This window comes from Octopus bimaculoides, chromosome Z (genome assembly GCF_046866305.1).
Source record: "Octopus bimaculoides isolate indiv1 chromosome Z, ASM4686630v1, whole genome shotgun sequence".
Classification (NCBI taxonomy): Eukaryota; Metazoa; Mollusca; class Cephalopoda; order Octopoda; family Octopodidae; genus Octopus; species Octopus bimaculoides.
In genome coordinates this window covers 32,178,552-32,250,640 of record NC_142944.1, presented here as the reverse complement: position 1 = coordinate 32,250,640, position 72,089 = coordinate 32,178,552, and the positions used below count along the sequence as shown (strand labels likewise).

At 35.5% G+C, this 72,089-nt stretch overlaps 1 protein-coding gene and 1 long non-coding RNA gene across 2 annotated transcripts; one reads left to right on the top strand and one right to left on the bottom strand.

Moving 5' to 3' along the window:
- Positions 1-46,992: 46,992 nt before the first annotated feature.
- LOC149132204 (uncharacterized) lies at positions 46,993-65,771 on the bottom strand. Its single transcript, XM_089365107.1, has 2 exons — positions 65,469-65,771; positions 46,993-53,356 (listed from the first exon to the last, which is right to left on the bottom strand). Exon 2 carries the CDS (start codon positions 52,683-52,685, stop codon positions 51,696-51,698), a length of 990 nt encoding a protein of 329 aa, XP_089221233.1. The 5' UTR covers positions 52,686-53,356; positions 65,469-65,771; the 3' UTR covers positions 46,993-51,695.
- Positions 61,614-62,360, top strand: LOC149132205 (uncharacterized). Its single transcript, XR_016244737.1, has 2 exons — positions 61,614-61,855; positions 61,950-62,360. It is a non-coding gene; the product is annotated as an uncharacterized LOC149132205 (long non-coding RNA).
- Positions 65,772-72,089: the final 6,318 nt, after the last annotated feature.

Here is a 72,089-nt window from a genome sequence, read left to right as displayed (position 1 = left end):
TTCTCCCTGTAGTTTATTACTACATTCTTACATCTTAAAAAAATGTGAGGAAAACAAAAAAATCTTTTTTATACCACATTTCACATTTTCTGAAAATTGAATATCTAAGAATTCTGGAGCCTAAGGTAAGGTAAAGGAATAGAAACAAACCAACTTAAGGCATGAGAGTTGGGAAATATATAGTTATGAATTTTTTGCTTCCTTCCTTTCTTTTAGGGCCAAGAAGCATTGAGAGCGGGAACAAATACAGCTAGCCATTTTACATGCCATTCTAAAAAAAATTCCAAATTCACTGGTTTATCATATCTATTCAAGATGAGTAAAGAGTAAATTCTACATCTTGTCATTTAGCTGAAGAATCAAAACAAGATAATCAGACTCATCGTCATTTTATGTCTACTTTCCAAGCTGGCATGGGTGGATGGGTAGGAAGGTTTGACAAGAATTCAACAGACTGGAGGATCACGTCTTTCTCCAAAGGCTTGGTTTCAGCATGATTTCTGTGGTTGGATACCCTATCTAACATCAATCACTTTACAGAGTGTACTGGATGAATTTGTTTGTGGCACCAGCTCTACAGATGTTGTCTTGCTGTCAGCAAAACAAAAGAGTCCTTTCAAGGTTTGTGTTGCCACCGTTTGAATTGATAACTAATTATTTTGAGAGTACTGGGTGTTTTTTTTTTTGTGGCACCAGCACCAGTAGGGTTGCCTTGTGGCTGGCAAAATGAAAGAGAACACCTCATGATGGAAGGAACAGATTTATTTTGAGAGGACGGTAAGGCCAAGAATAACAGAGGGAACTGCCGAGGTGGAATTAACAGAGACAGAGAAGAGGGGCATAATAATATCAGAGGCTAGTGTGAAGGAAATGAAGAGAAGGCAATTGGTAATAGTAATAGGGGTGGATTGGTTAGGTGGACCTAGTTATGAGGGTGTGGAGGGGGTCTGTCTGTCTGCAATGCCCACATGAATTAAATGATTTGTTAGGATCTAAGGCTAGATTATTGTTGAGATAGGGAAGAGATACTGTTAACGAGAGAGGTAATAGTAATGATATGAAAAGTAGTGTCAGTGGGAGGTAGTGAGAAGGAATTAGAGAGTGACAAGACAGTAGAGAGGGTTGAGCAGGGTGCGGTGTGGTGCTACATTAGTGATTTAAGTGGTTTGTAAATGAAGGATAAGATGGAAGAGCATAGTGGAAGGGAAAGAAAGAGGTAGTGTTAGCAGAATACTGTGATAGAGAGGGAGAGAGAGAGAGAGAGAGAGAGAGAGAGAGAGAGAGAGAGAGAGAGAGAGAGAGAGAGAGAGTGATAAGGGTAGCAGAGAGGGAGGATGAGGGAGCTGAGTAGGAGGATATGCAGGGCTACCCCAACTATATATATATATATATATATATATATATACACACACACACAGATGAGTAGAATGGTGTGGAAGAGAGATGGATAAGATGATGATGAGGGGGCCAGGTTAATTGAAATGTCATGGGAGTCTACTGTGTTGCTCATCAACACTGTTCTATTTTCACAGATATTAAAGATTCTGATATTTATCATTCTGTGACTACCAGTTTCTTTTCTTTGTCTTTTTTTTTGTCTTGCTTGTTCTTGGAGCATTCAGGAGGTGGTGGTAGTGGTGTTAGCATTGTTGGTGGAGCAGCGTGGGGGGGAGGTACAAATGTAGGAGCAAAGAATTGTTCAAGAGGTGGTGGTGCAGCATGTGTGTGTGTGTATGGGTGTGTGCATGTGTAGATGGGCTACAATGTAGAAGTAAGGAATTGTTGAACTTCCTTTTGTAAATTGGATTAAAAGTTATTGGCCAGAATTCTTCATTGCTTATTGCAAAAGCAGTTAGCTGAGCTACTACAAAAACCTTCATTGTTCTTAAATATATGATGACCTCATTTGATTAAGTTAGATAAGATTAAATTTCTGCTGTTACACTGGTAGTGCTGTTGGTGGTGTTAATGGTTGGTGTGGTGGTAATGTTGGTGTTGGCTGTGGCGCTGATCATGGTGATGATCGTGGTGGTAACAGTGGTGGTTGTGATGGTGGTGTCGGTGATGATGGCATTGTTGCTGGTGGTGATGGTGGTGTTCTCTGTGATAGTGCTGGTAGTGACCACAATGGTTGTGATGCTCGTGTTGGTGCCAGTGGTGTTGTTGTTAGTAGTGTTATTGTTTTTGGTGTTGGTAGTGGTGGTGGTGGTGGTGGTGGTGGTGGTGGTGGTGGTGGTGGTGGTAATAGTTTTGTAGTGGTGGTGGTGGCATTAGTGTTCTAGCTAGTGGTGATGTAGAAGTGTTATTGCTATTGGTGGTGATTGTAATGGTGGTAGTGATGATAATAGCATTGGGTGGTAGTAGAAATGATGTTTACAACAGTGATGGCATTCTTGCTGATATCATTAGCAATTGTAGAAGTGGTGGTGGTGGTGGTGGTGGTAGTACTGATGCTGTTGCATGATGGTAAAATGAAAATGAACACCAACTGTTGCTCTTGGGTGGTAATACAAGCGATAGTGATTGTTGTTGTAGTTTAGACCGACCCAGGTCAGCTCAACTCTGAATGAGAAGAAGTATGGTCAACCAGGGTCCATATGGCCCTTTGGGGGCCACATGAGATTTTGTTGTTAAAATTTCTGTGCGATAAAGGTGCAGGCATAGCTGGTGGCTGTATGGTAAGAAGCTTGCTTCCCAACCACATGGTTCTGGGTTCAGTCCCACTGCGTGGCACCTTGGGCAAGTTGTCTCTATGATAGCCTCGGCCCAACCAAAGCCTTGACAGTAGATTTGGTCGACAAAAACTGAAAGAAGCCCATCGTATACATACATACATACATACATACATACATATATACACACACACACATATTTATGTGTCTTTGTTTCCCCACCACCACATCACCATTTGACAACCAGTGTTGGTGTGTTGGCATCCCTGTAATTTAGCAGTTCAACAAAAGAGACTGATAGAATAAGTACTAGGCTTGCAAAGAATAAGTCCTGGGGTTGATTTCTTCAACTAAAACTCTTTAAAGGCAGTGCTCCAGCATGGCTGCAGACAAATGACTGAATCAAGTAAAAGAATGACAATCAAGTGAAAGAATAAATTGGTTATACTGTTACAATACACAAAATATTTTGAACAATTTTTTAATACAATTTATTCATAATTTTCATTTATAAAAATATCTGATTTTTTTTAAACATTGAATGGCTAGGAGGATCCATCAGAGCAAAATAGGAATTAAAAGGGCCCATAAGTAAAAAAACGGTTGAGAGCTACTAGTATAACATGACGCAGTTTAGCAGCCATTTCTAGCACATCAAGTGATCACACAAGAGGTACTTCATTGATGGTGTTGTTAGATGACAGTAGTAATGGTGGTGGTGGTGTCAGCAGTAGGGTTGTAGTGGTACTGGCAGAGTGGCAGTGGAATTGTTGCCCCGATCCAGTAGACATGTTATCAAGTGTGTTCTATCCACAAGCATCCTTCCTTTCAGTGAGAGAAAACCTCAGGCATGGGTGTGTGTGTGTGTGTGTGTGTGTGTGTGTGTGTGTGTGTGTGTGTGCGTGTGTCTGTGTGTGTGTCTGTGTGTGTGTTAAGAAGTTTGCTTTACAACCACATGGTTCTAGGTTCAGTCCTATTGTGAAACCCCGTGGGTAAGTGTCTTTCTTCTCTCATAGCTTTGTTCAGGCCAATTGCTTGAGAGTGGAATTGCTAACAGAAACTGTGCAGAAGTCTTATGTGCATGTATATGCATATATATATATATATATATATATATCATCATCATCATCATCGTTTAACGTCCGCTTTCCATGCTAGCATGGGTTGGACGATTTGACTGAGGACTGGTGAAACCGGATGGCAACATCAGGCTCCAGTCTGATTTGGCAGAGTTTCTACAGCTGGATGCCCTTCCTAACGCCAACCACTCAGAATATATATATATATATATTAGATAATAAATTGTATAGTATACACCTTGTAGTTTACCAGTAAAGCATGTTTACTTTCACAGTGTTTGTTGGGTATTAATGAAAGAGATGGAAGATAGAAGATACAAGAATGTTTATTGATGCTAGATGAGTTGAAACAATTGTATTAATCTAATATATATACGTATACATAGGTGCAGGAGAGGCTGTGTGGTAAGTTGCTTGCTTATCAACCACATGGTTCCAGGTTCAGTGCCACTGTTTGGGCAACTGTCTTCTATTAGAGCCTCAGGCCAACCAAAGCCTTGTGAGTGGATTTGGTAGACGGAAACTGAAAGAAGCCCGTCGTATATATATATATATATATATATATATATATATATATGTGTGTGTGTATGTGTGTGTGTGTTTGTGTGTCTGTGTCCCCCCCCCCCCCCCCAACATTGCTTGACAATCAATGCTGGTGTGTTTATGACTCTGCAGTTTGGCAAAAGAAACCGATAGAATAAGTACTAGGCTTAGAAAGAATAAGTCCTGCGGTCAATTTGCTCGACTAAAGGCGGTGATCCAGCATGGCTGCAATTAAATGACTGAAACAAATAAAAGAATAAAAGAATATACATACATACATACATATATATATATATATATATATATATATATATATATATATATATATATATATAATGTAGAATTTAAATATTATTAAGCTGGTGTTTGGGACATAAATTTGCATGAAGTTTTGATGGAAAATTTTAGTTTAGATAACCTTAAAACAGGAAGTTTGTATCATGAAACCAGGGGATAGTCTCAGGTTGGCATCAAAGGGTTAAGACAAACATGATAAAATGACTTAGATGCTACATCGTATGAATAGGGACTAGGATGTTTCTATTGAAAAACAATGCCTTTTGAAAATAGTGAAGAATTTAGTAAAATTGGAACATAGATTAAAACGAAATCTTTGATGAAAGGTTTTAATTTAGATCACTTTAAAACAAGAAATTTGTACAGTAGAACAAGGGTGATCTCAGGAAAGGTTTGGTGTAAAAAGGGGGTTAATGGTTTCTTTGATATTATAATATACTTCTTCAGTAAAAAGCTTTGATGTGGGTGCCAGTGGCATGTAAAAAGCATTTGTGATGGTGTCATGTAAAAAAGCACCCAGTACACTCTATAAAATGGGTGGTGTTAGAAAGGGCATCCAGCTGTAGAAGCCAAGTCAAAACAAACAATGGAATCTAGTGTGGCCCCTGGTCTTGCCAATTCCTGTCAAACTGTCTACTTCATGCCAACATCGAAAACGGATGTTAAATTTGATGATGACAGTCACATATTATGTATATTGTGTCTACTCTTTAACCATGTTCCCCACATTTCTTGTGAAGAAATACATTCGTCATGACATCTCATTTAATTAGCTAACTCTACTAATAACTGTAGACATATAACATACTATGATTTACATTTTGTCTCATAGGCTTCTACATAGTTTCTGTCTACTTCATTTTTACTCACAAGGTTTAGGTTGATCAGAGGATATGAGGATATGGCAGAAAGAACTTACCCAAGATACCCTGCAGTGGGACTGAACCATGAGATCTGGTGATTGTAAAGTGAACTTCTTGAATCACTTGGTTGTGTCTGTGTCTACACCCACACAATATACATGCAGCATACAACCATTTTCTTTATTATTTCTCAACCATTGACTAAATCAATGTGTGTGTGTGTGTGTGTGTGTGAGAGAGAGAGATAGAGAGGGAGGGAGACTGAAAGACAGACTGACAAACAGACTGACAGACAGAGACAGAGAGAGATGGAGAGAGAAAGAGAATGAGTTTATTCTTCAGATAATTTACTATCCTACAAAGTTCTTTGAACATCAAAGAAATTCTGCAAAGCAATAATAATAATAATAATAATAATAATAATAATAATAATAATAATAATTGAAATAATTGATGATCGAATGCAGTGAAAACAGGTACATGCACATACATATGTATGTATGTATGTCTTTATATATATGCATGCATGCACACACACATATACACACACACAAATACATGCAGTTAAGAATTTGAAGCATATATCTGTAATCCTCACTTGAATAAAGAAACCTGAATAGGCTTCTTTGTTGGTGTCTCATTAGCGAAATAGCAGGAAATGAAGTATAAAAGACACTGTGACAAAGTTGTATCTATGAAAGTTGAAGGTGACCTTTTTTTTTTGTCAAAGTTTTCTTTGTATTCCATTTTTAGCAATTTAATGTATATTAGGAGCTTAAGGAGTTGTGAGAGAAGGATTTAAAATTTAAAAAAAATGCTTTGGTCAAAAGATAAGCACCATGTCTATGTGCTTTACAGACCCTCTGAGACTGGTAGTGAGAGAGATGGTTAATGCTTCTTTGAAGAACTATAAGTTGATGACTGGGAAAAATATGAATATGGAGGGAATCCAAGAGGACTTATACAAATGGTTTTCTGTTGTTCAATGATTGGGATTCAGTTGTTTGATCAACTGAATTACCTGTTCATTGAATTACCATGCAAGGGGGTGAGTATTCCACAGACGTGTACCTTTAACATAATTTCCAGGCAGAATCAGCATGACACAGAGTGTGACAAGGCTGAATTTTTCAAATTAAAGGTACAATCCACTCAATGGGCTTCTATACAGTTTCCATCAGGTAAAGGCACATGGCTTAGTGGTTAAGATACTCAGCTGACAGTCATGAGTTCGATTACTAGCAGTGCATTGTGTCCATAAGCAAGACACTTTATTTCTTGTTATTCCAGTCCACTCAGCTGACAACAATGAGTAGTACCAGCTTTGTCACATTCTGTGTCATGCTGAATCTCCCTGGGAACTACGTTAAGGGTACACGTGTCTGTGGAGTGCTCAGTCACTTGCATGTTAATTTCATAAACAAACTATTCCAATTGATCGGATCAACTGGAACCCTTGTCATCATAACAGACAGAGTGACACTTTTATACAGTTTCCATCTAACCAGTTTCACTCACAGGGCAAGAGTCAAACCAAGGCCATAGAAGATGACATATCGCTCAAGTAGCCACACAGTGGTATTGAACCCAGAACCTCATGGATGTGAGGCAAACTTCTTAACCATTTAGCAATAGTGTGCATGTGATGCCATAGAGAAGGGTTGGGAGTAGAGGTTAGAGTGTAGGGCCATCTTAGCAGCCTTATAGGCCCCTCCCTACCCACTGCCTGGCAAATTGATGCACTGGACCTCATAGTGTTTACTTACTGAAAGATCAAAATTAACAGGAATTTACTTCCAAACCACATGGTTTTGGGTTCAGTCTTACAGCATGGCATCTTGGACAAGTGTCTTCTGCTACAGTCCTAGACTAACCAAAGCCTTATGAATGAATTTGGTGGACAGAAACCGAAAGAAGCTTGTCATGTGTGTGCATGTGCATATACACATGTGGGTGCGTGCACCCCCCCCCCCCCACAAACACAGAGTAATGGGTATGACTTTAATCTGCATCTGGTAGTGGAGCTCTGGTTCAGGAGTTCCATTGTTTTGAGGAGTGTGTTCTGTTCTCAGGTCTACTCTGACCCAGAGTAGTAACACCTGTCAGATGTTGGGATGTAGAAATAGTTTGGTTAGAGTCCAAGGGTCCAGTAAGCCACCTGAGAGTGAGGTTTATTAATACACACAGCTATATCTGGGCAAAGTTCAGAGAGCTCCTACCTCTGTTGGTAACAAAGGGCTGTTCCCTCGGAGTGAAAGGCAGATTGTACAATGCCTGTGTGCGAACAACCATGTCACACGGCAGTGAAACATGGGCTGTAACTACCAAGGAGATGTAAAGGCTTGGAAGAAATGAAGCTAATATGCTTCACTGAACTTGCAATGTTGGTGTGCATGTACGACAGAGTGTTAGCATCTTGAAAGAAGAGTTCGACATAAGAGGCATAAGATATGGTACTTAAGAGATACAACTGCACTGGTATGATCATACAATGCATAGGGGCAAGGACAGCTGCGTGAAGAAGTGTTGATCTCTAACTGTGGAGGGAACCTGAGGAAGAAGTTGATCCTGGAAGACATGGGATGAAGCATTATTTTTGAATGTTAGGCCTCATGGAGGTAATGACGAGTGAGATCACTGACAGTATGCTGTGCTTGAGAAAACTCATCAACCCAAGTGAAAATGTAGTCATGGCCGATGCCAGTGTTGTATACCTGGCACCATACTGGCGACATGCAAAAGTCAGTGTGTCATATGCCTGTAAAAGAAACACACTCTAAAGCATAGAACAGTAATGTATTTATATTCAGTGTTCCAAATTATAAATGAGTGGTCTGATAATCATGAAATTATGGGTCATAAATGTGACTTAACAGCTTCAGAGAAATCTGTTACTACTTCTGAACTTGCAGAAGGTAAATCAACATCAGAAATATCTAAAATAATTGGAAGATATCACCAAACTGTGAAAAAATTTGTTACAGCTCCTACAAAGATATGTAAGAGAGCCAACAGAGGGCTGTTTCTCAATGTTCTCTGTCATGAATTAAGCGTTGAGAATAAGTGGAGAACTTGTCAAGTGCATTGGAGAAACAACTGTGTCCAGAACAACCCAATTATGTCTTTTGAAAAAGGTCAGTAAACCAGTGACATTGGTTAAAAGGCCTGCTTTAAACAAAATATACAGAAGAAATTGTCTGAAATGAGCAGAAGATAACATGAAGGTTGACTTTTCAAAAGTTTTGTTTATGGACGAAACTCATGCTACCCTTGATGGACCTGATGGTTAGAGCAAGGGATGGGTTGTAAATGGATGAGATCATCAACACTGGAGATGCCAACAAGAGGGAGGAGGCATCATGATTTGAGTAGGTATTATTGGAAGTATAATGGCTGGTTCTTGGAATGTGCTCGACGGTGTTAAAATGACTGCAGATGCTTACATAGCCTTACTGAAGGAGCACAGTAAACCTCGGTTAAAAAAGCAAAGAACTACCTTCAAGACTAATATTTATGCAAGATAATGCATCCTCGCACTCTGTGATAAAAACTACAGAGTCTCTGCAACAATTAGGTTTCTGTGGACCTTTGAAGATGAAGTGGCCTGCCTGTTCCTCCAACTTAAACCTAATAGAAAACTTGTGGAGTATTCTAAAATGACAAGTTTACAAGAATGGACGTCAATTTAGGAGCAATGATGAACTGTGGCGGACAATAGAGAATGTATATCGTGGTATAACATCAGAGGAGATCCAAAAATTAGCATGTTCCATGGACCAGTGCCTTTTCCAACTTATTTCAAACAAAGGATCATATATCATTTTTGAACGCTGTTTATTTGTTTACTTCTTTTTCTTCCATGTTTATGACTGTATATGTTCATTTCAGTATGTACATGAAACAATCAAATTGGTATTTTCTTGTTTAGATGAGTTTTAATTACACCTTGCTAATAATTCGAAACAGTGAAAGTTTATGTAAACTTGGTAAATGGGTGTAGTTCCTGTGTTGTCTTGCAGAACCTCATGGTTTTTACACATCATGCGCATATAACTGTTGCTATCATACTGTGAAAATTTCGTTAAATTTCAGCAAGTAGTTTTTAAAAAAAATTAATAATTTTATGTCATTGATAATTTGAAACACATATACATGTGTGTGTGTGTGTTTGTATTGATATTTCTCTTGGCATTAGAACTCAATACACATATGCTTCAGAGAAAAGTATTGAGTATAGAACATAATAAAAGATTATATAAATGACAGTGAAACAAGAAATTATGTTATTAACTTCATTAGCTTGCAGTTGTTTCTGCTATAAGATGTAAGCATTCCTAGCTAAATGCTTGTATATCACCGTATACTCACCATGGGATTGCACCTAGAAAGTTATCCTCCCAGGGTAACTGGTAAGATTCGCTGTAATGGATATATAATACTGTACACTTTGGATATCATATATATATATATATATATATATATATATATATATATATATACATCTTACATATATGTATATAAATATTTATATTAAATACATACATATATAACTACATACCTTATTCAGTTTATCCACAAACACTCCAGGAAGTAAATATATGGGCAGTCCATTACATAAGATTTACTTTCATTCTAATTATAATGTAATGGAATGCAGTCTTAAACACCAGTTTATATGATAATCAGTCAATGAGAACAGTGTTTCGTAAATATTCACGTTTTCCAATATATTTGTGCAGTTATTCAGTTGAAGACAATGTTGAAATCAGCTTAAAAAAAGGTGGAACAAATATTGCAAAGTATTCTGGCAATGTTGTAATGAAATCTGCCAACTCCTTTCCTTGCCAGTTCGGAGTGTTTGACTGGCAGAAGTGTTAAAACATAAGACAAGACATTTTGTGGTATCTATTGCAGCTCTTTGTGTTTTGAATGCCAATGTCTGTCACAAACCAGATGCCAAGATCGATTCTTGTTTCTGGTGCTGTCCAGACAGTTGGAGTCTGGACAGCTCCCTGCTAGCCAGCTCCATGTCAAACAATTCAACCCATTCCAGCATGGAAAGTGGACATTAAACGATGATGATGATGATGATGATGAATGGTGGTAGAATGCAGAGGAGAGAGAGTTCCAAGCATGAGTAACTTCTGGTCTACACTTTGGCAGTAGGAACATTCCCAGAGTAGATCCAAACTCTCACATGACATGTCATATTTGATGGCATAAAAGACACACTTGCATATTAGACACTCTAATTTTAGCAGCTCATAGTCAGGAAAAAAAAATTTGTTTTTACTGCATTAAAGTTTATGAGAGGCCCAACCTCATTTACAGGACCCAGAGTAATTTTTTTAAAACATTAAAACATTTTTAGAAGAAATGCATCTTTTATCTTTTCAAATATAGTACATAAACCCTGGCTCATCAGTTAGCAATAACATTTTGTTGGAATAGCCCGTAGTTGTATAAATGCTAATCTGATATTTAGTATTCAAGCTGGTAAAATGCTCAGCAGCATTTCATCTGTTTTCACTTTCTGAGTTCAAATTCCACCGGGGTCAACTTTGCCCTTTATCGTTTTGGGATTGATAAATTAAGCACCAGTGAAACAGTGGGGTTGATGTAATCGACTACTACCCTCCCGCCGCAAATTTCAGGCCTTGTACTTTCAGTAGAAAGGATTATTATTATTATTATTATTATTATTATTATTATTATTATTATTATTATTATTATTATTATTATTATTATTGCTAGGATGGTGAGCTGGCAGAATCATTAGCATACCAGGCAAAATTTTTGGTGGCATTTCATCCATCTTTACACTCTGGACTCAAATTCTGCCAAAGTTGACTTTGCTTTTCATCCTTTTGGGGCTGATAAAATAAGTACCAGTTGAGTACTGAAGTGAATGAAATTAACTTAATCTCTCCCCTGAAATTACTGGCCTTGTGCTAAAATTTAAAACTAAAAGCAGAATTAAAGGCAGTGAGCTGGCAGAATTGTTATTGCACTGGAAAAAATACTTAGAGGCATTTTCTCTATCTTTATGTTCTGTGTTCAAATGCTGCCAGAGTTGATTTTGTCTTTCATCCTTTCAGTGTTGATAAAATAAGTACCAGTTGTGTACGGGAGTTGATGTGATCAACTTACACCCTCTCCACAAATTTCAGGCCTTTTACCTGAAGTAGAAAGGATTATTACTATTATTATTATTATTATTGTCGTCGTCGTCGTCGTCGTTGTCGTCGTCGTCGTCGTTGTCGTCGTCGTCATCATCATCATTATCATCATCATTATTATCATTATTATTATTATTATTATTATTATTATTATTATTATTATTATTATTATTATTATTATTATTATTATTATTCAACTTGACTCATGTTTGGTCTTATTCCAGGTAAAATTTATGTGGATAGCTGGTAACTTGTGAGTACCTGCAACTTTAGATATCCACAAGCTTTCAATAATCTTTCAAGTGCTCAAAACACTTCCCTGTTGCTAAGGAGCAAATTTTCTGTAGAAGCTCTACAGGATATTCCTTTCCAATCACCTTCAGCCATTTTCCCAGTCCCTAATGCACTAATTATTACTGGGACAGTTTCAAATCCCCATTTCTGATAAAGCTTCCAGTGCAAAATTTACATAACTTCATCATAATGCCATTTCTTATATTTTCCCTGAGCCAACTTGAGATATTTTGCAACAATGTGTGTTATTGTTTCATCTCAAATTCTATATACTTTTATTAGCGTTATTATCATTTGTTTTTCTTCTTCTTTCAATTTAATTTCCATTTTTTGCTAAGTGTCTTTCCGATTTCTAGGACAAGGAAACTCACTGGATATAGGTCATCAGGAGTCTTGCATGCATAGCAGGGCTGCTACCTGTAGTCTATGCTATCTGTTCTTTTCAATTATCCATTATTATTATCATTATTATCATTATTATTATTATTATTATTATTATTATTATTATTATTATTATTATTATTATTATATAGTCATTAGTGGTTGTAGTCAAGAGTCTACTTGTCATTCTAACAAATAAACTAATTTCTTTATTGTCCAACCTTATACATTGTGAATTATGCTAAGCATCAGGTTCTTTTTCTTATAGCACAAACTAGAAAATACAACAGGAAACTATTTTCAAAAGTAATTGGAACAATGTAGTTGACTGATTTATCTCTGCATATGAGAGTGGTCACCTTACCAATATTGGGAAGGATGAAAGGCAAAAGTGACACTGTCATAATTTTGATTCCAAATTATAAAGAACCAAACTATATATATATATATATATATATATATATATATATATATATATGCACGTATATATATATATATATATATACACACACACACACACAAGCAATAATTAGAAAATATTTTCTATTTGTTATAATTATTGCTAATATACAGGGTACAATGGTTAAGCTGTCACCATTTTATATTTTTAATTTCACGCATGCACATTGTTTGCTTTTGATTTTGTTGACTACACAGTATAGTAAGATCAATTGGACACTGTCTGTGAGGAAAACAGCACCATGACGCAATTCACAGCACCATGTGACAGTGTCATAATGCCAAGTAATACCGGCATGATTGCCAGTATTACTTGGCATTCATGCTGGAAGCTCACATACAAACATTTCAGAGTGTTTGGGTGTCAATCTGAGAACAGTGCAATCCGAGGACATGTACCAAGAGTAATAAAAATAAAACATCATGGTGTTTGGAGTGATCACTAGTGATGGTGACATTATGCCTCCATTCGTCTTCCCACATGACCTCAGCCTCAACATAGCCTACATCAAGTGCCTGGTGGAGGTAGTGCTGCTCTAGACCAAGAGGGTGGCTGCTGGAAGACCCTGTGTCTGGCAACAGGACTCTGTATCATGCCAAACAAGCAGGAGAATGCAGTCATGGCTGTCAGACATTTTCTGCGACCACATCACCCTTAACATCTGGCCACCAAACTCCCCAGACTGCAATCCCCTTGATTATTATGTGTGGGGTACGGTTGAGCAAGAGACCAACAAAACTCCTTGTAACATCAAAGATAAACTAAAGGCAAGGATTATGGCAGCACTCATCAACTTAAGCAAGGAGACCACCCAGAAGAGTTGCAAGAGATTCCGAAGTCATCTGGAGGCCATGGTTGAAGCCAATGGTGATTTTATTGATTAAATTTACTTTTTAGTATTTCAAGATTTAGTATGCAATTTTGGTAAATATATCTGTTAAAATAAAATGTCGGTGCTATTTTCATTTCTGCGTAATTTAGACAATAATTTATTCACTGCACCCTGTACACTCCAGATAATATTACTATCCAGTGAAGTGAATAATTTAGACAATAATTTATTCACTGCACCCTGTACACTCCAGATAATATTACTATCCAGTGAAGTGAACACAGAATTACCTATTAGAGGAATTTACTGCATGAGTGACAACTCTTAGTAATCACAGACGTTAAATACTAATCAATGCAGTTAGCTGTAACCTGCAACATAACTGAGAGCAACCACAGTATCTGCTCAGAAAATATATCCCTCTGCTCCAATATGAAAATCATCATTACATGAGAGCAATACCAGAGCCCACTTGCAGTTGTATCCATTGAGACCCAGGAACTTGTCCACTTGACCAGGAATGTATGATTAAATCCATCATATATGCAGCAGGAACACAGATCCTTTTCAGATCTAAGAACTCTAGCACACTGCTGAATTCTAGATCCTAAATTTTCAGTGGTTGTAAGCATATGGCTAAGTTCCTTTTGACAAATTGTAAAATGCCACCCTCTCCGAATTGAACAAATGCACCACAGAGTTTAAGTCCCTACCTTTTCAGCCTTATATTTTACAGCCAAAGGAGAAATAACTCTAATTCTCACTCTCTTTTTGCTTCTTTCTGTTCTTTTTTTTCTTTTTTTTGCTTTCCATCTTTTCAACCTTCCACCTTTTATATCTACTTCTTTCTCACCTTTTCTGACTTTTGCTCTCATCCTATTGACCCATTTTTAGTTTGTATGCTATGTGGGTAGTGCCTGAAGATTGTGCTAGGACACCAGAGGCATTAAAAAAATGTCTGGCATGCTCTCATCACATTAAACTAACAGTAGCGCACAAAAACATATATTGTGTTAATTAAATAATATTTATCTCTCACCAGATGAAGTACTTTTCTTGTTGATCTTACCATCATGGAACAGTACACAATATATATATATATATACACATGGCATATGAGTCTAATTATTTAGATTCTACATTAGGTTTACTGATTCCGTCTGTCATCCAATTGTGAAAATAGTTAAAGGAATGTTAAAAGAACACTAATTCAAAAATGGACCATTATCTAAAAACAACAGCTGCCACCACCACCATTACTGCCACCATCATATGGACAAGACCTGAATTGGTTTCCTGTACTTTTCAAAATTTTCAAAATTAGATAGAATGGAATTTAATGACAAGATCCAGTTAAATATAATTATAATTGACAACATATTTTGCCAAAATATCAAGAGTAAAGAAAACAAATGAAAAATGGAATGAATACTCCAAAAGAAAAAAGAAAGAAGAAAAAAAAGGAAAATTATAAATAAAAATTATTTTAATTTTCTTACATGAATGGTAAGCATTAATTGATTAATAAATAAAATATTGATTTCTCACAAGATCACTAGGTCACACTTTTGTAAAGAGAACTGAGTGTGGCGAGAGAGAGAGAGAGAGAGAGAGAGAGAGAGAGAGAGAGAGAGAGAGAGAGAGAGAGAGAGAGAGAGAGAGAGAGAGAGAGAGAGAGAGAGAGAGAGAGGTGCTGTTGATTGAATCAACCTGAGTATATGATTGGAACAAGTCAGTGACAGAATATCAATGTAGTCATTAAAATTGTTAGGAATAGCAGCCAAATCTTCCTCACATCACAGCCTATTGTCATATAACATGGAAAAGTGCATTTTGTGATAGTGTAAAAAGCCAGGACAATCACAGCACAAAAGTGTTTGATCATAGGCCTGACCAGTCAACTCATATCTGGGGATAAACAACAACAACAAAAACAAAGATAACAACAACTATTGCATGTTTTATCAGAGCAAAAGTTGAGAGCAGTGTCATTTAAAGGCTGAACCTGTTAAGTAAGAAGTAAAGAACTCCATTCTACTATTCTGCAAATCCATTTCTCTTGCATAATTGAAAAAAATATGTGATCTTTATGTCAATGAAAGTCTATCAGTTGATATTTAAAACGATTTTTTCTGTCCCTGGCATCAATCTCTCTCTCTCTCTCTCTCTCTCTCTCTCTCTCTCTCTCTCTCTCTCTCTCTCTCTCTCTCTCTCTCTCTCTCTCTCTCTCTCTCTCTCTCTCTATCTATCTCACTTACTCACTCTCTCTTTCTCTCTCAAAAGTCAACAAAGTTTTATATCACAGGTCAGTCACTGATGGAAGTGACCATTAAGGTGCAAGCTTAGATTATTCAGATCCCAGCAGTTACCCTCTCAGCACCGCCGGTGTTTTCCAAAGGTACTGCAGTGTAATACTTTTAGTATTAGTTCTGCTGCAGGAATTGTCAGAATAGCATTAAGTCAGACACCAGACCACTTAAAGGATTCCATTCTGGATTTATTACTGTGTTCACTCCCTAGCCTTTGTCTTACGAAGCAGATCATTTTGTCATAGTTGGGGATTTGTAACCTTGGACAGAGATCCATACCTGATATTGTAAAATGAAAACAGCTGAACCCAGGAGAGAGTCAAGCAGGGCAGGACAATAATGCACTGCAATAGTGATTAATATTGTTACCCACTAACATTTGGTAGATGTCTTTTAGTGAAAACAAATGAAACATAGAGCAGTACAGTGAGGAACTTAGTCATGGTTATGACATTGTATTGAAGGACAAAACAGTAGTAATAGTTTACCTATGGTTATTACAATGCACAGTATAGTAGTGAGGGTCTATCCAAAATGATCACATTATACTAAAGGGTTGTAAAACAAATAAGATTTTTTTTTGAAGAATTTAGTTGATTTTAGCAGACCTTTGACAGTTTCATATTTGTGCAATGAGAATTACATTGATTTCTGACATTGACACAACATTATGAAATTTTAGAGGTGGATATAGTTGATTATACTAATTTTACCAACTGCAGGAGGATGTCAGGCAAGATGACTTTATTGTGACACAAAATCAGAAGTTAAGCATGTATAGCTAAATATTGCTAATGTCATATGTATTTTGTCTTTTTCTCAGCTTGCTGCCTTTCAATAATAGCAATATAAAAAAAAATACTCTTTCTTCAATAAAGTTATGAAAAGATTATATTAATTTTATTGACTGCAGGAAGATGTAAGGCAAGGTGACTTTGCTGTGACACAAAATCACAAATTAAGCATGTGTAGTTCCATTTATTTTTAGTTAGGCTATAAGGCAATAATGTGCTTCAGTAGAAACGTCTACTAGTGCACAGATTATCGGCCATGGTTAGTACAGAACAGACTATCAGCTGAAGAGTAGTACAGTACAGTACTGAGGCTTTATATGTGCTTATCATAATGTAATGAAGGGCCGTACAGTAGTGAGAGTCTACCTAAAATTAACATATTATACTGGTAGAAAGTGAAGGGGATTTTGTATAGCATTAAATTCTGCTGAAGAGTTGTACAGAATCAAGGGTTTACTTATTTCTATTACACTGTACTAAAGAGTTGTAGTGTAAAGAGTATGTGCCAAGGTAGTTATTCAAACTGCTAGAAATTGCAGCCAAAACTCTCAAATTATACTCTACCATTTAAAATACAGAAGGTCACTTTGGATTATATATTCCCTGACATGCAAACAAATAGGATGATTATGAATGGAATGTCTCCAACACAACAGACCATTCCATTTCTCCACATCATGAATTTGCACATTCACTGAAACAGAAGGAACAATATTTCATATTGAAAATCATAACCACGGGCCTAATGAGTTTAAATGAATGCTTTTAGTTCTATTCCTTCATCCTCTCCAATAATGTAATCCCAGCTTTATCCTTTAGTTTTCCTCTTTTAATTTTTCCCTCCACCTCAATCTTAACAGCTTCTCTTTCTCTTTCCATTTTTTTTCCTTTTCCCTCACTAACCTTCTTTCACTCACACTAATTCATTTCTATTTATGCACTCCCACATTGTCTTGCATTCCCCATCAGTTGCAGCCAATTACCCAAGCAGAGGATGTATAACACTTCTGTCTTTCCATTGTTTTTCCTTTGTCATTTCAAACCTAAAGAAGGACCTCATGCAAAACATTGGAAACTCTACACTTCATAATATTACCTTACACTTTCTGTCACTTTCTCCAGACCTCAACCAATCACCTTAGATTCAGTCCCAGCCTTCTCTTATATTTACTGTCTTATTACTTGCACACACACACACACACACACACACACACACACACACACACACACACACACACACACACACACACACACACACACACACACACACACACACACACACACACACACACACACACACAATCAACATATGTTATCAATGTTCCAAAGAAGTGAGTGAAACAAACAGTCAAGGCATTAAGAATGAATATGTACATCACTGATTTGATTTTCAGTCCTGCATGCATGTGATTATGTATTATAAATATAGTTATCATGACTGAGAGATACCATAAATGGATGGATGGATAGATAGATAGATAGATAGATAGATAGATAAATAGATGGATGGATGGATGGATGGATGGATGGACGGACGGACGGACGGACGGATGGACAGACGGACGGACGGACAGACGGACGGATGGACAAATGGATAGCTGGACAGACAGACAGATGGATCAACTGATAGACTGATGGGTAGATAAACAGATAGATAGCTGAACAAATAAGGGCATAAAAATATCACAAATGTTTGTTGCTTTTCTCCTCTCACACACACACACACACACACACACACACACACACACACATACAGAGCATATGTTGAGAGTTCATATTCCATTGCTTAGGAATTTTGTGATATGAAGTACAACAGTTCAATTAACTAGGTATTTTCTTTCAATATATCTAAATGTCACAAACCAAGACTCCTGGGAAAGACAACCCCAGAAATGTCATGTTATATCCAGAGGTAAGATTTCTGTCACATTATCTATTAACGTAACAGACATAAGACTTAAAAACATCACTTCTAAGCAGCTCTGTGATTTAATAAACGATAAAATGATTAACTGATTTTCTGCACTGATATATCAGTTCCATACTAGAATTTTTCTTTTTATTATTTTGCACTGAAAAATCTCTGACCAGCTGTTTCCCTTTGTTCAACAAAATATGTGCATATGTAACTGTTGTTGCTGTTGAATGTGTTTTCCAATGCGCTACATTTTTAATAATAATGATGATATTAATGATGATGATGATGATGATGATGATGATTTCAAATTTTGGTATAAGGCTAGCAGTTTCTGGGGAGAGGGTAAGTCAATTACATCGATCCTGGTACTTATTTTATTGACCTAAAAAAGACGAAAAGCAAAATCAACTTTGGCAGAATTTAATAATAATAATAATAATAATAATAATAAGCTTATAGCATGCAGTGCTCTGGTGCTCTACAGCTTGTAGGATAGGGGTAAAAGAAGAGACAGGAAGCAGCAATAAGTCAAGTAAAGAAAGACAGGAATGATAGCCAAAAGTACATGCATGATACACAGAACAAAGCACAAAAAGATTTTAAAAGTGGACAGTATAGGCGCAGGAGTGGCTGTGTGGTAAGTAGCTTGCCTACCAACCACATGGTTCCGGGTTCATTCCCATTGCATGGCACCTTGGGCAAGTGTCTTCTACTATGGCCTCGGGCCGACCAAAACCTTGTGAGTGGATTTGGTAGACGGAAACTGAAAGAAGCCCATCATATATATGAATATATATATATGTGTATGTGTGTGTATATGTTTGTGCGTCTGCGTTTGTTTCCCCCCCACCCCCCAACATCGATCGCTTGACAACCGATGCTGGTGTGTTTACGTCCCCGTAACTTAGCGGTTTGGCAAAAGAGACCGATAGAATAAGTACTAGGCTTCCAAAGAATAAGTCCTGGGGTCAATTTGCTTGACTAAAGTTCTATGCCTATTTCCTCTACCCATCTTTTCAAGTCTTTAGGGATAGTTCCTAATGCACTGATAACTACAGAGATACATTTTACCTGCACTTTCCATAGTCTCTGTAATTCAATGGCTAGGTCAGGTACTTTTTTATTGTCTCAATTTCAAATATGTGCTAATACTATCTTTATTATTGTAACCTTAAACTTCGTTCAAATTGTATTTTATAAAAAAAAAAAAAAGAAAGATTGTTTAAGTTGGTTTTTGTATATAATATACCTGTTAGCTTATTTTATAATGGACGTAGGGTTGATTATGGAATGTTTATTATTTTGATATTTTAATAATATTTTTCTATCTTTATATAATAAGTATTTTATATACATTCATTTGTTATTTATTGTTGGTTGATATACACATTCATTTATTATTATTATTGTTGTATCTTGACCTGAAGATTAGCTATATTTTTGAATAGAAATGATTTTCAATAGTTTTAATTGATTAAAATTTCTTTCTATTTGAAAATTGGTTATGAAACACGTGTAGTCATTTTATTATCTTGATGTTATGATATTTACTTTGTATTATATTATACTTATTTATTGTGCTTTTAATTATTAATTTTTCTATATGTGACAGTGGATTTTCATCGATGAGTTCATGAACCTTGGTTCTTTTCCCTAAAACTATATATTTATATATATTTTATACTGTGAAACTTAATTTAATTTTAATTTTTAATAAATTGATTTTAATTGAGTTTTTACCTGTAATTTTGGATTTTATCCCTAATATTATTATTATTATTATTATTATATATATATATATATATATATATATATATATATATATAATATATGTATTATATCATCATCATCATCATCATCATTTAACGTCTGCTTTCCATGTTGGCATGGGTTTGACGGTTTGACTGAGGGCTGGGAAGCCAGAGGGCAGCACCAGATTCCAATCCGATCTAGCAATGTTGCTACAGCTGGATGCCCTTCCTAACACCAACCCCTCCAAGAGTTAGTGGGTGCTTTTTACATGTCACTGGCATGTGGGCCAGTCATGTGGTACTGGTATTGGCCACGCTTGAATGGTGCTTTTTATGTGCCACCAGCACAGGAGCCAGTCAAGCGCCACTGGCGACAACCATGCTCAAATGGTGCTTTTTACGTGCCACTAGCATGGGACCAGTCAGCCAGCATTGGCATCAACCACACTCGAATGGTGCTTTTTACATGCCACCGGCATGGGAGCCAGTCAGGCAGCACTGGCAATGATCAAGCTAGAATGGTGCTTCTTATGTGCCACTGGCACGGGACCAGTCAGGCAGCACTGGCATCAACCATGCTTGAATGGTGCTTTTCACGTGCCACCAGCACAGGTGCCAATTAGGTAGTACTGTCATCGGCCATGACAATGACTTCACTTGACTCAACAAGTCTTCGCAAGCACAGTTTATTGCCCAATGATTAAAGGTACTCTTAAATGGGCTGGTTATGCTGCACTGGCATAGGCCACAGTTTTTACAGCCTCACTTGGCGTACTGGGTCTGCTCAAGCACAGCATATCTGCAAAGGTCTCGGTCATTTGTCTTCACCTCTGTGAGGCCCAACGTTCGAAGGTTGTTCTTCACCACCTCATCCCAGGTCTTCCTGGGTCTATCTCTTCCACAGGTTTCCTCTACTGCTACGGTATGACACTTTTTCCCACAGCTTATGTTCAACTTTTTTCTCAGGGTGCTTACACTCTGTTATGTATGCACACTGACATTACACATCCAGCAGAGCATACTAGCTTCATTCCTCAGCAGTCATAGCCCATGTTTCACTGCCAAGTAGCATGGCTGTTCGCACACATGCATCATATAGTCAACCTTTTACTCTGAGCAAGAGGCCTTTTGTCACCAGCAGATGTAGCGGCTCTCTGAACTTTGCCCAGGTTATTCTTATTCTAGCAGCTACACTCTCATCTACACCTAGGTAATGGAAGCTATCAACTACTTCTAGTTTTCTTCCCCTGGAATATTATGGAAGCTGTTTTCTACACATTTTCGGTGTTTATTGCCTCTGAGCATTTTCCACACACAAAAACTATCTTCCCAGTTGGCCTTCCTTTGATATTGTTGCACCTCTTATGTGTCCATAGCTTACACAGGGTACATCTTATGGCGTTTCTACCTATGTCTTTTCTATAGATCGAGCAGGGCCATCTACCTGAAGGGATTTATGGTTTGCCTTCCTACTTATTAAGACTTTGGTTTTTGCTAGATTGACTCTAAGGCCCTTCAATTCATATATATATATATATAAGCAAAACAGATATCTGAAAAATTTGTTAAGCAGATTATATATACATAAACAAAACAGGAATCTGGAAAATTTGTTGGTATTATTTACTCAGCATTACACATGTTTCATTTGTTAATAGGAGTCACAAAACTGTACATGTTGGATAAACATGACATGTAAGAAATTTCCCATTAGAAATTCTTCAGAGAAAGAGAATTAAATAATTCTAATTGGAAATTTCTTACATACACACACACATGAATTCATACACTTGTATATCAATTCACAGATGCACTGATACTCACTTACATACACAATCATTACATTCACACATATGCACTCACAACTTTGACTGTTTTTATTCTCTTCTGACTAGTTGCAGTCCTTACAGAAAACCATTTTATTCAAATATATAAATATGCTTCTACACAGACAAAAAGATATACTGTTTATCTCTCTCATACACACACACACAATCCATATCAACATGGAAAACTACATGTTAAAAGAAGAACAGTGATGATGTTGATGATGATAATGATGAAGATGAAGATGGTGGTGTAGGTGGTGATAGTGTTGCTGATTTGACAACCACAATGGTGATGATGATGATCTTAGTGATAACGATAATGGTGATGAGGATGATGATGATAATTATAGTGGTAGTGACAGTGGTGCGAGCCACTGCTAAGAAATCTCAAATATGCCATTCTCTTCTTTCATTTTATTTATCCTAAAGTTCCAAATTATTCCCCCCCCCCCACTTAACACACCGATAACTGTAATTTTTATAAAGGAAAGGAATTTAGTCCTGCTGCTCATTAATTTTATACTAAAAATAATTAGGTCATTTAAATTGTTTCCATGTCTCTTCCTTCATTCAAACACCTCTACAACTACATATACATGGAAAGAAAAATAGAAAATAAATATATAAGTATTGCTCTTTCTATATATGCCATTGTGTATATTATGTATGTATACACACACACACATACATCCTGCAATAAAATTCTCCATATTTTTAATTTGGCAATGAGACATACTCCTCTCCTCTTTCTCATACATAATACATATTATCTCTCTTTTTAGCTTCATTCCAGTTACTCTAACCTACTCTTCTATAATGTGAAAAGCCATGTAGCACCTCAACAACAAGGAGTCTCTTTTGTTCTGGCTTCATCTCCTATAATAATGCTGTTTTCCTCTCTATTGCAGACCTCCTCTCAACAAGAGGGAACACTAGTCTTTCTAGATACATGACAACCTCACTAGTGCTGGTGCCATGAAAAATGTACCTTGTACATGCTGTAAATTGGCTGACATTAGGAAAAGTATCTATTCATAGAAACCATGCTAAAGTAGACACTGGAGAACAATACAAGACTTGGAACCCTTGAATTCTGTCAAACTATCCATGTATGTTCATAGATGATTGATAAATGTGTGTGCTTGTGTAAGTGTGTGTGTGTGTGTGTGTGTGTGTGTGTGTGTGAGAGAGAGAGAGAGAGAGAGAGAGAGAGGGAGAGGGAGAAAGAGAGAGAGTGTGTATGTTAATTTAAGATTACTATTTTAAAACATGTTTAATGGTAACAATAGAACATTTGCTAATAGGAAGACTCAATAATGGAAGTTCAATCAGAATTTGAAGTTTGTCAGAATGAATTTTATAATTTTCATTTGCTCTTTACTTCTATTTTTTCACGCTAGAGTAGCTTAGTTTAATATATTATTAAAGAACAGTTTTACAGCCAGATACTTTTCCTGTCACATATAATATGTATATATAAAATAAATAATGTAATTCACCAGAATATGCAACCAATAAGGGCAGCAAATAAACATTGGATAGATCCAGCCTCCATCTTCAGGGTGGAGAGATAAAAATCTGATATTTCAGATCATGATGCAGGGGATATGGTTGCATATTCTGGGGAACTACATCTGCCAACATTATGAAGTAACTCTGAGCCCCCAGAAACACCTGTCAGACTTGTAACACAATACCTTCTTCCCTTTAATTTTCTGTGTCTTTTGTACTCTAAGTTCACTCTGTTAATATATAAATATCTATATATTTATACTAGAATATTTATTGTCTGAAAATTTTCAATCTTTACTTTCTCTCTATTTACATGTATACATGTATGTATATTTTGTATGTCAAACTCAAGCAGTTTTATTTGTTCATTTGCATCATTATTTTCATATCTGCTTACCTGGATTCCTCTTATTCTTCCTTCTTTACACATTGAATTGTTTCTCAGTAAAAGTTCTGGAGTGTAAGTTCAAATCATTTGTGCACTGCAAAGTGTTTTCTATATTGATAATCTTTGGATTTCATCTGTTGACTATATATATATATATATATATATATATATATATATATACACGTGTATAAGGGATGACCACTAAGTGGACATCCAATATGCTAGAAAGAGGTCATCAACGACCCAACCACAAAGAAAAATAATGTTCTCCAGAAAAAAATTCAGCAAACACCAGAGCATAGGGGGGCAGGACGAAATGAAAAATATACAAAATAAAGAATTAATTGTGTACCGATTTCGCCATCAACTTTTTTACTTATGTAAAAACGTCCGTGGTCCATCAGCACAATCGTTCTAAAATCAGTATAATTTGCAGAACTATACACAAATTATCTTTGTAAAATTTGACGTGCATACAGTTCTACCAATTACATTGGGGTTATTTCCAAATGTCTCAGCTCTGGCGCGCTAAATTCCGGAAACAGTTCTGCAGAGGATAATTCACTGCAGTATATGTTGCCGGCTAGAGAACATAAATATTTAAATTTATATTTATGTGCTGAGGGTAATAAATATATATATATATATATATATATATATATATATATATATATATATATATATATAAAATATTATATATATATATATATATATATATATATATATATATATCATATAATATATATATATAATATATAATATATATATATATTATATATATAATATATACATATATAATATATAATATTGAAAAAATATATAATATATTATATATGTATATTATGTATATATATATTATGTATATATATTATATATATATATTTTATATATTGTATATATATATATTATATATTATATATATATATTAGATATATATTATAAATATATATATATATATATATATATATATATATATATATATATATATATATATATGTTGTTGTACTTGGGGATGGTCATATTGCCAGTTTAGCCAATAAAAACACACGTACTGTATATTTGGTGTTAATTTGCTTCAGCTTTATATTACATTAATCTTAATCTTATTTCGGCCAGAGTTCTTTCATCACACTTCTGTGACCTCATCAGTGGTCCTTTGTTTCCTTCTTTCTTATGTGTGTCTCACCTTGCTAACTATCAGCCATTTTGTATTTTAGACAAATTACTGAAGCTACACACATAATAGAAGAGAAACCTAGCCTGAATAGGAAACTAGAATGGAACACTAACACACACCAATAACAAACCACAAACCACAGCATGTGACAACATGTTACCCATAAACCAATAATAATATGAACAAAGTATAATACAATACATAGATAAACAAATGGAATTAAATACTACATACGTTAACAAAATTTAATTAAACAAAAAAAAACTAAAAAAAACACACACACACACATGAACAAATAAATAAATAAAAACAAATACAAACGAACACGTATTAACAGAGAATATAGGTGATACAGACACTCCCCATACACACATGCACTTACAAAAGACACAGAGACATTGAAGGACACGCATGCGTAGACACATACAATAGGAATACAAAATACAAAATGGCTGATAGTTAGCAAGGTGAGACACACATAAGAAAGAAGGAAACAAAGGACCACTGATGAGGTCACAGAAGTGTGACGAAAGAACTCTGGCCGAAATAAGATTAAGATTAATGTAATATAAAGCTGAAGCAAATTAACACCAAATATACAGTGCGTGTGTTTTTATTGGCTAAACTGGCAATATGACCATCCCCAAGTACAACAACATCTGTTTCAACACACGATTTCACATCAAAAATCTTGCAAAACAAATATATATATATATATATATATATATATATATATATATATATATATATATATATATATATATATAAATAAATTAAATAAATTAAATTAAATTAAATAAATTAATCTAGTGGAAATTCACAGGAGAGCAATAAAAATAGAAAATTAAGGAGTTACCTCCCGTATAATAACAGAAAGATGAACTGTAACGGGATTTTAATAATTTAATAATTTAATATGATCGTTATGTATGTGTTTTTTCGTGTTTTGTTCCGATGGTAACCATTCCTGAAGAAGTGCCAAATGTTGAAATCCAATGGACCAGTCACTGGATAAGTTTGGCACAGAAATGTTGACATAGAGTGGTAAATAAATCGATCTTGGATATATCGAGTTTGAAGTTTCTGTCTCTTTTAAATATACAAATTTAAAAGTTAAAAACCTTGAAATATATATATATATATATATATATATATATATACAGGGTTGTGTAAGGTATTTGAGGACATACCTTTTTGGGTCAGTGCTGCATTTTTTGCTAACTCTGTAAAATATTTGTTTCAGAAAATAATAATAGCAGATCCTCAGCTAACTCAAGAAATGAAGAGGCATGCTGTTATTGTGGTTATAAAGGCTGAGCATACCGATTTAGAAATATCTCGATTTTTAAAAGTTGTCAGATCTTTCGTTTACAAAGGAGCTAGAGACTGAAGATGGAAATGTATCACCAGTATCAAAGCATAAAAAGCATTCTAAATGCTCTGAAATCATCAGAACTCTTGAATTTATTCAGCAAGTTCAACAGACCATTGATTTCAATCCCAAAAACGTCCATGAGGTCAATTGCAAAAGATCTCCAAGTGTCAGAAGGAACAGACAGAAATGTTGTCCACGAAGACATCAGATATAAGTCTTATATGATGAGGAAAGATCAATTTGTCAGAAAAAGCAAAAGAAAATCACTACATCAGATCTAAAAGGCTATTAAACAAACTGAAAAATCCAGCAGAAGACTTGATTTGGTTTTTCTCAAATGAGAAAAACTTCGACCAAGATCAAAAAGTTAACAGAAGAAATGACAGATGGTTATGTGCAGACCCTTCTGAGTTCCAAGTGTTATGCATACAAAATTTCCTGCAACTGTCATAGTTTTAGGGGTTGTTAGTAATGAAGGACATGTGATGCCTCCTTATTTCTTTCCACAAGTCCTTAGAGTTAACTGCCACCTACATTAAGGTCCTGGAAATAATTGTTAAGCCCTGGATAGATAGTGTTTGCAATGGAAGGCCATATATGTTTCAGTAAGACTCTGCACTATTACACACAGGAATGGATTGTTGAAAATTTTCATGATCACATAACTCCTAACATTTGGCCTCCTAATTCCCCAGATCTCAATCCATTGGACTATTATATGTGGAGCATTGTTGAGAGAGAGGTCAATGAACACACCCATATCACCAAAGATTCTTTGAAAGCTACCATAGTCAGAATAATGTCCAAAATGAACCAGGACCACTTGATTCAAGCATGTAGATGATTTATATCTCATATAGAAACTGTTGTTGAAGCTGAAGGTGGCTTTAGTGAATAACATTATAGAAAAGAAGGTTTATTTTTATCCTCATAGCATTTTTTGATAAATAAAGTTATTATCTGTTATCATATATCAGTTTTTTATAAACATAAATCTGCCCTCAAATATCTTATGCACCCTGTATATGTATGTATGTTTTTTCTATATATTTTCCAATCATTCCCACCATTTTAATGAGTAGCTCACCATGCTTGCACATGTTTGTGGATTTTCATCTGTCAACATAGTTTTATTTTATACCTTTTCCTTTGTGAGACACAACATCTTGAGATCAGTCTTCATCAGTTTACCCCAAGCCTTTCATGGTCTCTCTCTCTTCAGTTTGCATTTTAATAAAAATCTTCCACCAGATTTTTCTGTAAGAACTTTTTGTTAAGATTGTTTCCAAATATCATTATAATAAGGGAGAATTTAGTTATTTTTGCTAAAGCCTGCTGAATAATTGATTTTCAAAATGAAATAAAACACACAGGCAATGTTTGTTATTAGAAATATAGTTCACAAAAAGGTTAATATTTAAACATATGAACCAAAATACACACACAATATGCATACATCTATGCCTGTACACATGCAACTTATCTTCCCTTTTGCTTTCTGTTAGTAAAACACAAGATATGGCAACAGCTGAAATTATGAAGTGAGTCACTGGAATCTTTGGCAACAAACTGTGATTCATTATGGATTTTATACAGTCATATCACATGGTGTCTGACTTTGGCATAGAGCCTGAACAGACATTAGAAGGCCTGACATTCATACCCTTTCCACAGGCAGTTGCAGTAGAATTGTTAAAGCATCAGGCAAAGTGCTTTGTGGTATTTGTTCTCTGTGTTCAAATCTCATTAAAGTCAACTTTGCCTTTTATTCTTTCATGGTTGACAAGAAAATGTCAGTATGAATGAAGTACTGAGGTCAATTTGATTGATTACAAATCAGAGGTTAGAGTGACTTTACATTGTCTTCAACTTCATTCTGGCAATCCCTGTGAGAATATTGGTGCCAAACTGCATCAGCTCTTGTCCTACCTTGGATAACATCAGTAGCATCGAGAGGGGAGACTTATTGCATGAGAAATTATTGGTCTTTCATTCTCTTCCAGATCCATTGGAACTGATAGATTTCTATGATTGAGGAAAATGAAGTTAGGTGGTTTTAGACAGGAATTGAAATCAAGTTGGGGACATGATTTATTCAAAATTTACTGTCATGGGGCAAATCAAACATAACTGTATTTGTGATTAAGTATCAGTGAATAATTTAGTAGAAGTGAGAGGATCTTGTATGGTGTCCTCACTCTTTCTCACCACTTTTTAATATGACTTTATTTTTCCGGCCCTACACATATGGTAAACCACTTACATGTTCATTGTATCTTATGAACTATCAGCAAAAGTCTTGTGTCAGTACCATGTAAAAAGTATTTGTGCCGGTGCCACATAGAAGTGCTCATGCCAATGGCATGTTAAAAGCACCCAACCTTAGAAACCAAGCCAAATCAAATTGGACCCTAGTACAGCTCTCCTGCTTGTTAGCTCTGATCGAACCATCCAACCCCTGCCAGCATGGAAAATATGGAAAATGGATATTAAAGGACTATTATCATTATTATTATTATTATTATTATTATTAATTATAAAGGCAGCAAACTGGTAGAATTGCTAGCATGCCAGGTGAAATGCTTAGTGGGATTTTGTCTGTCTTTACATTCTGAGCTGAAATTCTGCTAAGATTGACTTTACCTTTCATTCTTTTAGGGTTGATAAAATAAGTACCAGTTGAGCACTGTAATCAACTTACCCCCCACCCTTGAACTTGCTGGCCTTGTGCCAAAATTTTAAATCATCATCATTATCATTATTATTTCTTTGCATAGTATGGAAATAAAATGCTGGTTTTTGTGGGGGTTTTTCCCCTTTCATATTAACTGTCAAACCAAAACAAAAGGCCTTTAACAGAAAGTAATGTAGATATCTCATTCAGTTGAAATCTATCTTATATCAACATGAACAGAAACAAGAATAGACCATGACTGATTTTGTTAGTTGATTGCTCTAGTTAGGTTCTGGTTGAAAAGACAGAGAGTAAAAAACTTGCTCAAGTTGAGTTCTGCTAAGATGAGAAAGACCAGTTTATTTGTAGGATGTCCAAGGAAAAAGAAAGAAACATTTTCAAGTTCTCCTGAGATATACTGTTTTCTCATTGGTCAAATAAACTGGTGAAAAATTAATGACCAAGTTTTTACTTAGTTGCATGATGGTTACTACAACTTTAATATAAATGACACCAAAACTTGATAACATACATTGTTGGAAGGAAATTCAAACACAAATGAAAATAATCATGCATGTGGGTTTGAAAGGGTTAATATGACTCTACCATGATGCGACTGCCTTGATTTCTCAATCCACAATTACAGACTAAATTTCTTGCCAAGCAGGTAAAATATATATATATATGAAAAAAAAAAAAGAAATTAAAAATTAGAAATAAAGAAAAGTAAATCAGGATATAATTTATAACAGTTAAAATAAAACCTTGCCTCCTCACTGTATAATAAAATAATAAAACATTAAAACACACTAGATACATGTCATTTCAAAGCTCTTTCAATTTTAATCCTAAATTGCTTCCTATCCAAAAAGGAAATGCCACAAATAGCTGCAACATAATCTATTTATATTGGCTCTTCATTTATTCGATGTCCATTAGGATAATGCCGTTGCCTCTTTTTAGACATTTTCTCATCACTCTTCATCTTCCCTTCACCTAACACTTCACCCATTAACTCTTTACTCATTCACTATCCTAACTTTAGTTACATATACAACTAATATAATATATATATATATATATATATATATATATATATATATAGTTCCACTGCGTGGCACCTTGGGCAAGTATTTCCTACTATAGCCTTGGGCCAACTAAAGCCTTGTGAGTGGATTTAGTAGACAGAAACTGAATGAAGCCTGTCGTGTATATATATATATATATATATATATATGTATGTATGTATGTGTGTGTGTGTGTTTTGTGTGTCTGTGTTCGTCCTCCAAACATAGCTTGACAACCGATGCTGGTGTGTTTATGTCTCTGTAACTTAGCGGTTCGACAAAAGAGATTGATGGAATAAGTACTAGGCATACAAAGAATAAGTCCTGGGGTCAATTTGCTCGACTAAAGGCATTTCTCCAGCATGGCCACAGTTAAATGACTGAAACAAATAAAAGAATAAAAGAACACACATATATATATATATCTTTTATCTTTTACTTTTTTCAATCTTTTGACTGCAGCAATGCTGGGACACTACCTTGAAGAATCTTTAGTCAAACTAATCGACCCCAGAACTTATTTTTTGTAAAGCCTGGTACTTATTCTATCGGCCTTGTTTTTCCAAAACCGTTAAGATACAGGGATGTAAACACACTAACACCAGTTGTCAAGCAGTGGTGGGGAATAAATACATGCACAAAGACACACACACATATACAATGGGTTTCTTCTTTACATAAGTCTCAATCCACCAAAACCACCAACAAGGATTTAGTCATCCCAAGGCTATAGAAGAAGACACTTGCCTGAAGTACTACAGAGTAGGACTGAACCCGGAATCATGTGGTTGGGAGCAAACTTCTTACCACAACAGCCATGCCTGCACTTATATATATAAGGTCATGCATGGCAGTGTGGTTTAGAAGCTCACTTTGTAACTATGTGGTTTTGGGTTCAGTCTCACTATATGGCACCTTGGGCAAGTATCCCCTGCTATGGATTTGATACACAGAAATTGAAAGGTGCCCTTCCTATGAGATCTGATCAAAAAGTATCAGGACTGGTGCCATAAAAAGAAAACTATAACACATATCAATCTGGAACTTAACCTCTTCTGAAGCCACACTCTATCCAGCATCGTTTCCATTGATGTAAGCATTCCTTGAGCTTCTTGTTTTAGATAGTGAGCAGCTGCCTTATCACATTCTCTTGGATTTCCTTGATGTCTTGAAATCTTGTTTCTTTCATGTGGGACTTGATATTTTGAAATAGGAAATGTCACAAGGGACAAGATCTGAGGAATATGGTGGTTGTTGGACCTGTGGAATGTTGTGATTGGCCAAAAATTGCAGCAAAATTGGCACATACTTGGCAAGCACACATCTCGTTGAGAATGGACTGAACTGTATCTAATGCTCATACCCTCTAACAACTCACACATGGTGATTTCATGGTCTTTCCAAACAGAGGCACATACATCTATGATGTTTTCATCAATTCTGTTGGTTGCATGTCTCTCAGAACTACATCACTGTCAACATTTTATTGGCCATCTTGGAAATGTTTGAACTACTCATACACCTCTGTCCAGCTCATACACTCCTCTCCATACACTTTCTGCAATTTTGCATAGATTTCTGTGCAGGTATCACCAAGACTTTTGCAAAATTTGAAGCAGATCCTCTGCTCAATTTTCTCTGTGAGCTGACCACACTACACACTTTACTTCTCAAGTAATGTTATAAACAACAGATGTGAGCAAGAACGTTATAACTTAGTGTGTATGTGTAACAAGAGTTCAAGATCAATCAGTGCCAGGCAGCTTTGCTCTGTATAATTTAGCTCTGTTACCATAGAAACAGTTCCAATACTTTTTGATGTATTGGGTCATCCCGTAAATAATGTGATTTTTTTTATACGTCTTTTATTTTTCAAAATTAAGATAAACAAAGTTCTTTTTGAATCCAAAATATACTCTCCTTCCTTTTCTGCAATGCTCTTCCATCTATCTGGTAGACTTGCAAGGCCCCTTTTCTGAAATTCGCTTGTCCATGATGAAAAATACTCCTCCAGTAGTGTTCTGATCTTGTCTACAGAATTCATATCTTTTCTGTCCAAATGATTTTGAAGACTGCAGAATAAATGATAATCAGATGGGGGCAATGTTCAGCGAATATGATGGATGGGGCATCGTTTCCCATTCAAATTGCTCCAGCTTTTGGAATGTCATCCTTGTTGAATGTGGTCAGGCATTATCCAATGGAAGAACACCTTTCCTCTTGAAACCAAAGATGGTCGTTTTTCTTCTAGCATTGACTTAAGCCACTCAAGCTGCTCACAGTAGATCTCCTTTATTATCATTTGGTTTGGGTTTAAAAGTTCAAAGTGGACAAACCCTTTTATATCCTACCAAACAGATAACAACATCTTATGTCGGTGAAGACCTTTAGCCTGGGATGTTGGTGTTTCTCCTTTCCCTACCCATTGTCTTTGGCTCTTGACATTTTTATAGAGAACCCATTTCTCGTCACTAGTCACTATTTGGTCCAAAAAAGGTTCATTCATGAGACATGACAACAAAGAAGAGCACACATTCATTCTCTGCACATGATTACACTTGGAAAGTTTGTGAGGAACCCATTGACCCAATTTGCTGACTTTTCTGATGGCATGCAGGTGTTGATGAATAGTTGAATGACCAAATCCAAGCTTCTCTGCTAGTTCCTCAAAAGTTACAATGGGATTTTGTTCCACCAGGGTTTACAGGATGTCCTCGTTGAGTTCTGCAGATCTTCCATGACGAGGCTCATCTTCTAAGCTTGTTAATTGAAATAAGATAGGGATGGGGAAGCTAAACCTTTAGAAAGTTGGAAAAAAAGGGCCACTCTAATGCACACTGACATTACACATCCTGCATAGCATACTAGCTTCATTTCTTACAAGCCTATGCATGTCTTTGACAGTCACAGCCCATATTTCACTGCGATCTAGCAGGGCTGTTCACACACAGGCATCAGTCTGAGAGAAAGGCCCTTTGTTCCCAGCAGAGGTAGGAGCTCTCTGAACTTTGCTTAACCTATTCTTATTCTAGCAGCTACACTCATGGAGCATCCACCCCTGACTGACTTGGTTGCCTAGGTAATGGAAGCTATCAAATTCTAGTTTTCCTCCCTGGTATGTGATGGAATCTATTTTCTGTACATTTTCAGTGTTAATTGTACTTGTGCACCTTCCACACACAAAATCTATTTTCCCTGTTAACTTTCCTCTGATATTGCTGCACCTTTCATGTGTCCATAGCTTACATTGGGTGCATCTTATGGAGTTTCTACCTACGCCTTTTCTATATATCGAGCAGGGCTATCTACCTGAAGGGATTTGTGATTTGTCTGTTCTCCTACTAACAAAGATTTCGGTTTTTGCTAGATTGACTCTAAAGCCCTTTGATTGTAGACCTTCTTCCATGTCTGAAATTTCTTCTCTAGTTCTGGTAGCAATTCAGCTATAAGAACAAGGTCATCAGAATAGAGTAGTAGTAATAAAAATAACAACTATAAATAAAAATTTAACAATACTGTGTGTATAATACTCTAGATAAATATCCAATACAATATAATACACTAGTCCAGAGTGTTGTACAAAGGTGGCAACGCGCCAATGATTGACATCCATATCAATATCTCAAGTCATAACTTTAGTATTTCAGAGTCTGTGGTAGTAAGGAAACAGCCTATAGATAAGAGTCTGGTGAACTAGCTCTACTTGTCTCTTCCTCTAAACCTCAGCCTAAAAAAGCCCAAACACATGCTTCTTTATGTCCTATTTCAGTTTGTCAAGAGAGCATCCAGCTACACTTTGGTCAAGGTTTCCACTGAGTTAATTGTGCAGAGTATACAACAAAACATAATGTTACCTATCTCCTTGCCCTTTCCTGGATATATCTGTTGAGAAAAGAGACACTACTTTTTGTGACGTATTTCCCTTATACATCTTTTTCTTTAAACTGGCTCAAGTCAAGTCAATCCCTTTTTTCCCCAAGACATTAGCAAATGATGATAGTATTTTGCTGTTAATGTCGCTGTCATTTTGTAATATGTTCACTTAAATTATTGTTTCAGTTAGCATTTCTTTCTTGTGTTTTTTCTGCTGTGCATGTGTAAATGACAGAAATCAAAGCTCCTTGTTTCTGTTTGATAATGTTATGCTTGTTTGTATTAATGTTACAACCACTGCAGTGAGCACCTCTTCTTTCTGTTTTCAAGGCAACCATCTTTCGATGTGCAAATGTTGTAAATGTCAAAAATATTTAAACAGTTCTTTTTTAAATGTCTACAGACAAATCATTCCTCTACCCCAGATAAAGTGATGGATGTTTAAATGCTCCAAAATCCTTTGGTAGTTAAAGGATATTAAAAAAGCAAGAAATAAATTTTTCTGTTGCAAGGTAATTCTGGAAGAAGACATTTTGTTCACAGCAGACTACAACAACAACAACAACAACAATAAAAGTAACAAAGCAACAACAGTAGCAACAACAAAAACAACAACTAGTACTGTTGCTAATAGAACAGCAATTACAACAATAATAGCAACTACAACAGCAATATAGCAACAATAGAAACAATCACTACACTGGTAGCAACATAAACAACAACAACAGCTATAACAACAACAATAATAATAGCAATAATATTGATGTATTCATATAATTTTATGAGTTTATATTTATAAACATCAATCTAATTACAATGCAGTCCATTGAGTTTTATTGAAAAAGATAATCCTTTGATTAATTGACAAAACTAATTTCTAGCTGTCACAAAGACACACAGAGATACCATAAACAAACTTCAGTATGATACACCGTGCTTTGACTTTACTTTTATGTCTTTTCAGCTCATTATAGCTGCTTAATTAGCCCAAACTGTTCTCATCCTGATATAGTATAATTTTCAAATTAACCAGAATCCACTATATTGATATATTTAAAAAGAAATTTGTTCACTTTCTTGCTTGTATAGATATAGCATAAAATTTAGATGGTTGAAAATAGTCAGGATATCTTTGGTGTAGAGATTACTACAGCTATCCAGTAATCAGTTTAATTTCTGTAGGTGATTCTACCTTGTTTTTTTTTCCCTATCCAAGGAACATTTTACTTGATATATTATGAGCCACTACTTATGACCACATTTGTTTCATTACACACACACACACACACACACACACACACACACACACACACACACACACACAAAAGACTTTATTTCTGTGTACCAAATCCACTCACAAGGCTCTTGTTAGAGTAGGGTGACAGTAGAAGTTGCTCAAGGTCCTCACAGTGTAACTGAACCTGAAATCGTGATTAGGAAGTGAACTTAGCCACACACCCATGCCTGTTTCTTCGAGTATGTATGTGTGTGTGTGTGTGAGAGAGAGAGAGAGAGAAAGAGAGAGAGAGAGAAAGAAAGAGAGAGAGAGAGAGAGAGAGAGAGAGAGAGAGAGAGAGAAAGAGAGAGAGTATAAAGGAGATGTGGACATATAAAGGAGGTAAAGGCTCAAAAGGAACATTAATGACATCAATATTGCTGGTCTAGGGAGGAACCTGAGACCATGGACAATGCCCCTCCCTACAGATCCAACAAGTAAACCAGAAAAAAAATGTAAAAGTATATTCCCATTAGAAAATGTCTATAAATTATTTTTAAACTATTTTCATTCTACTGCAGGTACTCAAGCTAGGTTTCCAGTTTGAAGATGTTTTGCTCCTTCTTTCTGTCCTTCCCATCAGTTTAGGAAGCCCCTAAAGGGATCAAGGCCACTGCTCTTAATCTTCACTGAGCCAAAAAATTTTAAAAACAGCAACAAATAAACAGAGTAACAATTTCAGATTCCCAAACTTCTTACTGTTTGAGACATAACAGAAAAATTAGATTCAGACACAAAATAATTTAGGTACAAAGCCAGCAATTTTAGGAGGAAGTTAGTTAATTATGTTGACCCAAGTATATGACTGGTGCTTTATTTCACTGATCCCAATAGCTGCCTGGTACTTTATATTACTGAGTGCAAATAGATGAGAGGTAAAGTTAACTTCAGTGCAATTTGAACATAAAATGTGAAGAGTAAGAGTAAATACCACAAGAGATTTTGTTTGATGCTCTAATAACTCTGCCAACCCACTGTCCTCTTTAGACATGAAATTATAATGTAGTTAAGAGGGGATGGTTGGTTAAACTCCAACAGCCATGCAAGGCTGGATCAATGTTAGAACCAAAGCTCTGCAGTGGTTGTAACATTAATACAAACAAACATAACATTATCAAACAGAAACAAGGAGCTTTGATTTCTGTCACTTACACATGCACAGCAGAAAAAACACAAGAAAGGAATGCTAACTGAAACAATAATTTAAGTGAACATATTACAAAGCTTAGAATCTAATTCTAATGCAAAGCTGACAATGTAACACTGCAAGTTGATAATTCTTGTCACTTGTATGGTAGATGGTACCAGTTTTCAGTTTGGTAGAATGGATTGGTGACAATTAAATGACTTGGATATTGGTTAAGTCCATTATAGAACTAACAAAACTTTTATGACAGCTGTCAGGTCCCTTGTTGATTTAATGAGCTGTGACTCTCAGTAATACATAGGCACACAGGTGTTCTCTCTCTCTCTCTCTCACACACACACATGTGTGTAACTATATGTGTATGAATACATGTCTTTTTTTCTGTGTGAGCATGTGTATATATATATATATATATATATATATATATACACACACACAGAAAAACACGTACACACACCCATTCATACATAAATACACAACCATACATGCATAAATACAAACATACATATATACACATGCATATACAAATATATAGCCATACATACACACACTTTAATACATATACATAGATTGTCATAAGGCTTCTTGCATTAAAGAAGTCAGTTTTCATAGATGAATATTGTCATTTTATTCTTTTATTCTTTTACTTGTTTCAGTCATTTGATTGTGGCCATGCTGGGGCACCGCCTTTAGTCAAACAAATTGACCCCAGGACTTATTCTTTGTAAGTCTAGTACTTATTCTATCGGTCTCTTTTGCTGATCCGCTATGTTATGGGAATGTAAACACACTAGCATCGGTTGTCAAGCGATGTTGGGGGGTGGGGGGACAAACACAGACACACAAACATATACACACACAACAGTTTGGCTACTTGTTTCTCTGGAGACTGTCAGAATGATGTAGATGCATCTGATGGAGAACCCAATAAGGTTCAAGAATTGATTAAGATTGTTCATCATTTTTTCAGTCTGCAGAGAAATGGCTAAAATTTGCCCTGTTTCGCATTATACCATATGTTACATATATATATATATATATATATATATATATATATATATATATATATATATATATATGACAGGCTTCTTTCAGTTTCCATCTACTAAGTCCACTCACAAGGCTTTGGTTGGCCCGAGGCTCTAGTAGATGACACTTGCCCAAGGTGTCACGCAGTGGGACTGAACCCAGAACCATGTGGTTGGTAAGCAAGCTACTTACTTAATAAAGTACATAAAAGAATAACTAGTAAATGGTATAAAATGACTATGCACATTTCGTGGCTATATTTTCAAATAGATAACTAATAAAACCAATTTGATTAATAATTTGATTAATAATCAATTCAATCTACAATTAAATCTGATCAAAAATATAGTCACTCGTCAAGTCTAAAATAAAATAATAATAATAATATTAATAATAATAATAATAATAATAATAATAATAAAAATAAAAATCAATGTACGTACATACTAGGGGGAAAAACCAAAAGTATTTGATAGCTTCTGTTACCTAGGTGATGAAGTCAGTAGCAGGGATAGATGCTCCGAGACGTAAAAACACCCACTACACTCTTGGAGTGGTTGGCATTAGGAAGGGCATTCAGCTGTAGAAACCTTGCCAGATCAGATTGGAGCCTGGTGCAGCCACCTGGCTTGCCAGTTCTCAGTCAAACTGTCCAACCCATGCCAGCATGGAAAGCGGACATTAAACGATAATGATGATGATGTTGATATATATATATATATATATATATATATATATATATATATGTGTGTATTGGCCGCAGCTCTGAGCTGAAACTTTGAAATGAAATGAAAAAATAATAGTATATATGATATATTATAATAATACACTTTTACTCTTTTACTCATTTCAGTCATTTGACTGCGGCCATGCTGGAGCACTACCTTTAGTTGAACAAATCGACCCCAGGACTTATTCTATATAAGCCTAGTACTTATTCTATCAGTCTCATTTGCCAAACCACTAAGTTACAGGGATGTAAACACACCAGCATCGGTTGTCAAGCAATGAGAGAGGGGAACAAACACAGACACACAAACATACACACACACACACACAAATCTACCAAATCCACTCACAAGGCTTTGGTCGGCCCGAGGCTATAGTAGAAGACACTTGCCCAAGGTGCCACGCAGTGGGTCTGAACCTGGAACCATATGGTTGGTAAGCAAGCTACTTACCACACAACCACTCCTGCGCCTATAATAGTATATATAATAATTTCTTCTTATAATATATACTATATTAAAATATACCCATATATATTGAAGTGAAACAATCATTGAACTCCGTAATGTACTCGATTGGTGCCTGTTATTAAACAATACTATTAAGTAATACTGGACTCCTGAATATTTCACTGATATATAAGGTTAAACCGGTGAAGCTTGGACGTTAACATCCCTTTTTAAGAGGTATCTGTATCCTCAAAATAACTATTTTCACACACACACATATATATGTATATATATGTATTTATATATTTATATACATATATGTGTATATGTATATGTATATGTATATATATTTACATACATATGTGTATGTGTATATGTATGTGTATGTATATATATATATATATATATATATATATATATATATATATATATATATATATATGTATATGTATATACAAAACAAGTATGGATGTCAATAGTTTATGCACCAATATGCATGTGCATGCATATATATGCTTCTTTCTAAGTTACTTATTAAGATATATAAATTAAAGTATATAATAGCAAAAATAAAAACATTTTTTTATTTTATTTATTTTTTTTGCTCTTATACTTTCTGACATAGGGACAAAAGCAAAGCTACTAAGTTGGCTAGTTACATGTAGACTTTGAAAGATTAGGAAACACTGCATGTGATTAAATGGAAAGTAATTGAGAAATCCACACCTTATGTGAATGGATCAAATAAATGTAGACTTTGTTTGGCTGAAAGATCACAGATCCTGTTCTGATCTAAGATCCCTAACTCTCTATTGAACTCCAGGTCAGAAATTTTCAGTGGTTGCATGCATATGTATAAATATATTTTGAAGAATTGGAAAATTATATTAGATGGTGCATGAAGTACCAGCTTGCTAAAGAGTGGAAGTAAAAACCCACAACTTAACCACTAATCTGATATAATTAAGAATTTACTGTATAGTTGTTTAATGTTAATATTGCTATTCAAGACGTAACAGATTGCAACAAGGTGAGATGGATTTTTCATTTTAGGTAAAGCAAGACGCTGAGGAGAATTGAGGCTCTCGCCAGAATTTGAAATCATGGTCCAGGTATATCTGTTACCTTATTCTATGGCTTTTTAGCTGAGATAATATTAAATTCCACTTGTTTGCCCAGTTTCTGTTAGTCCGTTACATATTTTCTGTGAGATTGGTGGTTGAGTGGGGGGTTTTTACTTCCACTCTCTAGCAAGCTGGTGCTTCGTGTACCCTATATTATAATTAAGAATTTATTATATAGTTGTTTAACGCTAATATTGCTTGCTGCTACTAATGTCATTGTTATTATCAATTATTTAGATTTGCTGCTGATAATAATGATGATGATGATGATGATGATGAAAACATATTAGTGTTTCTGTGTCTTTGGCTGCTGAATTGTCAGAGCAGTGACGAACACATCCAGTCACTGTCAAGGCTGGCACTATAATAATAAAGTTATGCAGGAGGAAGGAAAAGTAAGGATACTGTGGGACTAAGATTTTCGGATGGATCGTGTAATCGAACACCGTCGGCCAGACAGTATTGTCATATTGAACAAGGGAGACAAATACTGTAAGATCATTGATGTAGCCATACCAAATGACATGAATGTTGTGAGTAAGGAGGTTGAAAAAAATCACCAAGTACTCCGAACTGAAAGTGGAAATGGCAAGACTGTATAGAATGCAAGAGGGTAATGTACAATTAATACCAGTGGTGATCGGAGCGCTGGGCTTAATCCCATTGAAACTTCAAGACTTCTTAAGGCAATCCCATCCAAAATTGATGTCTTGCAAAAGGCAGTCTTATTGGGCAAAGAGCACATCTTCAGGAAAGTATTATCTGTCTGAGGTCCTTGTTGTGACTTGACAGATGACTAAAGACTCAGGTGCATTTTTACCTACACTGTGTTACGGAGGAATAATAACATCTTTATGAGCATTTGTTTCGAATATTTACTCAATATATACATACATATATATATGAATATATCTATATCTATATCTATCTATCTATATATATATATATATATATATACATACACCCATATGTATATGTACATATATATATATCTTTACATATATTTGAAGAAAAGCAACAAAAATTCAATAGGTTATATTGAATTTTTATGTTCTGAGTTCAAATTCCACTGAGATCATCTTTTTCTTTTACTCTTTTGGGGTTGGTAGAACGAGTACCTGTTGAGCATTGGGTTTAATGTAATCAACTTAACTACTCCTGGGGTGAGAGTATAAAAAACTAAACCCCTCTACCAAGCCATGACAAACCAGTGTAACAGTACGTACGTTTCGTACAGACTTCATTTATTCATCAAGATGGTATTTTTCTTCTCTTACTCTTGTTTTCTGCACACATCTACAAAATGACTTTCTAAAATGAAATTCCATTATGCAGCTGAGGAGTACATTTTCATTACACATTTTATGTGGTGTTCTCACTACATGAATAAATGAAGTCTGTACGAAACGTACGTACTGCTATAACCTATTGAATTTTTGTTGCTTTTCTTCAAATTTTATTCACCAAATCTCTTGATTTTGTTTTTGGTTTTTACCATACCAAATTCTGGTGCCACATACATTTTAAGTACCACATTTAATCTTTTGATTAAATCCATATTATTATTATCTTTACATGTATATATATATATATATGTATATTTACACACATGCTTACACATACACATAACACAAATGGGCTAAGGTTCACTATAACGGTTTCAGATGTGTTTTCTATTGATGTACATCATGTAAAAAACACTGTTTTCTTCAAGTGAAGAAAATTGTTTACTGATGTAATTGATATGCTTATAAAAAAACGTGAAACAACTGTTGTGAACCTCAGCACATTTGCATCATTGTTTATACTACATCACACTCAGAGCCTTCTTTGTCTTGGATCTTGAGACTAAAGTGGACCATGAATTGGATGCTGGAGGATACCCTTGTGTGATTTTATGCATACATTGAGTGTGTTTGGTCTGTACATGTAGATATATGTGTAACTGGAAGGACAAATCTGTATGTACTATAGTGTGTACATGTGCGTCCATACACATTATTAATACTAGGATATGTTGCCCTTGTTATTAAAATATCTTGATTCTATTGGTCCCTGCAAATAATATGTGTGTGTGTATATATATAGAGGCAAGCTGGTAGAATTTTTAGCATGTCAAGTGAAATGATTTTATGGTATTTCATCCATTTTTATGTTCTGAGTTCAAATTCCACTGAGATCATCTTTTTCTTTTACTCTTTTGGGGTTGGTAGAACGAGTACCAGTTGAACATTGGGTTTAATGTAATCAACTTAACTACTCCTGGGGTGAGAGTATAAAAAACTAAACCCCTCTACCAAGCCATGACAAACCAGTGTAACAGAGTAGACTCATCAAACCAGTATGATCTCAAGCTTAAAAATCATGGCTTCCACACTGACAATGTATTGATGGAGAGAACATGTTGAAGCCATTGACCTGCAGTGGACTGAATATAGGCAATCCAATCCAATTCTCTATATATATACACACACACATATATTTATGTGTGTGTGTGTGTAAATATGTGTATATGTATATATATATATATATATATATATATATATATATATATATATATATATATATAATATTAGGGATAAAATCCAAAATTACAGGTATAAACTCAATTTATTAAAAATTAAAATTAAATTACACAGAGTAAAATATATATAAATATATAGTTTTAGGGAAAAGAACCAAGGTTCATGAACTCATTGATGGCAAAATGCATCTCATGAACAAAATGGAGAACAAGAAAAGAGGAAAAATTGAATTATGTATATATTGTGTTTTCATTTATTTTATATATATATATATATATACATACATACACAAACATGTGTGCATATATATATATATATATATATATGTATGTATGAATGTGTTTACTGTATGTATGTTGTATGCATGTTTACATATATGTATTTGTTTATTATATTAAAAGTTGGCAGATTACTCTGGAGTTTTGCCCTGGGTTGGGTTAGTTATTCAAGACTGTGAACAGAATCATCAATTTCTTTTTCTATCCTTGTGATTATTTCTCTTGTTCCAATGGAACTACCATTCTGCCGAGAGTATTTTATTTTCAAGCAACCTAAATCTTGCTTCTTGAAAAGTCTACTGGGCTTCTTTGTTCATACCATGTCCATAACTCGTTAGTATTGATTTTGATCATAATAATTCCTTACCAAGGGAATCAATATCTTGTCAACAACAACAATAGTAGCAACACCAAAAGCATTGATTTTATTGATATTTCTAGTATTCATTTTAAATATTTTAAAATTGTTCTTTTATCTCATTATCTTCTTCTTCTATCATTTATTATCTATTTACCTTTCCTTCTACCAAGCTCCATCATCATTGTACAAGTCATTTTCTAACATAAAAAAAATTAATGTAAAATTCAGGTTCACAAAATGTGTGGCACTTCAAATCCAGATGGTGTACTAAATATATGTGGAATATGGAAATATATGTACACACACACACACAAATGCATTTATGTGTGTGCTTGTGTCTGTGTATGTATGTATGTTTCTACTTAAATAGATATGTATATGTGTGTACGAGTATGTGTTAGTATGTAACTATGCAAGAAAAAAAAATATATATATATATATATATAGATGCATCTAGGTTTACAAATGAAGGAAAAAACACTCAGATCTTGTAGAAGAGTTTGTTTATGTGAACCTGAAGTGTCCCTGTGTCCCAGCTCCAATTTTTGCAGCAACACAATGCACAAGTACATATACCAACATCTTTAACACAATATAGCAAATATACTTTCATACATACAAACATGCATGTGTGTGTGTGTGTGGGTGTGGATGGGTGATTGTTTGTTTGTGTGTTTTATATGACTTAAATAGTTATTACACATGCTGAAAATGTGCAGTTTGATACATGTATAATTTCAAGCAACCAACCCTTTGGTTGACTTCACCAATTAGTGGTTTAAGAACATATGGAGAGAAAGAGAGAGACAGAGAGAGAGAGAAAGACAAACACAGAGTGTGTGTGTATGTATGTGTATGTGTGCATTTATGTTAGTATGCAATTAGGTGTGTAGGTATGTATGGATGTTTGTATGTAAGCATGCATGTGTGTATGTATGTGTTTATATATATATATATATATATATGTGGCGTGCACTCTCAGACATGCAAGCTATGCGCTGCATGTCTTGTTATATAATCGGAAAATTAGATAAAATAGTTACTTTCTTGCAAAAAATAATCCGTCCAGTTTTCGAAATATTCTGTCTCCCCTTCCCCTCTCTCAGTGACTAGTAAAAGCTTTGAGAAGGTAGGCATTGAGAATCCAGCATATAGACACTCCCTAACTCCCTATCTATGTTAGTTTGTCCTTCCTTCTTTCAAGTCTCTCTCTCTTATTGACCTGTCAAAAGTTATGCTAAGACCGATCTCCCCTTCCCCTCTCTCAGTGACTAGTATGAGAAGGTATGCATTGAGAATCCAGCTTATAGACACTCCTTAACTCCCTATCTATGTTAGTTTGTCCTTCCTTCCTCCCCCCTCTCTCTCTCTTAGTGACCTGTCAAAAGATATGCTAAGACCGATAGCATATATATTTTGTACCCCTTCCTCTCTCTGTCAGTGATTCCACAAATTTATCATAGGAAGTAATGCTTTCTGATAATAGCATGACCCCCACCTCTCTATCTCTTTGTTAGCTGGTTCTGTTTTGTTTTGACCGGAACTAGAGCAGTTCTCAAGAACTGCTATAATTAGCCATAATTCTTGGAACAGCCTGGCGGTAAGTTTGAATTTTTTATCCAAAACATCTGTTTGCACTATTATATTTTTGGAGTGTTCTGAAAACAAAAATATTTAATTTGACTAACGTCATTTTTCCGTTTTTTTTTTGCTTTTTTTTTTAAATTTACTTACAATATACGCAGATGCTTACACGTGTGTTACTTTTTTCCAAATGAGTGAAATGTGTGTTATAAGCGATATTTTGAGAAATAGATTTTCGAAAAGAGACTTCGATGAAAAACAATTAATTATAAACGGTGGGTAACCAAAGAACTCGTATATTTAATCAGTAAATATGACCAAAAAAATGGAAAGTCATCTAGATACAGCTTCTATCTTCACTGGTCTGTCAATCCAGTGATTTCTTATTTTTGTTAGAAGTATTCAGTGACATTTTTTCTTTTACTGACGTCTTATTTAATATCCAGAGTAAAAGTCATGACATAGTGTATTGTAAAGAGCAAATAGATAAAACTAGAACTGTACTCGAAAACAAACTTGATAATTTTTCAATCTTTTATGATATATTAGGGGAAAAATATGGAGTCGAAGCAGGAATCGGAATTCAGAGATCCAAAAATATATCTATTGAGCCTCAACGACATTATTAGAATGCATTGTAACAAAATTATCAGTACAGTAGTTGACCAAATAAAAGCATGATATTCATTCTTAGAAGAGTTTAAATTCATGGAACTTTTGAATTTCAACAAAGTTGATGAATATTGCAAACAATTTCCTGTGGACTCTATACATTCTTTAAAAATCACTTATGGCAGATTTTTTGATGTAATTCGATTACAAAGTGAGCTCAATGTGACGTATTCAATGGAAGATTTTAAAAAGCGAAGTTAAGTCATTTAATGAGTTACATTTACAGCAGTGACCTTGTTGAAGCTATGCCAGAACTCTTCAATCTGTGCAAGTTGATTTTGACAATTCCATCTACCGCTGCTTCTGTAGAGCGATCCTTTTCTGCATTAAGTAGAATCAAAACATACCCATGAAATGCGACAGGAGAAAGAAGACTGTCTAGGTTAGCACTAATGTCAATTGAAAAAGATTTATTACAACAATTGATGAAAAGAGATTTCTATGAAAATGTGATAGATATATTTGCCCAGGAAGATCGAAGAATTGAATTAATTTATGAGGTAAATAACATTTTAGAACCTTAAAAAAAAAAATTAATATATTAAAGGGCATATATTACAGGCTTTGGTTAGTGTTTGTTATAGTGTAAGGTTCGACCATCTTACATCAGTATTGTTTGGCAGGAGAAATGGTTCGACTTCTTCGTCACGCCGAACCTACATAGGTTTTCCTTTCTGTGATGCTGGGTGTAGTCTATTTACGGCCGTAAATGTCTTGTTTCAATCTCAGAGATGTTGACTTCTGCCACAACAGTTTTGGGGGGCTTTTTATAATGTTGAATTTTCACTGTCTTTCATTGTGTGTATTCATGTATATGAGTGTATTTTCAATGTGTGTGCGTGAGACGTAGTCTTTTAATATACGGAGTTCAGTAAGTCTCAGAACAGTGCTTGAGTATCGATAATTTTCCCAGAATTGACAAGTAGCATGATAAAACACCTGACTTGTCTTCCAGGGCGTAACGATCTTAAAGCATGGCCATATAATGTAACTAAATGTGTTCTCTTAATTAAATCATTTCAATTTGATTCAGCTCAACCAATAGGTATAGGGGCTAATGCGGAATAGCACCCCTTTGAAAAACGAATTTTGTAAAAAAATTTTTTCTTATCCCTACCTTTAACAAAGATTCCAAATATGCAAAAATGTTAACAGAATCCAATTTCATCTTTATTACATTTCACTTATGATTTTTAGACTTTTTAAGGGAGAGTGAGGATGGGAAAGTACTGACGTTTCGAAGAGAGAGAAAAATACAAACAATACACTTATTTCAGGCTCATCTTTACAGAGCCATTTTTTATTCCCTGCTTATTCTAGGTCATACGGGGGTGATTGCATATTCAGAATCTCCCATATGTAAATTGTAGGAATACGAAAATTTATTTACTGAAAAATTGCTGGGGGGGGGGGGGGGGGGGGGGGGGAGGAGAAATTCATTGCATGCCCAACTCCGGAAGTCACCGCACGCCACTGATATATATGTATATATATATATATATATATATATATAAAAGATAGGTATGTATGTTTGGACATGTATTTCACGACTCAAGCTGTTATATCAGGAGTCACACATTTACAATATTTTCTCATCAGTCATTAATTTATATCAAGAAACCATTATAATATATTACAATATAACATACATAAACAAAAAAACATTAGTTGATCGCACAAACGCCGTATGTAGAATTCTATAAAAATTAATGGAAGATTAGGTATAGAAGATTTATTTACAGCAAAATAGAAACCAAAATAAAAATCAACACACAAATACAGTATACATGGAATACATTATGAAAGTGGCTTGGATTTAACAAACAATATTAAGATCTGACAATGATGATTTTTATCAATTGTAACATTATTTCCATTATCTTTACAGTCTAAAAGAAAAATGTAGCAAAAAAAAAAAAAAAAAAGATGCCGTTATATTCAACAATTCATTCTGATGATGAAGTGAAGGAGGTCACAAAATGTAAAGGGACATAAGGATACACAAAAGACTAATAAGGAAACATGAAAAAAAAAAAAATATTGTTAGAAAAGATTAAACTTGAGCATAGTCATGTCTTCAATATAATATGTATGAAAGAAAAGTTTTTCCTGATATACATACATATATATATATATCTTTTATCTTTTACTTGTTTCAATCATGTCATTAGACTGTGGCCAGGTGGGAGCACTGCCTTGAAAAATTTTAGTCAAATTAATCAACCCCAATACTTGTTTTTTTTTAAAACTTGGTACTTATTTTATTGGTTTCTTTTTTTATTTAAAAAAAAATTTTTCATTGCCCACAGGGAGCTAAACATAGAGGGGATAAACAAAAGGTTTAAGCTGATTACATTGACCCCAGTTCGTAACTGGTACTTGTGAGTGGATTTAGATGGAAAACTGAAAGAAACCCATTGTATATATATGTGTGTGTGTGTGTGTGTGTGTATGTTTGTGTGTCTGTGTTTGTTCCCCCCTCCCATCGCTTGACAACCGATGCTGGTGTGTTTACATCCCTGTAAATTAGTGGTTTGGCAAATGAGACCGATAAAGAATAAGTCCTGGGGTTGATTTGTTCAACTAAAGGTAGTGCTCCAGCATGGCCACAGTCAAATGACTGAAACGAATGAATGACCACAACTCAACATACTCTAACACACATATGTATAAACACACATACATACATAAGCGCGTACATGCACACACCTACACACACAAACGCAATCCGCCCATTCCCCAGTAAAAAATCACACACATATACACACAATACAATCCCAACAAACACAGACATACACACAAGTCCCCAACAAACACACCCACATGTATACACGCACACACTGCACTAACAATACAAAAAAACAAAACAAAATCATTCACAAATGCAGCACACACACACCTGGAAAACTACATAAATCATACCCACGTATACACACACACACAAACGCATACTCAGTACCAACTACCAACATGCACAGAACATACCTGCACATACATATACACCACCCGGATAAACCCAACACACATGGACACACACAGAACCCCTGATAAATACAACACACACACATACGCACCACCATCAGGACAATTATAACAACACATACATACTCAGACAGACACACACACTCGCATAACATCCCCACCAATGCAAAACACAGAAACATACACATACACACACACAAAGAAACACATCCATGCACACACAAATGTGCACATACCATCCTACCAAATATAAAACACAAGCACATGTATATTATACACACACATAAGACGTCCACAGAGGCACACACACACCATTCTGACCTCTAAGACCAGTCCCAAAAACCACTGAACCATGACAGACCAGCCCAGAAACAAAAAAAATCCCTTTGATTCCACATTGCTCTTCTTCCCACACTGTCCCTTAAAATAGCAAGCATTCCTTAGCTACAAACAAGACAAAATGCCAGAAAGACAGGTCAGTTATTCCTCTACAATTTTTTGTAAATTCTTAAATATATCTCCTTCTGTGTGTGTATATATGTATATATATATATATATATATATATATATACTACCAAACAAACATGATTTTTATTGAAATCATAATACTTTTTGGAGTCCCGTTCTGATTACTTTCAAAAATGCTTTCTTGTGAACTGTTTTAACATTTTCTTATCATTATCAGAGAATGTATATATGTATTTTAATACTTTTGTGATAACCAGTACTTAACACAACAAAGCTGAAACAAAGCTTTACATTTTACTTTTGACAATCTTTTTCTAAAAAAGTGAAACCGGTCAAGTGAATAAATATCTTTAAAATTGCATTTTCAAACCTTCTTTCATATATATTTCCACTCGTGCAGTACCTTACAACTTTATTTTGTTATATATATATATATATATATATATATATATATACTTTATTTAAAAGCAGCAGAAATATAACAAAAAAACTGTTACTCTGAGTTTCACGTTCCCGTTCATCGGACAGTTTTGTTAGAAATGGAGAAAGGATAACAATGCAATCGAAAGTAATATAAAATTTAAAACACATGGATTCGTTTGATTGGTTGTTTCAAATAACGGTCATGGATTGGTCGTTTCAATTAACGGTCATGGATGCGTAATGCACAGACCAAATAAATTTTAAAAAATATCGAAGAAAACCTTAAATAGAAAAATGGGCTTAAAATACATATTGTAAATAATTAATTATATTCGAATTAACGCATTAAAATCAAATCAATAAAATAAAGTATACGCTGCATTCAAAATAAAATAAAATAAAATAAAATAAAATTACAATAGCGTGTATGTATACAAGGCTATCCACAACATATATATATCTATATATAAATATATACATCGAAATACACAGCTGCATACACACAGACAATCTACGTATATAGGCCTATATTTACAAGGCACAGATATATACATAAGTACAAATCTACACACATATACGCACACACGCATTTAAGTTTGCGCGTGAAAAACCTATGCACTGGTAACGAAAATTGTATCTTAAGCTATGGAGTGGAGGGGTAAAGAGTAACGTATCTATAATAACGTTAAATATGGGAAAGAGGGTGGCGGGGGAATGTAGTTGTCATAAAAAAGGAAAAGAAGAAAGAAAGAGAAGAAAGAGAAAGAAAGAAAGAAAGAAATGGAAAAAAAGAAAGATAGCAAAGGAAGAAAAGAGAGGAGAGAAAGGCTGGGGATAGGAAGGAAGAAGTAGAGAGAGAAAAAATAAGCAAGAACATATAGTAAACGTGCATAAAAATTTAGATTGCGCATATATGCGTATACAAAAATGTATATAGCATCACGTATATAGATACATATGTTGATATGTACGCAAATACTTACGATCATAACCTTATACATGCGTATGTACACATACAAGTATATGTGAGTGTGAACCTAATCGCACATACGCATATATAATAATATAGATGCATGTATGTATAAATAAATATAAGCATATACTCATACCATGTTTCCACAAAAAAATATACGCACGAAATCATAACAGCATATGCACAAGTGCAAACCCAGGCCCTATATGTAAGCGCAGGTACATGTATATGAATATGTAAGTGCTGTAACTATACAGACATCTACATAAAAAAACCATTAGATCTCAGTGTATATATGCAGCCAACTTCTTAAATAAACCGCTGGGTGTATAAAGGTTAAAACCAGGCGAAAATACATGCATAAAAGAATACAAAGCGTTTTTTTTTTTAAATAAATAGAATAGAATGAAGTAAAAAGTAAAAACAAGGGAGAAGAAAAATTATGTATATAACAGACGAAGGTTTTCTTAAAATGACGCAGGGGTCTTTACAAAATTCTCACAACGCTAAATAAATCATTTATAATTCGGTACCAATCCAATAGCCAGATTGCACAATGGTTATAAGGAGTCAATCATAGTCAAAAATTTACCCATATGGAATATTACATGCAGACATTTTAAATTTGGACGCATGCCTACATGTGTTTAAAAGTTCGCGTCTTTGGTTTAGCGCCTTCTTATCCTGGAACAAGATATTCATTTTTTCCAATAAACAAAGATCACATTTCAATGGTCTCTTATGGGCACCGTGTCTGTAAGGCGATGCTTTGCCTAAAATCCCCCATGTCACGTTGAAAGGCTGGGCTTCATTCTCCTTTAAATGCCAGACGTATTTTGCCAGGCTCGTCTTTGTCCTATTTTCAGGGTACCTAAAAGAATTTTTATGCGAATACAGTCTGGTTTTGAAAGAATTTTCTGTAGCCCCTGTATATGTTCTATAATCATGCGAGCCTTCTATCTGGACTTTGGCCCTATATACGATGCCTTTTTCTAGACATCTTCCTTCCAACGGACAGGAGGTTGGGTCTTTGCAAGCTGGTCTGCATTATTGTTTTTGGTAATTATTTTATTGTTGTGCTGGCTGATTAAAGAGGTGAAGTTCTTGCAGCAAGAATAGCTAATCTTAAGCGTTCTTCTGTTAAATATTCTATAAAACTTATGATCAGGTTGAAAGTGCCTAGTGATTAATTTTAAGAATTCTTTACCTATATTCATTCTTACGGCCATATTGAAAGCCGGGTTGAACCACAAAACTTTCCTAGTTCTACGTGCCGGGCTGCTGCCAGCATTAGATTGGGTGTACTGGATCCTCTCAGAGAATCCACTATTCCTTAAAGCACTATCATAATACGGTGCCGCGTTGCGGAATGTTGCTTCGTCTGCAGAAATTGACGAAATTCGCCTACCTACGTTACTAAGTTTCTAAGAATAACAGGCAGATGGTTGGATTCTCTGCTGATATAAGATAGTTTGTCGTTTGGTTTATGGTAAGGCTTAAATATATTCGAATCCAAGTCTAAATTTACGTCTAAGAAATCTACTTTTTTTAGGTTGGTATCTACTGTAATCCGTAAACCTATCCTTTGGAAGAAAGCTATAAGATCCTTCCTGAGCTTATCTAGTTCGTGGCCGTTTAAATTATGGGTGACTATAAGACCGTCATCCCTATATAATCCTGCGTCTATAAACGGAAATTCCTGTTTTAGATAATGCAGAATGTAAGCCCCTATAAGCGTGCACAATTCCGCCCCGTCGTATGCCCCCATCGGTACATCGAAAAGAGAATCTTCACTATTTTTAATCCAGGTGGATCCTTCATGAAAAAGTAGCGATTTTCTTGCGTGCATAATAATGTCTATTTCTGAGCTATCGATGTTGACATACTGCTTGGCGAATTCTAACGCTCTCAGGAGCAAAGATCTGGATATTGATGGGTAAAAATCAACAATATCGAACTGTGTAAATTTGCAGCTGCGCTTATTACTAATCCCCTTAAACCAATCTATAACTGACTTATTATTTTTCCAAATCCGTAAATTTAAATCACTATCTAACTTAATTAAAATCCGGTCTAAAATATATTTGCTAATAATCCCAATTTCAGTCTTAGCAGGATTAATTAATCTACATTTGGGGTTTCTATTAAAATTATCTTTATGGTCTTTTAGGGTGACAAAAGCAGGTCGGGGAGATAGGTATTCTATTCTATCGCTAATCTTAAGATTGTTAGCTATTCTTCTTGCTTCCAAATTCACCTCTTTATGGAAAGTTTGAGCGATCCTACACAAGTAGGAAGATACAGCTGAAAACGGGAACAAGTACGGAATCAAATCTTCCAGGAACCCGCCACCTATTCCGGAATTAGAACCCTTCGAGAAGGACCTTTTTGATCTCATTAGAAAAATCAAATTCCGTAGGTACACCAACCATCTACAGAGAAATATGAAAGAAAAAATTACAGAGATCAATAACTCGAACAAGATCTTCGTTAATTCTGATAAGACTAAAAACTTATATGCAGTTGACAAGGATGTTTACAAGCGCCTAATTTCGAATTGTATCACTGACACATACAAAAAAGACAACACAAATTTATATAAAGAGGTGAATTTGGAAGCAAGAAGAATAGACAGTTTTTGGAGGAAAACATATATAGGGATTCTCAATGCTAATCTATATGTGTTATATATGTAGGGGCTACAGTGAAACAATTTTCCTTGAATGCCTATAATACTATTAACATGGCCCTGCTAAATATTAGTATTTGAGTGATATCAACACTTGATTTAAGGAAAAGGAACTACATCTCTCTCTCTTTCGTAAAAAAAAACCAATATAATTCCTATTAAGAAAAGATAGTTTATATGAATGTTAGCAGAGATTAAAAAAGAAAAGCTACAAAGTAAGGGAAAAATTCTATCCTTTGGTTTACTTCTTTCACATCTTTTTCCATAATAACCAGTAGCAATACATTCACATTTAAATGTTCGTCTTCCACCTGGACGTTTTATTTGACAACATCTTCCACCGTGTTTACATCTTCCTTTTGGACACAACCAGTCTTCACCTGAAAATGAAAGACAAAATGAGATACGTAGAAGGTTAGAACTTGATTTAACTTAGACAAATAGCATTTCTGTAACTAAAACAGGTTTTATTTCAATATTCTGTTGATTAAAATACCCCTTTGTTTAATATGCCAAGAATGGGTGCATGTACATATACAGTGTTTTTAGGCCATCTCAAGAGACAAAAACAATTGGACATAGGTTTGCATAGATCATTGTCAATGTCATCATTATTAACTTCCACTTTTCTAAGTGTGTGCATGGGTCAGATGGAATTTGTTGAGGTAGATTATTTTCTACAGCTGTTATCAACCCTCACCTGCTAGGGTCTTTCTCCCCCTCCTTTCCACCCTTTCTCCCACCCTCTATCTCTTTCACTCTTTCTCACTTACACATCATTATGTCTACTCCATATTTGGTTATGTTTCCCTGTTATTTCTGTTATACATTAACAACATCCCTATTATGAATAATGTACAATAAGGCGGTGTGGGTGATAGCTACATCTTTTGCAGGCAGATACTGTCCATACCTCCCGAAGAAAGATGATATGTTCTATGAACACACACACTGAATTATGTTTTCTCTTATTTCATAGAACTGAAGGGCAGCACCACCATAATCCTTTATAGGCTCTATGAGACTGATGGGAGCTGGTAAGGAATGTATTCTCAAACTAGGGATCTGGACACTGGCCTGGAATGTATTCAGGATGTTGAGGCAGTGATATTGGACTGAGAAGTGTGGCAAGTGGACTTTGTTGTGGACCTGGTTGGAGCCTAGCCATAATAATAATAACAACAACAACAACAACAACAATAGAGCTGGACCAAATGCTTGTAACAGAGTGATTTTTGCTAAAATCACTCCCGGACATGAAGGTGGTGTAGTAGCTTCCTGATTAGATTTGAACTGATTCACTTGGATTTTCCGTCAAGAACCACAGCCTAATAATATATCCATAAAAGGTGTGATTAGCTACTTGAACCTAATTTTTGTGGCCACAAAAGGCATCAATGCCCATGTTGATGTTTACTGGTCTGTTTCAAAGAAAAAGACAAGGAAATCTGTAGCAGTTTTGGCAAACGGCAAATGGCAAAAGAATTTAAATGTTATTGTTCTTGGTGTAATTACAGTAGCAGTCAAAAAGTAATCTGCTGGTCATGTGCTGCTGTTACCAATCGTTCATTGTGGTTGTTGTCAGCTTGGGTCAGCTGCTGTCCATCATCTCTGTTAGCTGTTTCCAATGTTATCTGTCAATGCTCTCTCTGTTGTTGCTCAAGCTCTCCCTATACTGTTTCTCAATGCTCTCTGGTTAAGTAGCTAAAGTGTGCTGAAGTTATACAGAGTAGTATACTTCACTGTACTGTGCCCATGAACAACACACTTAAGTATCAACAGCTCTGTCTACATAACTGCACGTAGGTACCACAATGTGGTATAGCTCAATGTATTGTGTCCATCAACAAAACACTTAAATATCAACAGTCCAGTCTACCTAGTTGTAAGTAGGAGGTATGACTGTGTTGTGTAGTTCACTTTACTGTACCCATGACCAACATACATAAATCTCAACAGTCCAGTCTACATAGGTGTAAGTAGGTACCACAGTGTGGTATAGTTCACTGCATTGTGTCTATTATGAGCACAGTTCAATTTCAATAGTCCAGTCTACCTAGTTATAAGCAGGAACCACCATATGGTATAGTTCACTGTACTGTGTCCATTACCAACATGCTTAACTGTCAACAGTCCAGTCTACCTATCTGTAAGTAGGTACCACAGTGTGGTACAGTTCACTGTACTGTGTCCATGACAAACACACTTAACTGTCTACAATCCACTTTACCTTGCTGTAAGTAGGTACCAGTCTGGTATTATTCACTGTACAGTGGCCATGACCATCACACTTAACTTTCCACTGGTCAGTCTACTTAGTGGAAAGTAGGTACCACCGTGTGATATAGTTCACTATACTGTGTCTATTGCCAACACACTTAACTATCAACAGTCCAGTGTACCTAGCTGGAAATAGCTACCACAGTGTGGTATAGTTCACTCTATTGTGTCCATAACGAACACACTTAAATGTTAAAAGTTAAGTCTACTTAGTTCTACATAGGAACCAAAATGTGGTATAATTTACTGTACTGTATCCATTACCAGCACCTTTAGCTGTCAAGAATCCAGTCTACTTAGCTGTAAGTAGGTACCACAGTGTGATATAGCTAACTATACTGTGCTCGTGACCAATGCACTTAACTATCAACAGCCCAGTGTAGCTGGCTGTAAATAGGTACCACAGTGTGGTATACTTCACTGTACTATATCTATGACCAAGACACTTAACTGTTTACACTTCAGTCAACCTAGCTGTAAGTAGGTACCACAGTGTAATATAATTCTCTGTACTATGTCCATAATGAACGCACTAAACTGTCAACATACCAGCTGTCAACATACTAAACTGTCAACATACTAGCTGTACATAGGTACCGCATTGTAGTATGTTCACTACTGTGTCTATGACCAACACACTCAACTGTCAACAGTCCAGTCTACCTAGCTATAAGTAGGTACCACAGTGTGGTATATTTCCCTGTAGCATTTCTATGACCAACACATTTTGTCCATGACCAAGACACTTAACTGTCAACAGTCCAGTCTTTCTAGCTGTAGGTTGGTACCACAATGTTTTATAGCTCACTGAACTATGGCCATGACACAAACACTTAACGGTCTACACTTCAGTCTACCTAACTGTAAGTTGATACCACTGTGTAGTATACTTCACCATACTGTATCCATGATCAACAGTTCAGTCTTCCTAGCTGTAGTTAAGTACCATGGTATAGCTCACTGTACTGTGTCCATGATAAATACACTTAATGTCAACAGTCCAGTCTACCTAGCTGTAAGTAGGTACCGCAATGTGGTATAGTTCACTGTACTGTGTCCATGATAAACACACTTAATGTCAACAGTCCAGTCTACCTAGCTGTAAGTAGGTACCACAGTGTGTTATAGTTCCTTGTACTGTGTCCATGACCAACACACTAAACTGTCCACAACCCACTCTAACAGTAAGTAGATTCCACGGCGTGGTATAGTTCACTGTTCTGTGTCCATTAACAACACACTTAACTGTCCACAGTCCAGTATACCTGGATGCAAGTAGGTAGCACAGTGTGGTATACTTCACTGTACTGTGTCCATGAAGAATACACTTACATGTCAACAGTCCACTCTACCTAGGTGTAGGTAGGTATCAGTGTAGATTAGTTCAATGTACTGTGTCTGTGAACAACACACTGAACTGTCAACAGTCCAGTCTACCTAGCTGTCAGTTGGTACCACAATGTGGTATACTTCACTTTACTGTGTTCATGACCAACACATTTAAATGTCAGCAGTCCATTCAACCTAACTATAAGTAGGTATCACAATGTGATATAGTCCACTGTATTGTCTCCATGACCAACACACTTAACAGTCCACCTCACTGTACGTAGATACCACAGTGTGGTATACTTCACTGTACTGGGTCCATAGCCAACTTTTATTTTGATTCTCACATATAAAAGCTATGATTTTCATCAAAGTACAGAGAGATTCCAAATAAGATATATGAAGCTCACAGAGTCATTTTGTGAGCTTTGGTCACCCTGTGTTGTAAATAGATTGGGTACCCTCTATGTTAAACGTAAAATAATTTTCACTACAACAAACATACATGTATCAAGTGTGACATGCAGTTTTACACAAATGAAACAGACAAACTTTTAAAACATGTTACTTTTCTTAATTATCTAGTTAATATTAAAGTACATGGATCGCTGAGCTTAATTGTACAGAGTGGTTAACTGGAATTTGAGAAGTACAGAGGCTGATTCTCTGTAGCGGCTTCCTGGCCACTTTCTAAAAAAGGCAGTGAGCCAGCACATTGAGTGAGATGCTTAGTGACACTGTGTCTGTTTTTACATTCTGAGAGTTCAAATTCTGCCAAGATCACCTTTGGGGTGCATAAAATTGCACACTGGGGGTTTAATGGCCTGTTAAAAAGAGGGAAAGTACATATTTTATTACCATTACTTTTCAGAATAAAATTATTACTTAACTCTTAAAAATAACTTTATTCTACCAAGCTCAGCAAGAACTTCATTATTTAACATATACAGACTTACAGACTTTTCAAAACTTTGCATAGACTAAAGATTTTACTCATAATTTAATGCACTCACAAAAAATTTATCATATTTTTTCCAAAGACTAACTCCAAAAAACTTTAGAATGACTAAAGATTTATCTCAGTCCCAAAGCACAAATTTAGCCTACTTCTAGACCGCTCAATAAAGAGTTTGTTTATATTCAATTCCAAAAGTTTTTCCAACAGATTATTGGAACCAGCTATATTGTTCCAAACTGCAGCAATCCTTACTTTCGCTAAAAATTAGTTATTCTGTATAGTCACATTGAACAGGAAAGATTGTTCAACATTGTTAGGCAGACAGTCGCTCTAGATGGTTCAATCTTAGTATCCAGAGCTCACAACACCATTTTTCAATTTCAAGCTTGAAGCAGAATTGCTGAAAAGCGCTAAAAGGCAGCTTTTAATTATAATAATAAGCACAAGAAAGACTAAAAACTTAAACATGACTTGAATGTTATTAACTTGTGTTATACTTACTCTATGGAGGCGCAATGGCCCAGTGGTTAGGGCAGCGGACTCGCGGTTTCGATTCCCAGACCGGGTGTTGTGAGTGTTTATTGAGCGAAAACACCTAAAGCTCCACGAGGCTCCGGCAGGGGATGGTGGCGAACCCTGCTGTACACTTCTACCACAACTTTCTCTCACTCTTACTTCCTGTTTCTGTTGGGTACTACTAAAGCAGCACGGTCCCGAACGCGCAGTCGCGAGTGGTCGATCTTAACCCTAACCCTAAACATGTATTCATTTACACACGCAGGTTAGGGTTAGGGTCAGGGCTAGGATCGACCACTCACGACTAGCTAGCGCGGACGCGCGTTCAGGACCGTGCTGCTTTAGTAGTACCTTTCTGTTGTGCCTGTAATTGAAAGGGTCAGCCTTGTCACACTGTGTCACGCTGAATATCCCCGAGAACTACGTTAAGGTTACACGTGTCTGTGGAGTGCTCAGCCACTTGCACGTTAATTTCACGAGCAGGCTGTTCCGTTGATCGGATCAACTGGAACCCTTGACGTTGTAAGCGACGGAGTGCCAGCAACAACAACATTTACTCTATGGTTCTGCTATTTATGTTCTTAACTTGACTGGTTCTGTTGTTTATACTCTAGCTTTGAGTTATATTTACAATACACATTTGTTCTTTCTTATCTCACAAAAAGGATATTAATAAAAGCGCTACATTTCGTTGTTTACTGTAGATATCAAGTGACATTGAATCTCAATTGTACTCACACTAAAACTGGTTCTTCCAGAAAATTTGAGATATTTCACTACTTTTTATCCTTTCTCACTACATTTTCTAGCTCCAGGTTCGATTTCTCACGACTTTTCAGGGTAGGCAAGTCTGGATTTAACGTTCGTGGGATTATGATCAAGAACTGTGTTATCTTTCAATTTAAATTTACAAAGACATATTTTTGTGAATGTGGATTCAGTTCTTTTTTGTCAATCATGACAAAATCTAGAAATTTTAAATCCACTGAGAAACCTTTAGAAAGTATTCGAAAATAAATAAATGAATAAGATCCAAGTTTTGATAAAGGCAGAAATAAAGAAGTCATTCAATTTTCTAATGAATTTTGGCGAGTGAAAATGTTAAATGAAACTTTAGTTGAAAAATATCAAATAGTTTACTAGAAAAAAGAGCTCGGTTACAAACAAACTAACGTTTCTCGGATATAAAATAAAGAAGACAAAAATATAAAAAGAAACTAAAAATATTGAAGTCGTTGTCTGGGCCAGGTATTCAAATGTCAGGAGACAAACTGGCAGAATCATTTATAACACACATTTACAACGCGGCATTTCGTCAGTCTGAGTTCGGGTCGACTTTGCCTTTCATCCTTTCAGGGGCGACAAAATAAGTACCAGTTGAGTACTGGAGTCAACGCAATCGACTTACCTCCTCTCTCAAATTTGCTGGCCTTGTGCCAAAATTGAAGATCAATGTTAGAGCTAGTGATATAAGTTGGCGGAGGTAAAGAATACGTACACCATAGGTTTTCGGCATAACAAAAACCCTAACTATCGTGTGTACGTATTCTTTACCTTCGCCAATAAGTTTACATTTGTGACTGATTTCATCATTTACTGTTTTTTCTTTCTATTTGCACAATTTTACACTTTCATTTTATGTAACAAATTGGAAGCGTAGTTTCTTTCTTTTTCTATTTTTTAAAACTTATTTATAGAAGAATCGCTAGCGCATCGGACAAAAAGGGGTAAATTTTCAGATTAACACCTGCACGATTTTCACTAGGGTGTTAGGGTCAGGGTTACAGTTTTAGGGTTAGGGTTTAGGGACAGAATTCCCTAACCCTAAAACCCTAACCGTAACACCATAGTGAAAATCGTGCGGGTGTTAATCTGAAAATTTACCCCAAAAGGCTTAGAATGACTAAAAGTTTATCTTAGTCAATTTCAGCCTACGTCTAGACCGCTCAGTGAAGAGTTTGTTGATATTCAAAAGGCTTTTCCAATAGACTATTTGAACCAGCCATATTGTTTCAAACTGCAGCAATCCTTACATTCACCAAATTCAGCCTACAGTTGCAACGAAATGAATCATGTATACATCTAATGTCATCCATGGAAGCCCTTGGCAGATGTATTACTAATATAATTGTGTTACCTGGTGTGCAAGATCGCCTCAGGGACAGAAACAAATCTGTATGATAATTTTATATTCAAAGGAAAAAAGAATTATTTCTTGGTGAAACAACAAAAGCAACATTAAACCAAGAATTAAACAATGGAGACATTTCTGATGTTCAGTATGTTGTGGGCGGAGCAGATTCGCATCAAAAAGTAAGGATCCACTAGACTGCTATCCAGGTAATATCGTCCATAGATGAAGGGCTACCACAATGAACATTGCATATCAGTGTTGTAGCTTACTTGTGATCGTGAACTGATAATTTTGAAGTTGGGGTTCAAATTCCTAAAAGTGCAATACATTTTATGCTGCAACATGGGGAAATATTGAATATTTCTTAGACATGTTTTCATCAATAAAATCCTTAGAAAGCATTGATTTTGATTCCGTTCATGAGGAAATCGTTGATTACTGTTTTTTTCTTCTCTATTTGCGCCATGCACATTTGCATTTTAGGTAACAAGTTGGAAGCTTAGTTTCTTTCATTTTGTATTTGTTTTTTAAAGTTCAATTTGCTTATCTGTAGAAGAATTGTTAGTGCGTCAGACAAAAATGTTTAGCGGTATTTCTTCAGGCTCTTTTTGTTCTGAGTGCAAATCCGGCCTAAGTCAACTTAACCTTTTATTCTTCCAGTATCGTTAGTAATCAAGTACTGGGCCAATGCAATCGATTTGTCCCCTACCTTCAAAACTGCCAGCCTTGTACCAAATTTCTCATTTTGTGAGGCCTTCCTCAATATAATGCTTAATACCAGATGAACACTGATCGAGCAGACCTTATGATCAAAGAATTCTGATAACCGACACTTTTTATTAAGATTATGTATAACTACATGGGTAGAGATGGACTATATGTAATCTGAACCTTTCCCCCCCCCTTATTTATTAATTTTTTTTACGGAATCCCACGTTTTAGGCTATGGAGATTCCGATTCTGAAAAAAAAAATTTTGAAAAATTTCAATCCCCCCCCCCATCACCAAGCAGGCTATTTACATGCTAGAAATAACAGCCAAATCTCACAAAACTAGTGTTAGGGTTTGAGTTAGGGTTAGGTTTACCCTGTGGATCTATATAAAAACAGGGGGGGGGGGGGGGGGGGGAAATCGAAATTTTGAAATTGAGATTTTTGAAAAAAATTTTCCAGAATCGGATTCTCCATTGTCTGAAACATAGGATTCCGTAAAAAAAAAAAAAAAATTTAAAAGTGGGGGTATACCCAGATTACATATACTCCATCTCCATCACTACATGAGCTATTCCATCTGTTCATTTTCTTTCATTTTTGGAGCAAAGTGTATATTAGACAGCACTATTCATTGTGTCTTCCTTTATTTAAGATGACAGAGTGTAGTTTGAGAGAGATTTGACTGCTATTTCTAGCAGGTCGAATATCTTCAGTGTCCTGCCTTTACATCCATAAAACTAAATTTGCATTACTCAGCTGATGTCACTTCCGGCTCCTTTGTTTAACAGGTATGTAAATTCCGTTCAACTGGCCTCTGAGTACCACTTGACAATCTGTGTGGTACCATGAAGCTGGAACTGTAGTGCTCGAGCAACTCCACACCGTCATTCAGAAGAAAAGAATAATGGTTTTCCTATTAGCTTCAGATGCTTTATCTTCTTATTAACTCGTATGTTACCTTTTATAACAAATAATTCTTATATTATTGTAATTTATTATTTTTTTCTTGTGTGTATCTTTATTCATTTTTGTTTCTATTTTAGATTGATACTCTTCTAAAAACAAACCAGAGGCCAGAAATGCTGTTTATTAATTCACCTGTACTTACAAGATTCCAAGAAATAATAGAACATTTATTTTCTGCAATAGCCATAGAGAACTTGACCCGAACTAGAAGTTTATTGAATAATTAATTCCATAGAAGATTCCAAAGCTATCGAACCTATGTTTGCTAAGGGGACTGCAATCAAAAACTGAAACCGTTCGGCGAAATCATCTCGGTCGTTTATCTCTTGCTTCAAGAAAATTACTTTATATCATATCGTAGTCTCTAATGGCTTTTCTTCACACATGGAAACTTAGCAGAGACCACTTCTCTAATCAGATTTTTTGGTAAATTTCTGTATTAACACCTGCACGATTTTAACTCAGAAAAAAAAAACAAACTCGGATTTTTTGTGTGGAATCAAGTACCCTGACCTCCTAATATGCTGCAAATTTCTTATTTTGGTTCCGAAAAGGGGGAGGTGAGGAGTCATCGCTAAAGCGACGCCAACGATAGCAGGAACTTCACCGTTAGCGGCTCAGCCTATCTCAGATGCCAAAGGCTGGAAGAAATGATTCACTGACAGATCCCAATACTTATGGGACTTTGTTCCGTTTGGCTACGGGTACAGTGACCCTCCAAGTACTCGTGGAACCTAAAGTTTCATTTGTCAAATTCCCTTAGGTATCAACAAAAGCTTGTTTTGCTTTCGTAATGTCGAATTGTAAGCTCGTTGTTGGTCACGTTACATGTTTCAATTTTTAACCCGAACCTGTTTACTGGAGAGCTTTGTATATAAATAAAACCTGCCGACAGTATGTTCGGTTTATCGTCGTTTCTGAAAATTGCTATCAATGGTCTTGACTGTCAAGACTATTGATAAGGTTGCAAGACGCAACGAAAGTTTTAGGAAAATAAAAATAAGTGGAAATTTTACCGGTGAGTGTGTTAAATTTCAAGGCACAATAAGGAAATGACTCTCCCCAGTCACAACAGAATATGCTTCAACACACGAAATCACATAAAAAAAATCTTGCAAATCAAATCCAAAAGAAAAAAAAAAGAAAAGAAAACTGCTAATTTAAGAAAAAGTACCAGCATTACCTTCCCTCCAAAATGAATGAAAATAATTCCCCTCTTGAAATATTCTTCCCCCCCCTTTTTTTTCTATATGATGTTGAACAAGTTCAAAAATTTCGAGCATTCTTCATTTTATGGTAAAGTATGGCAATGTCTTTTTTTTAATCCTTACTATCTGCGCAGCTGAACTTGGCTCATTGCTATGCGAAACAGTGCTTTAGAGTAATAATAATTGATGTTCAAATGGTTTCAGTCCGTATCTCGTTAATGCTGGATTGTAAACTGCTTTCTTTTGGTAAAAATGAAAGACTGCTACCTTTTGTTCTTGCGTGTCTGCTTGGACACTGAAAATAGCTAAAAATTCATCAGAGGTGAACATATGTGCTGACCATCTTAACGCACTTTAAAACTTTTTTCTGGAGATAATTCGATCCTAAAGTGATGAATTGCACCAACTTCATATTCCTGTCTTTGTTGGAAAATTGAATGAGGTCAAATGTTATAAGCTATATTCTTCAGGCTTCTAAAGTTGGTCTTATGTATTGACCAATGCGAAGTAGCACAGGAACGTTTGTATTTTATGCTTTGACTTAAAAAAAAAGGGGGGGGGGGTCTCTCTAGTCGACTCATTATTTCCCGAGAAAATTGTGATGAAATTTTTAAAATTTAATAATTGCTTTGCTTTCATACCTCAGCTATTGTTAAAAAGTTGGCAATTTTATGAGTTAAATAGCATGGCTAAATCATTTGTACCAGACTACATAATTTGCCCCCTAAATTTTCTAGTTCAAATTCTAAGTGGCTAATTTGTTTTTTTTCAGTTGGGAAATAGAATTTCAAAAGCAATTCTGTCCTAACTATGAACACTGTATATTTTTTTGTACATTTTTCTTTCAAAATGAGAAGTTTCTAATTCTTCCTAATCTTTGCTGAAATTGTATTGAAACAATTTTTTTTTTTTTTTAATCATTGGTCCACACCACAAGGTTTCAGCACGCTCCCAGCATTACCACGGGCAATGGTGAGGATAAGTCATTGGGAAAGCCAAGCGCCCTCACGGGCATCACTTGACACCTCAATGAGGCGAGCTGCCAACGTTGACAAGAACTTTGGTTAGTGGCCCAGTCCCTCTGAACGTCTCAAATGCTACAGGTTGGAAGAGCTAGTTCGCTGTCAGGTCCCGATACTTCAGGGTTTTCTTCCGTTCGGCTACGGAAGCAATGACCCTCCTATTAATTGCAGCATCCAGGATGTGGGAGGGTGCAAAGGAATCACAGACTGTGATATCCTAAATGAGTTACCTGCGACAGTAAAGGACATGAATGACCCCCAACGACTCCAGAAATGAGGGGGATATCAATTTGAGCCAGGGTCCGCTTAATGACTAGGTTTAGCTCGGTGTGACGAGCGAATCGTCCCCACTAATGTATTTTCAAAGGTTGCTAGTTTTGTCTCCCATATGTCTGTTCGGACACTGAAAATAGCTAAGAATTCCGCAGTGTTTATCTATACTTTCGTTGGCAATAATTTCTCACCAAAATGATAAATTTCTCTAACAGTATATCACTAACACTGGCTTCAAAAGTTTAAATATTTGCCCTCACGATGAAGCAGAGGTTTTCTATAGGTAATCTTCAAGTTTAGAATGTAAAAACAGTAAATAAAAATATTCAAGGGAAATAATTGAACGGCTTACCAGTATTCGTTTTCTTTTAGCTGTTTATAAATAAATCACACACGTTTTTTTTTTCTAAAACCGCGACGGAAGGAGAGAACTTTGTCGATGGAAATGATTCGAATTAGAAAGTTTTGGGGTGCTGGGTAACATCTCTAATGACTTTTGAGGCACGCCAGCCCGTTTGCTGCGCTGCCGCGGGTGATGGCAAGGTGATGCGCTGGAACAACTAAGCGCCCTCACGAGCGTCACCAGTTACCTCTGCTATATTAAAATGTTTGTCGTGAAGTTTATAAACACCATAACGGGTCGATCCCATTGCGCTGCAACTTTTGAGCAACTGTTATGTTGTCAAGAGTGGAATGTGAAGAAAAAGGAATTGGAGAAATGGTTGGGTTAAATGTTATATGCTGTATCTTGTTTTGGACAAATAGAAAAATCATGATTGTTCGTGGGTATGCTTAAAATATACTAAATATTATTATTTTTTTTTTTTTTTAGTGAATACATACAGGTTGACTTTGCAGTTTGTTGATGTTACATTGCTTTTTCCTTGGTGTCATTAGATTTAATTTCAAGCAGCAATGTGAAAGAATTAATCGTTATCAATCGATTACTGTTTTCTATTTTTCATTTTGTGTGAGGTGTATCGTTAGAATATGTTATCTAATGTCTCCAACAACGTCTTTTTGGAACTAGTGAATGTCTCGTATTGATGCTGACATTGTGGTGTGTGCGTACGAGTAGATGTAATCGCCTTACCTCGGTTTTCCTTTCCTCGACTGCGAGTCCGTCTTGCGGTATCCGATCCTTGAAGCTTGCGCCGACCCAAGGTACACCAGGTATAGCAGCTGCTTCTGCCAAACCTAGACCGTCGCTTAACACGTCTTGTCCTGACCGCAGCCCCGTTCGAAAAGGGCACGAACGCCGATCGAGGCTCCCTCTGCGCTGTTTCCCCTTCCGGTCGACTCGCCCTTCTGGTCAGCCTCCCCAGACACTGACGTCATACCACAGACATCATGTTTGATGTTCTGGCAGATGCTAGCTAGAGCTAGGTGAAGGGATATGCAGGAAAAGTTATTGGTCTGAGTTAATCACGTGGCCAAATCACTTGTGCCTGACTACATAATTTGTCCCTTAGATTTTATGGTTCACATTCTATGCAGGTTGTTTTCATTGCTAGAAGAATTAGAAAACAGAATTGCTTTTGAAGTTGGATTTTTTAAATATCTACGAACATTGAGTATATTTTTTGTTGCGCACTTTTCCTTCGCAGTGTGTATCTAGTGAAAGACATTGAAAAGGATCAAGTTTCTTTCTCTGCAATATATTACTAGTTTTGTCTTGCACATTTATGTTCGGATACTGAGAATAGCTCAGAAACCTTAAGTGGTTAATATTTTCTTAATTTTTTTGTTGGAAAGTAATTCCAAACTAAATATCGCTATCTTTCTTAAAATGAGGTCATGTTTTTTTGTGACGTCTAAAGTTTGCCGTAAATATTTGCCATCACAAAGTAGCAGAGGTTTCCCACCAGACATTTTTGTAGTAGATTGTATAGGTAAAGGATATGCAAAAAATTTACCAGTGTACAAGTTATATCACTTGTACCAGGTTACAGTTTTTCCCCTTAAATTCTGTGCTTCAAATTCTAAGTGGGCCAATGTTTTTTCCATTGCTGATAGGCTCAGCAAATAGAATTTGTCTTCTGTGTGTCTGTTCGGACACAGGAAATAGTGAAGAATCCTTCCAGGTGTGACAAAGTTTTTACAGACCTTTCAACATTAAAATGAATTTCCCCAACAAGATATCGTGGATCTATTTTAAAACGGGGGCCACAGTATTTTCTTAATGAAACACTTTGAAACTTGGAACACTGGTAGAATGTGTCATATAAAACATCTTTTTCTCTTAGTCTTCTTAAAAAAAAAAGAAATCCCTAAGTTATTCCATGTTAAAGTTGTCGTATTTCTGTAATTTCAACCAACTACCATTCAGCCGTTATGCATTAAGTGCCGACTACATAAACAAACGATTCTGAAACAATTCTATCAGTGATAAAATTATTTCCTTGTCAAAAAATGGCTGAAGCATATTGGCAGTAGTTAATAAACCTTTCTATTATAGGCTAACCCTAGGGTTAGGGTTAGGGTAAAACAGCAAATTTAAAAAGAAAAAAGCAAATAAAACGAAGCAAAAGAAAATGAAAAAAGCAAGAAGTTTTGGAGATTAAATACGCTTTACACCGCTTAATCAGCCAAAGGAGTAAATGTAAACAACTGAATACTTGTCAGTGATTGGTTGAAATTATCGAAATAAGACAATTTTTTACATGAAATAAATTTGAATACAAAAATATTTTGTATTCGAAAAAACACTACGTAAAACATTAATGAAGACTGTGGCCCCCGTTTTAAAATAGATCCGATATCATTATTGTCATGTGGGACAAGTATTAAATGCTATATTTGTGATGCTCCTGAAGTTGGTCTTCAAAATGTAATAGTGGTATATTTGTGTTCTACTTTTTGGCTTTCTAAAAATCATACTGCGAAGTTTTTTCCTCTTTTTGTAGAAAAATGTAAATTTTCTCCATTTCATGATTGCTTTCCAGATAGAATCATATTGTCATGATTTACTTGGGTATCCTGAAATTACTTGTTACAGTTTTCTCATGTGTGTACACACACAGGTCAAGTACTATGTTTGAAGAAGGTATTATACTTCCTTTTCAATGATGTCATGATTACATTTATATTTAAGCATGTAACATTTAAACTTACCAAAATCTGATCCAAATGCTGTGTGTTTTATGTTCAGACTTGCCAGATCCAGCCTCTCTCGCCTACTCTACTGTCATTCTGAAAATAAGCAATAACATCATTGACATCTCAAACCTAGAAGACAATGCATAATGGAAATAAATATTGACTGAGTAATCTGAATGCGGTGACCATCCCAGCTTTTCTTTGATGCTGGCAATTGTAGCACTGTATTATTTAAAGTCTTTGCCCTTATTTTTCACATTTTTCAAGATGGTAAAATGTGATCCGAGTAGTTTGACTGCAAATTTCATGAGTACTTTATTTTTTCACTATACAGTTTAAATTCTTATATTTTGACATTCGCTGGTATTTATTTTTGTAAAGCGCTTGTTTGTTCGGTTGTTACTTACAGCCTATTTTATTTAATTGCATGATAATTTCAACAAGCAATGCTACTCAAATTAAGTGCAATTCTGCACAACTTTCATGAGCTGAAACAAAGCTTTTACCACTCTTAACTCTATGCTTATTTCTCAAGCAACTTTTATGACTAGATTTACTTAGAATGCATTAAGGATGTTGCCCTAATAAACTCTAGGGTCTAAGAAAAGCAAAAAGTTATTTTGAAATGGGCATAGTTTGCTTCGTATCCATGCGATTCTGTGTTTGGTTCCATTGCATTTTCGTAAACCATTTACCCTTTACACTTTTTTTGTAATCTCTTTCGACAGTTTTTTTGAGTGGTGAGGGGAAACTGAAATTAAAATTCCTTTTTAAAACCCATTCACATTTAGAACGATTGCTATACGTAAATGGGTTGATGTTATCAGAGACTTTGCTACAAACACAACGGCCATTTTGGATGTTACATCCTTTTAATTTTGAAGCTTTGAATAATAGTGATGGCTGAAAATAAAAATAAGCTGAAGTATTAAAATGTTTCATTGTTGTGCGTTTTACTATAATGTTAATTAAAAATATTCAATAGTTTAACATTTTAATTAAATACTTTAAAATTATTTCACTGATTCTACTTAGCTCAAGCTTGAACGAGTAAACTCAAGATCAAAAGCATTCCAGCCAGAACCATACTGTTTTCTTTGATGGTGGCAGGTGTAGCACTGTATTATTAATGTCTTTGCCCTTATTTCTAATTTTTCTTTCTCAGGTAGTAAAATGTGATCTGAGAGGATTAACTGAATGACAGGTTTAAACATTTTCAGGTGGTAAAATGTTACCAGAGAGGTTGAAGTACTTCAATTGTTTAAATTTTTTTTGAGGTGGTAAAATCTCACTGGAGAGGTTTAAGTGCATCACAGGTTTAAATTTCTGATGGTAAAAATGTGAAGCAGTTAAACCTTTCCAATCTCATTCTACCACCTGAAAAAATTGAAACAAGTGATGTAGTTAAACTCCTCCAGTGACATTCTACCATCACGTTTGATGTACTGGCAGATGCTAGCTAGAACTAAGTGAAGGGATATGAAGGAAAAGTTACTGGTCTGAGTTAATGGCTAAATCACTTCTGCTAGACTACATAATTTATCTCTTGCATTTTCTGATTCTATGCAGGTTGTTTTTCGTTGCTAGGAGAATTCGAAAATAGAATTGCTTTTGAAATTGTATTTTCTGAGATAGCTGTGAACATTGAGCATCTCTTTTGTTACGCACTTTTTCCTTCTTGGTGTGTATCCAGTGAAAGACTTGTTGAGAAGGATCAAGTTCCTTTCTCTAATGTATATTTCATATATTACTAGTTTTGTCTCGCACATGTTTATGCTGAAAATAGCTAAGAAACCCTCACTAGTTAATATTTTAATTTTTTGTTGGAAATAATTCCACACTAAAGTGATAAATTTCACCAATAGTATATTGCTGTCATTGTTGGGAAAATAAATGAAATCAAGTGTTTTATGCTGTATTCCCGAGGTTCCTAAAGTTTGTCTTAAATATATTCCATCAAAGTAGCAGAGGTTCCCCACTAGACGTCTTTGTAGATCATGTAGGTGAAGGGATATGCTAAAAAATTTACCAGTGTACAAGTGAGTTGGTGGGTTAAATCGCTTGTTTCAGGTTACAGTTTTCCCCTTAAATGCTGTGGTTTGAATTCTAAGTGAGTCAATATTTTTTGTCTTGTGTCTGTTCAGACACAGGAAATAACTGAGAATTCCTCCAGGTGTGATAGTGTTTTTATAGACGGTTCAACAATGTAATGAATTTCCTCGACATCACTATCCTCTTTGTGGGACAAGCATTGTCAAATATTATATGCTATATTCATGAGGCTACTAAAGTTGGTCTTATTTATTTGCTATCACAATGTAGCAGAGGTATATTTGTATTCTAATTAGCTTTTAAATATAATACTGTCAAGTTGTTTTTTTCCTTTTTGCAGAAAACAAATGTAAATTTTCTCCATTTAATGATCGCTTCTCAGGTAGAATCATATTATAATTTACATGGGTATCCTGAAATTACTTGTTACAATTTCCTTGCTTGTGCCTGCACACATGCACATAGTTGAATTTGAAATTGTATTTTCTGACATAGCTCTTTTACTAATTTTAGCCTTCTGGCTGCAGTCAACGTCGAGTATATTTTTTGTCGTACACTTTTCCCTTCTCTGTGAGTATCTACTATAAATTTCAAATATGACTAGTCTTGTTTCACACATATCTCAGTTAATATTTAAATTTTTGTTGGACATAAATTTGCACCAATATGATGGCATACAGTTGATCTACATTGTTTGTTCAGCTAACCTATGATGATGCCATTTTTCTGTTTAAAATAGACACGTACATCTTGTTTCTTCACTTATACAAATGCATTTGATAAAGTGCTAGATTGTTCATGGGAACGCGTAGATATACTAAATGTTTTTTAGTGAATACACACAGTTTGTGGATGTTACATTGCTTTTTCCCTGGTGTCATTAGATTTAATGTTAAACACCAATGTGAAAGAATTAATCATTATCAATCGGTTACTGTCTTCTATTTTGTCATTTCATGTTAGGTGTATTGTTAGAATATGTTATCTAATGTCTCCAACAACACGTCTTTTTGGTACCGGTGAATGTCTTGTATTGATGCTGTCATCATGTTTGATGGGCTGGCAGATGCTAGCTAGAGCTAGGTGAAGGGGTATGCAGGAAAAGTTACTGGTCTGAATTAATCACATGGCTAAATCACTTTGCCAGACTACATAATTTCATCATCTTTTAACGTCTGCTTTTCATGCGAGCATGGGTTGAACGGTTTGACTGAGGACTGATTTGGCAGAGTTTTACAGCTGGATGCCCTTCCTAACGCTAACCACTCCGAGAATGTAGTGGGTGCTTTTACGTGCCACCGGCACGAGGCCAGTCAGGAGGTACTGGCAACGGCCACGCTCGAAATGGTGCTTTTTTACGTGCCACCTGCACAGGAGCCAGTCTAGTGGTACTGGCAACAAATTAGCTTAAATGTTTTTCACGTGCCAGGAGGGTGACGTTGGTTTAGATTTCCTAGTTCAGATTCTATGCAGGCTAATTGTTTTTCGTTTCTGGGAGAATTATAAAAAACAGAATTGCTTTTGAAGTTGGATTTTTGAGATAGATATGAACATTGAATATATCTTTTGTTGCACACTTTCCCTTTTCAGTGTGTATCTAGTGAAAGACATATTGAAAAGGATCAAGTTCCTTTCTCTTCAATATATTTCATATATTACTAGTTTACTAGTTTTGTCTCTCACATGTGTTTTCAGATATTGAAAATAGCTAAGGCAATCTCAGTGGTTGGTTTGTTTTTGCTGGAAGTAATTTTACCTACAATCTGTTGTTGTCATTGTTGGAAGAAATGAATGATGTATATTTTATATTGTGTTCCTAAGGTGTCTAAAATTTGTCTTAAATATAGTAGAGGTTCCCCACTAGACATGTTAGCTCATGTAGGTGAAGGGATATGCAGAAGAATTTACTGGTGTACTCGAGTCACTGGGTTAAGTGACTTCTACCAGGTTAGTTTTTCCCTTAAATTCTATGCTTCAAATTCTTAGTGGGCCAATGTTTTTTTTCATTTCCCCCTGTTGTGATAAAAAAGTTTTTTTTACAGAGAATTCAATGTTGTGAATTTCCCCAACAACTAAATCACTATTATCATTGTGGGACAGTTGTCAAGTGTTATATGCTATATTCATGAGGCTCCTAAATTTCATCTTATTTAACAGCCATCACAATGTACCAGAGGTATATTTGTATTTTACTCTTTAGCTTTGAAAAATCACGTTATTGTTTCCTTTTTGCAGAAGACAAATGTAAATTTTCTCCATTTAATGATTGCTTTCCAGGTAGAATCATATTCTTATGATTTACTTGGGTATCCTGAAATTACTTGTTACAATTTTCTTGTGTGCACACACACACACCTGGAGAAAGCAAGTTCACACTTTACTTCTCTTGACTGTTCTTTTGTGTGGTGAGGGGAAATTGAAATTAACAGTAATTCTTACCTTGTTGATCCTGTTCAATTTGAGCATGGTTCTTATATGTAAATTGGTTACCACCCGAAAAAATTTAAACAAATGACAGTTAAAACTTTCCAATGACATTCTACTATCTAGTCTAAACGAAGCA

Coding starts and splice junctions, on each gene's coding strand:
- LOC149132204 (XM_089365107.1), bottom strand. CDS start 52,685: ATGAGATCAAAAAGGTCCTTCTCGAAGGGTTCTAATTCCGGAATAGGT.